Genomic DNA, 68,333 nt, shown 5'->3' on the forward strand with positions numbered 1-68,333 from the left:
TGGGATTGAACCCTACCAGAGGTACAGATAATGAAAGCCAAAACCGGATCACAACAGTGGACTCAAAATAAGCAGCTGTTTGCACTAGGCTTTCCCCTTGACAGTGGTAATCTAACAGCTGATAGATCTTAAGTACTGCTCACTAGAACAACTGATGAACCAAACACTGATGAAACTCCAAAGACTGCTGAAGACAAACACTGTCGCTCTATCTACTGTCGTTTCCTAAGTACTGCTGAAGACACAAGCAGTGCCCATTCAAGGACTGATCACCTTTGAAGAAAGCACTGAAGCTCAACATCAGTGCTCAGGCTACAACAGTGGAACCTGAAGCAGTAGTTTTCTCTTGTTTTGTATTGTACTTATAATCAGTTGTTAAACATCAGTAGTTTGTATAGAACAGTGTTCATAGGTTGTTAGGTTGTTAGATGTCACTATCATGGTGATGTCAGCTGAGATGCCTCAGTGGTTTGGTATGCCTATAAATGGAGCAGTACCCTGTACTGTTACATTTGATTGACTGAGTGGATTCTTCTTCACCAGTCCAATCCTTTCATCTTGTGCAACCAACCTTGGAGTATCAGGCTGAGGGGGAGCTCAATTTTGTAAGCATGCTTGTAATCATTTGATTTGTATTGTAATCATTCGACTCAAATTGAAGCATGTGTTTATCAGCTCTATTTCTTTCTTTGATTGTGTTTACAAAGTTTGTTTCCATTTCCGCTGCACTTAAATCTTCATTCATATCTTTTTGATTAGTTCAATTTATACAAACGAGCACAATCATGACAGCCTCCGATCCTAACATACTGCTTCAAAAGGTCTCAAGCTCATGTCATGTGTCCAAGCTAGCAAGTATCTCCGAAAGGAATACAGAGCTTTCTTGGCCAATATTGTAGTAGCGGAGAAGGAAAAGAAAAAGAAGGCCGAAGTCAAGGATGTCCCAGTGGTCCGTGAATTTCCTCAGGTGTTCCCTGATGATCTTCCTGGACTACCGCCAAGTCATGATATCGACTTTCGTATTGACCTCATTCCTGGAGCTAACCCTTGTTGGTGCATATTTGTGACAACAGCTTAGATTTGGTCTTTGGATATCTTGTAATTAGTTAAACGATAAACAGTTAGTGGGTTTAGCGTTGTAATAGTGAGATTATAGAGTTTGGGCTAAACTAAACCCATTTGGGTCAGGGGGAAACGAATTGGGCTTGCCTATGTTGCAAACCCTTGCCCAAATAGTAAACCTTGTGTTATATAAACAAGGTTAGACATTAGGGTTCAGGTTAATCAGTTAATCAGCCAAAACAGTTTGTGAGAGATAGAATTTTGTGAGAGCAATAGCTTGGATGAATTAGGGTTTGTTAGGGTTTAGATTGATTGTAATTCCTTGTGATTGATAATCAATAGAAACCCAGTTTGAAAGTGATTTGCTGTTCCACACGATTTCTGTGATATTCTGATCAAGAGGATTCCGCACTCTTGATTGGATTGACAATTCTGTGAAGATCCATAAGACTCAAGGAGACCTACAATTGGTATCAGAGCATTAGGCTCTTGAAGGCTCGGTTCAGAATTGTTTGCTGCAGAAACAGGGAGTGATTTCGATTTTTTGTTAAACCTGAAAATTAGGGTTTATAAAATTTTCGAAATTTTTGTGTTGGTTTGATAAAATTTTCGAATTTTTTTGGCTGTTTGATCTTCTGGTTTGTTTTGTTTGGTGGTTTGCAGGATTTCTGGAAAGATTCAGTTGATTCTGGAATAGTTTTCGGCTGATAGACTTGAAGATTCGAAGACTGTTCTTCGTGTTCTTGAGTTTATTCAATCAGTTCTTGATAAATTTTCGAAATTCTTTTGCTGATTTGCTGCTTTGATTTTGCAGGAAGTTGTTAGGAGAATCAGAAAAATCTTCACAATTTTCGAACAGATCAAGTTTCCAGATTTAACTGGCGAATTTGATCAATTTCGCTGACTGACCAGCGAAATTAACTCTCAGCGATTTTGTGACTGAGTACCTCGGTGATCGGCGAAGTTAAATCCAAAGGCGACTTTGGTAACCGTATAGTTTTCACAGCAAAATTATTACGGTTTTCGGCGACTTTACCAGTCGTCGTAATCGCGAACTAAACCAGCGAATTTGTCTAGCGAACTTGAATAGCGAATTTGACCTGCGAACCTTTGAACTTTGATCAGCGAATTTGAACCATCAACAGACCAGCGAAATTAACTGGTTACCAGCGAATTTACCAGCATATTTAAAATACAGCAAATTAAAAAGGTGGAACATTTTCTAGCAAGCGTCGATAAAATTTCAGTGTTTTGCAAATAGAATTTTTAGGAAAATCCCGAATTCAGTTTTCGACATTCTATATCATTGGATTCGTCTTTTCGAGACGATTCTAAGGGTGTAATTTGGTAACCACTGTTTTCGGAGATATTTTGTACGGTTTTACCAGTCTGTTGTGTTAAAATGTCGAACATGAAGAGTTTGAATGTTCCTAAGATGATGAAGGTGGAGAATTATCTTACATGGAAGGACAGTTTCAAATCCTTCATTGAATCTCAGGATGCACGCATGTGGATCTGTATTGAAGATGGGTACATAAACCCAGTACATGATTTTGAGGGCAGACCACGTAGAACAGATTATGCGAACATGCAAGAGGCTGATAAGAAAATGTATGAAGCTGAAAAGAGAGTCTTGGCTGCAATAAAGATGTCGTTACCTGATAGCATCAAGCATACCTTCAAAAAGTACACAAATTCAAAGGATATGTGGGATGCATTACAGAAGCGATATCAGGGAAATGAGAGTGCCACTCAGGCATTCATGGCAGAGATAGTGCCAGTTGATGAGGCTGAAGTGAAAAATGCTGAAGCAAAAGTGGATGCTGAAGTAGAGAAGGAGAGTGAAGCTGAAAAGGTTGTTGCTGATGAAACTACAGAAGTTCATGAGGAAGAGGTAAAATCTAATTCTGTGTGTTTAAGATGTCGTGAATTACAGGGTGAGGTTGACAGGTTGTTAACACAAAATCAAAGTCTGGTGAGCGAGATGTCTAGCATAAAAGAGTCAAACTTTTTTGCTAAAAGAAATGAATCTCTATACTTGAAGAAGATAAAAGGTTATGAAAATGAAATCGAAGCCTTAACATGCAAATTAAACGAAAAACTTCAAGTAATAGACTTAGCTCACGAAATGATGGCTGAAAAAACAAAAGAGATTTCTGATAAAAACAAAGAGTTGTCAGATACTCAACTCAAAATTGTTGAAGTTGAACAGAAATTAAGTCAATTCAGAGATTCGTCTTTTGTTATGAAACACATGATGGGTAGGTTAAAGAAGAGTAATGACAAGACCACTGTAGGCTTCCAGGGCTTTAATGAAGTCCCACCTCCTCTTAGTCATGACTATTCTTTCCTGCCTGATGAAGATGAGCTAGCAGCCTATATGTCAACTGCTCCAAGTAGTTTCGCATCTACATCAAGTCAAGGTGAGGGGTCTGAGAGTGATGATGCTAAGAAGAACAATAACAGGCAACATTTGAAAAAGCAAAATTCTCCTCCTAAGAGCAAAAATCAAACTTTTGTTAAAAAGATTAATTTTGTTCAAGGAAGTGATATGAAAAATGAAACCGCTGTTATTGAAAAAGAATCAAATGTAGAGTTTGCAAAAAATAAGAGCATAGAAAAATCTGAAATTAAGCAAACTGAACAAAATTCTTCCAAGGCATCATCACCTTCTGATAAGGGATCTACCTCAGAGACTCCAGCTAAGAAGTCTTTGAAAAGGAGATCGTGCTTCAGGTGTCACATAAAGGGACATGTAGCTAGCTGCTGTCCTAACAAAAATAGTGAAGCACAAATGAGTGACAAACAGAGAGGGAAATTACCAGAGAAGAGTGGTGATAGTGAGGAGAAAGGTTCAAATTCTCCAAAGAAATCTGCTCCTAAGCAACCACAAAATGTTGCTGTTGGTGTAGATAAGGCTGGAACAGGAACTCCACAAGTTCCACGTTTTCAAAGAAATCAACCTAGATTTCAGCCTAGATCTCCACCAGGCAGATATCAGAGACCTAGAAGCAGTTCACCTAGAATGAACAATGTTAATTCAAATAATTTCAGAAGTCAAGGTCAATATCAAAATCGATACCAGAATAATGGTGGTCGAACTTTTTATAACAATGGCTTTAGAAATTATAACAATAATGCTTCTTGGAATCAAAATTCAAGGTTTCAAAATCAAAATTTCCAATGGTCAAATAGTCCAAATGTATATAGGAACCCTCAGGACCAGAGATCTTATGGAAATCAAAATCAAATTCCATCAACAGGTCTGAGATCCAAGACTCCAGTTAGGAGTAATGGATATTGGATGGATGTTCAAATAGTTGGTGAATTTGGACGACCCAAGACCATTAAGGCTTGGGTCCCCCAATCTAACTAATTTCTTAAGTTAGTGTGTGCAGGAGCTGCTAAGGAGGAGTATCAACTTATGTTGATATTGGCTGCTTCAGGCACATGAAGGGGGGGTGTGAGATTGTTGATATATATTTTTTTAAATGATTTAAATTGAAGTTCAAAGTGCTGAGTCGACACAGAAGATAACCTGGCAGATCTTTATACTAAAGCATTTGACAGGGTTCACTTTGAACATTTAGTCGAACTCAACGGGATGAGGAATCCTGAATAACTGGTTTTTCATAAGAATTTTTGTAAATAGTTTACTGTTTTTCTTAAAAATAAAAAAATTGAAAAATCAAAAACATAAAAAATAGAAAATCCAAAATGAGTTATCACTGTGTGAAAAAGGAGAAATGATAGTACATCAGCAAGTTAGACTATCACACTGAACTTGAACCTAAATTGCTTAAGTGTGATAGCAGCTTCATCATATGATCTACCAGTAGGCAAAAAGCATGAAATAATCAACTTACCAATGTGATATAAACTTAAATGAACTGAATATGAGTGGGGAACACATCAGTGGTGTATGGTTTAATGACCTTAATTCTTGCGTTGATAGATTGCCAAAATCTGAAGTTTTGGGTCTTTATACTGTTATTTCATCTAGGGATATCTTGGATGTCTGTCTGTTAGAACTAAAATTGTACATGACCCCAGGAAAGAAAGTCACTTGGAATTAGCTCATTTCTATTTGAATGTCTGTATGTTGTCCCGATACACACAATTTTGATCTGATTCTGAAATCTTCTCTGAAAATATCGTGTACCTCCTCTGCTGCATCAAGATATATGCTGAACTGGAGGTGCTAGACAACGACAGCTTCTGCTGCATCCAGATACATGCTGACCTAGCTGTACGTTGTCGCGCTGTAGATCTATTACACCCGAAAGAAGCCCTCAAGTGCCCAAAAGAAACCCAAGAACCCTATATCAAACTGAGAAAATCTCATTTGATTTGTATATTATACCATCTCTACTAAAGATCTATTCTGTTCTCTTCTCAACCTATTCCCAGTTAAGATTTCAGAAATAAGGATTGGACTTGTGAAAATATGTGGGAGGGAAGATACTTGCATGATAGAGTGTGCTGTTTATATTTCCAGTATTTGATTAGTATTTATTTGGGTGTTCATAGTTAAGCAATCAAAACATGATAACACAGATTATATGCAGACCTAGATACAGTCAGGATATCTTAAAGGATGACATCAGTATACTCACCTACTACGATGAATCTTTGTGCATACCTTGATTGTGGGGGTATATCCTGAAGTGGGACACACTAGTATATCAGTAATTAAAATTACCTTAACGTATCATATGGTAATGGTACTTGAAATGTTCATGCATTTTGTTTAAGTGGACAAACATACTGGTAATCGTCTTGAACTGTTTTTCACTAAAACATTAAATAAAGACTAATCTAATTGTGTGAAATAGTTTGATTGTGCTGATATGATCTTCTTACCGGTGATTCTCACAAAAATAGAGTGTTTATTGCTTTTGTATTTACTTGCTTTCAAAAAATATAAAAATCCAAAAATAGTGTCATTTTCTGTTTAAAATTCTTAACGTACGGAAAACTGTTATTCTTGGAAGAATTGTTACTGATAGGGGGAGACGGTGTTAGAAAGTGAGTTCAAAATTTCAAAATCAGGCAGGTTCTTCTGTGTTGGACAAAAGTTTTGCGTGTTGGTGATAAATTGAAAATGCTTAATCTGTGATACAGTTTAACTATCTCTTGAAAAATAATAATTTGTTTAACTTTGTTGAAAAATTCTTATGGTTTCTCGAGATGTTTGTTTTATAGTATACAGATTGAAGCGGTTTGTTGCTGAGAAGTTGCTGTGAAGTGTGAAGATGAGAGTTTGATTGGATGCATGGTAGAACCTCCTTTCTATATTGCAGACAAGTTGAAGAGTTTGAAGATTGTTGTGCAAATGCTAAACTGGAGTTTACTCAAATGCTAACATGTTGAAGATTTGGTGATTGGAAGCATCAGCTTAGGGGGAGTCTGTTGCTGCTGACAGAGGCTATTGAAGCTGAAGCTATCCAAAGACCAAAGACAATGCAAGATTACTTGAAGATTGCAAGAAGACCGAAGACAAAGTTTTGACTGAAGGCAAAGTTTTTATGAAGCTATTGTCAAGGGGGAGTTTGTTGGTGCATATTTGTGACAACAGCTTAGATTTGGTCTTTGGATATCTTGTAATTAGTTAAACGATAAACAGTTAGCGGGTTTAGCGTTGTAATAGTGAGATTATAGAGTTTGGGCTAAACTAAACCAATTTGGGTCAAGGGGAAACGAATTGGGCTTGCCCATGTTGCAAACCCTAGCCCAAATAGTAAACCTTGTGTTATATAAACAAGGTTAGACATTAGGGTTCAGGTTAATCATTTAATCAGCCAAAACAGTTTGTGAGAGATAGAATTTCGTGAGAGCAATAGCTTGGACGAATTAGGGTTTGTTAGGGTTTAGATAGATTGTAATTCCTTGTGATTGATAATCAATAGAAACCCAGTTTGAAAGTGATTTGCTGTTCCACACGATTTCTGTGATATTCTGATCAAGAGGATTCCGCACTCTTGATTGGATTGACAATTCTGTGAAGATCCATAAGACTCAAGGGGACCTACAACCCTGTTGCCAAAGCCCCTTTATCGACTCGCGCCATCCGAAATGCGGGAACTCTCGAACCAACTCCAGGAGTTACTTGAGAAAGGCTTTATTCGCCCGAGCACCTCTCCTTGGGGCGCACCAGTCCTTTTCGTCAAAAAGAAGGATGGGTCGTTCAGGATGTGTATCGACTACCGGGAATTGAATAAGCTGACCATCAAGAACCGATACCCTCTACCTCGCATCGACGATTTGTTTTATCAGCTAAAAGGTGCTACGTGTTTCTCAAAGATCGATCTACGCTCAGGTTATCATCAATTGCTCATTCAAGAAGAAGACATCCCCAAAACTGCTTTTCGCACTCGGTACGGCCACTACGAGTTCGTTGTTATGCCTTTTGGTTTAACCAACGCACCCGCGGTTTTCATGGATCTGATGAATCGCGTGTGTAAGCCATTTCTAGACCGTTTCGTCATCGTGTTCATCGACGATGTCTTGATTTATTCCAAGTCGAAATCTGAACACGCGCAACATCTACGTTTGGTTCTCGAGCTACTCCAGGGGAATCAACTCTATGCCAAGTTCTCCAAGTGCGAATTCTGGCTAGAGGAGGTTCAGTTTCTAGGTCACATCATTAATAGTCAAGGTATTCATGTCGATCCCGCGAAGATTGAAGTAGTTAAGAGCTGGATTACGCCTAAGAACCCGTCCGAAGTTCGTTCTTTTCTCGTACTAGCGGGCTATTATCGACGATATATCAAAGGATTCCCTAAAATCGCTGTGACGCTTACCGCCCTTACTCATAAAGACAAGCCTTGTTGGTCCAGTCATCTGTCGTCTATGTCTTAATATCGAGTCTCAGTCTTGTTGCGGATACGATCGGGCATGACATCACGAGTGACATCACCTAGGTGACATCACAAGTGATGTCATGATACAAGAAATGGATATTGGCCGTTTACATCATCTCACAAAAGACAAATATATGGAGGTCAAATAACATTTTGCCATTCTAAATATCCAATAGAAAGCTACCACTAAAAGGTCCAATGAGACATCACCAAATGAGGGTCCAATGAAGAGCTTTGGATGATGGTTCAATCAAGAGTTCATGTGAAGACAAAAGTCAATTGAAGTGGTTCGCTTTTAAGTGTCATGACAGTTCGCTTATATGGAATCATGTCAGTTCGCTTATACGGAATCATGATGGTTCGCTTATACGGTTAATTGTGAGGATCGCTTTTGTGGTAGATGTCACTATAAGCGGACCAGAAGTTCTATAAATAGGTTCAATGTCATTTCATTTGTAACGTTGTTCAGATCTGATACCGAGGTATTTTCCCGAAGCATCATCTGCGTTTTGAGACATGGCTGAAGAGTTCTACAATGCGTTCGCGACACCCGTTGCCCCTGTAACTCCTGCTGAAGCGTTGTATAATGAGAATGAGACGGGCACTCATCAAAAACCGCCGAAACTCATGTATATTGAAGATTTTCAGGGTTGGAAGAACCGATTCGAGAACTGGGTTCAAGCTTACAGTTCGACGCATGGTGTTCTTTACTGAAAGATTACGAGAAACCAAAGAATGAACGTGGTTTGGAAAAGGGTTTCAATGATTTTACTGAAGCTGATAAGTTGAAGTACACAAGTGAGAAAATGATGATCAGCATCCTTCAGCAAGCTGCTAAAGAAGACATCTTTGTCTTACTTCAACATAATGGAACAGCTAGATCCATCTGGGAAGCTTTGATTCAGAAATTCAGAGGGAGTGCTGATATGATCAAAAACAAGAAGGCATTATTGAAGAAATCATTTGACATGTTTACAGCTTTCGACCATGAAACTACAAAACAGGCCATTGATAGATATTGTCATCTGGTATTGGAAATGGGTAGGTTGGAGATAAAGAAAGAGGATGATGAGTGGGTTGATAAATTAGCAGAGGCGTTACCACAGCACAAGTGGGGAACATATTTGATGGTTGTGAAACTTATGAGAAAATCCGAGAGTATGAATTTGGCTCAGTTTATTCAGAAAATCGAAGAGCAGGAGCTGGATATTCAAAAGACAGCTATCATGACAAATCCAAATGCAAAGCAAGACGTAAGTCTGTACTATCGTGGGAACAAGTTTGAGACCACTCCCAGTCAAAGTCCAAAGATTAGTACTGCATTTAGTGCTGATGGTTCTGCAAGTCCTAATGCAAGTACTACAACTCAAAGTGGTGGATCTACTTCATCATTCTCAAGCTTTGATCCAAACAACAACACATCTAGCCCTCAAAAGCAAAATTCTACAAATTTGCAATGCAATGTGACACTGAACATCTAGAATGGTCAAAGTCTTTCTCCTGAAGTGGCAAAGCAACACATGGCATGTCTTGTCGCTATGTTAGAATCGTATGAAAGTTTGATTGCAGGTAAAATTGGCAATCCAATGCTCACAAAAGAAGACTACGACCAAATCAATGCAGAAGAGCTAGAGCTGATGGATGTGAAGTGGTGCTTAGCTAGTGCCTGCAGGAGAGCTGAAAAATTTCAACAGATTACTGGCAGAGACGAGTTTCGAGGAATGGCTGCTTCTCCACTTGGTTTTGACAAGTCAAAGGTTACCTGTTTCCGATGTAAAGGAAAGGGTCACTTTAAACGGGAATGTAAGAATCAAGAGTCAACTGGTAGTCAAGAAAAGAGCAATTATTATCAGAAATCAATCTTTCATCAAATCGATCAAAAACCTCAACAAAAGGAACCGCAAACTGCTCATGGGAGAATGATTGAAGAAGCCAATAGGAAAGCTTATTACGGGATAATAGATCAAAGTGATGAGGTTGTTGCACAGAGATTTAGTTGGGACAAGTATATACCTAGTGGAACTAAATCTGATGTGGCACTTGTTACCAGAATTCTGGATCAAAATGAAGATTGTCAGAAAAGGATTCCGATATTTCCAGATCTTGGAAGTGATGTTGATACGGATGATGAGGAAGAGTATCTTAACAAATGTAGAAAAAGCATTGATCCTGATAGTTTTAATTTTTTCTATGCAGATAAAGTTGAGATGCTGAATCAGAAGAAGATTGCTCGATTGCAGAGAGAGCTAGAAGCAGCAAAGCTACTCGCTGATGAAAAGGCGAAGACTAAAGCTGTAGAAACAAAAGATGAAGCAACTGCTGAGATTGCAATAGAGAAGATTGTTGAAGTAGAGAAAGTGGTCGAGAAAATTGTCGAAGTCGAAAAACTCGTGGAAGTTGAGAAAATAGTTGAAGTTGAAAAAGTGGTCGAAGTAGAAAAGATTGTCGAAAAGATTGTTGAGGTCGAGAAACTTGTTGAAGTTGAAAAGACTGTCGAAGTCGAAAAGATAGTTGAAAAGGTGGTTGAACTTACTAAGCCTTGTGAGAAATGTTCTGAATCTTGCAAAGAGTGTGATGAGAAAGACAAAAAGATTGTCGACTTAGAAAAGATTAAGGAAGATCTACTGTTTGATGTGAAGTATGTGAAAGAGTCATACGACGTATTGAACAGGACAGTTGATAGTTTGAAAAGAGCAAATGCAGAATTTGAAAAAGTAAATGACAAGATGAGTGCAACTTTAATGACAAAGCAAAGCGTCATCAATGACTATATTGAAGACTGTGCTAACTTGAAGAAGGAGTTGGAACTTGAGAAAATAGAGAGTGAAAGGATCAACCGATTACTTTTGAGTTATACTACTTGTGATTATCTGATTGATCGTGTTTATCCTACTGTCGCAGGTCTTGAAGCTTTCAAGAAAAAAGAAAAAGAAGAGGATACTGGTAAGAAACCAAGTGTCAAGTATACCAGATGTCCGCCTCCTATCTTTGAAAGTTATTCCCCCAGGAAACCAAATGAGGAACAAGTAGACAAGGCTCTAAACATCAAATTAAAGTCTGAAATCACTGATGAATTACCAGACAATATTGATGTTACATTCACAGCGTCTGACACTGATCATGAGTCTGAGTTAGTTAAGAGAGTTGTTGATCAGGTGTTGGATATGGATGAAGAGCCAAAGTCAGAGTCTAAGTCTGAGAGTTCGAGTTCGTCTGAGAAAAGTCCGAGTTCGCTGGTTAAGAGGGTTTACAATAAAGAATTCCTGTTATCAAAATCTAATTTGAATGACGAATCAATCAAAGTAGCATATACATTGAAAGATTCAGACAAATTATATTCTGATGAGGAATTTCCAATAAGAAGTGTCAAAACTGAAATGATTAAACAGGTTTTTAAATTAACAGAAATTAATATTTCTGAAATAAAAGATTTAAATCTTCTTGAAAAACCTAAAAAGTAAACTTCAAGAGTTCAACAGAGATTGAACAAGAAAAAAGGTTACGGTTATGGTTCAGATTATCGAAAGAAATCAAACCATAATGGTAATCTAAAAAAGAAAGGTCTTGGTTTCAATTCTTCAGAAAATTATAAAAATCAGAAAACTTATAAACCAAAAACAAAATTTGTTTCAGGAGGAAGTTCAGAGGATGAACAGAAGAAACCTTTCTGGAAACAGTCGAATCAAGAGTTTCTTGCTGAAGTAAAGAAGAATGTGAGGAAGTTTGCTTCGAGAGTTGACAGAAGAATCTGTTTCAAATGTCAAGAAGTTGGTAACATAGCTTGGAATTGCCCCAAGACCAACTACCAAAAACAGGGAGTTTCTTCTAACTCTGATATGAAAAAGAAATGTGTTGATAAATCGACTTTGGAAGTTGGTGAAACTTCAAAACGTTTTTACAAAAGACAAGTTGATTTGAGTAAACAAATATGGGTGGTTAAATCTGAGGGTAATTCTGACAATGAATCTGATTCCATAAAATCAGAGGAGTCATTGGTTGATAAAAAGATTGTGAATTCCGTTCCTGTGATGAACGATGAGAATTTTCCGTCACTGTCAAAAGAAAATTTGATGAAGAAAGTTGGAAAGACTGAGATTTCAAATCAATTCTTCGCTGATAAAGGAGAATTTGATGTTGAGAAGGCTTTCAATGGGAAAGTCAAACATATTTTTGGGAAGATGGTTGATAAGAAGGTAAAAGGTGCTAAAGAGTTTTATAAATCAAATTGTTGGTGGGACAGATGTGTTCCAAAGTCACCCAAGGCTGGTGAGGCTTGGGTGGACATTATGTTTGAGTAAAACACCGGACTTGCCGGAGATCCCAAGTTGGTAATCGTGGATCAGGAATCGGCATCTTTCATGTTTAATTAGGATGATTTGAAAGTATTTAAAATTGTCAAAATTTTACAGGTTAAAGGACTATGCCGGAGCTTCCAGGTTGGTAAGCGAGGAGCAGGTATCGGTATCTTTCTTGAGGAATTTACTACCGTAATGTCAAACATGCAAATGGTAAAAAAAGTTTGTTTATGTTTGTTCACAAGTGGTTAGAGGATTTGATTGTGCATAACTTGTGCATATGGTAAATCAAGGACATTAATTTGTACTTGCATTTTCCTACAAGTGATTGAGAGACAAGATGATGAACCACATCCTCGAACTTAGTATTGATATACTTACAAGTGGTAAAATCAACCAAACTTATTTTCCGGAAAAATCATTTTGATTAAAACAAACTTAAGTGTTTTGAAATCTAAATGAGAAAATAGTTTGTTGATAGGGGGAGTTCTGATTGTTTATGCCAAAGTGAATGGCGATTTGATGCGATTTGATATCGGTTGTCATGTTTCTGTACAGTTTGTTTTCAATTTTCGTTAATGTGTTTGCATTTTAGGGGGAGTAGAAAATTTCTGAAAATCCAAAAACATTAGAAAATTTGAAAAATACAAAAACATGATAAAAACCAAAAATGAGTTTGTTGTGAAAAAGAGGAAATGATAGTACATCAGCGGGCTATCACAACATGCTAAAGAATTGGAAAGTTTAAAAGTGTTAAACAATCTTACTGTGGATGTGTCAGTAGATTTTTGCACATTTAATAAACTGTGACGAGATATAAACCTAAATTTCAAACTTGCTTATTCTGTGGGTTAACACAAACTTGGATATATAGGTAACCCCTGAAATCTTGTTTGAAAGGTCCCTTATTCTGAGATACTAGGTCTTTATGCTCAGTGATATCTGGGGTATTATCCCGGGACTTCTGCTGTATGGAAGTACTGACCTAGTCCCCGGATAATACTTTCTGCAAATGCTTGAAAAAGCGCCGCCCTCAGCAAATCGATGAAACAATAAAATTGATAGTCATTGCTGTTGTAAAAAAGATCCTCTAAAGGGGACCCACCAAAAGTCGAGCCGTCATCTCTCCGCTGAACGGAAGTTCTGACCTGAGCTCTCACGGTTTCGCACCTAACCCCTTACAGATATCAGCTGTGGTATACTCACCTGTAAGACTGAATATTGGGATCTGGATACGGGAGTATATTCAAGTAGTGGGACACACGGATAAGTTTAAGTGCTTAAAACATTAATATCGTATCTCGGAACAGTTGAACTTTGTGTGAAAATTTAAGTGGACCAGTATACTGACAATCTAGGTAAATTTTTTAAAACTTAAAATGAAATGAAGCTTAACGGTGTTGGTGATTTGTCTCATAAGCTGATATGATCCTCTTACACAAACTCTCAAAAATAATGTTTGTAAATATTTCTTTACTGCATTTTATTTCTGTTATGTCAAAAATTCAAAAAGATTTTCAGTGTGTTTTAGCATAAATATTTGAAAAATACAAAAAGATTTTCGACAACTGATATTGAAAAGTTGATTTTCAAAATTCCGAGTGCTAAACATGATGAACAAATGGTTTGGGAGAGTGTGTTGGTTTTGAAAACAAAAATGATATATATCTTCAAGTGGTTCTTCAAAGATTAACATTGTAAAATCATTCTGTGATTGTATAATTTCTGTGAGTGATTCATTAGATCTTTAAATGTTATCATCGGAAGTTTTATTTTTGGGTAGAGGATGTGCAGGTTTCAAAGAGATAGAGAACCAGGTTCCGATACCTGAAGACTTGGTGATTACAACATGCCAGGCTGCGATCCCAGCATATCGAAAGGGGGAGTCTGAAGACATCCGAGTAGAGATTGTTCGTGGAGAGTCTGTTGATGATGATGAAAAGAAAAGAGAAAGATTTGAGGATGCTTACACTATGAGAAAGACTGAAGTCATTGAAGACTCGACACTTAAGACTCGTCAACATCTGAGGGGGAGTTTGTTGGTGCAGTCATCTGTCGTCTACGTCTTAATATCGAGTCTCAGTCTTGTTGCGGATACGATCGGGCATGACATCACGAGTGACATCACCTAGGTGACATCACAAGTGATGTCATGATACAAGAAATGGATATTGGCCGTTTACATCATCTCACAAAAGACAAATATATGGAGGTCAAATAACATGTTGCCATTCTAAATATCCAATAGAAAGCTACCACTAAAAGGTCCAATGAGACATCACCAAATGAGGGTCCAATGAAGAGCTTTGGATGATGGTTCAATCAAGAGTTCATGTGAAGACAAAAGTCAATTGAAGTGGTTCGCTTTTAAGTGTCATGACAGTTCGCTTATATGGAATCATGTCAGTTCGCTTATACGGAATCATGATAGTTCGCTTATACGGTTAATTGTGAGGATCGCTTTTGTGGTAGATGTCACTATAAGCGGACCAGAAGTTCTATAAATAGGTTCAATGTCATTTCATTTGTAACGTTGTTCAGATCTGATACCGAGGTATTTCCCGAAGCATCATCTGCGTTTTGAGACATGGCTGAAGAGTTCTACAATGCGTTCGCGACACCCGTTGCCCCTGTAACTCCTGCTGAAGCGTTGTATAATGAGAATGAGACGGGCACTCATCAAAAACCGCCGAAACTCATGTATATTGAAGATTTTCAGGGTTGGAAGAACCGATTCGAGAACTGGGTTCAAGCTTACAGTTCGACGCATGGTGTTCTTTACTGAAAGATTACGAGAAACCAAAGAATGAACGTGGTTTGGAAAAGGGTTTCAATGATTTTACTGAAGCTGATAAGTTGAAGTACACAAGTGAGAAAATGATGATCAGCATCCTTCAGCAAGCTGTTAAAGAAGACATCTTTGTCTTACTTCAACATAATGGAACAGCTAGATCCATCTGGGAAGCTTTGATTCAGAAATTCAGAGGGAGTGCTGATATGATCAAAAACAAGAAGGCATTATTGAAGAAATCATTTGACATGTTTACAGCTTTCGACCATGAAACTACAAAACAGGCCATTGATAGATATTGTCATCTGGTATTGGAAATGGGTAGGTTGGAGATAAAGAAAGAGGATGATGAGTGGGTTGATAAATTAGCAGAGGCGTTACCACAGCACAAGTGGGGAACATATTTGATGGTTGTGAAACTTATGAGAAAATCCGAGAGTATGAATTTGGCTCAGTTTATTCAGAAAATCGAAGAGCAGGAGCTGGATATTCAAAAGACAGCTATCATGACAAATCCAAATGCAAAGCAAGACGTAAGTCTGTACTATCGTGGGAACAAGTTTGAGACCACTCCCAGTCAAAGTCCAAAGATTAGTACTGCATTTAGTGCTGATGGTTCTGCAAGTCCTAATGCAAGTACTACAACTCAAAGTGGTGGATCTACTTCATCATTCTCAAGCTTTGATCCAAACAACAACACATCTAGCCCTCAAAAGCAAAATTCTACAAATTTGCAATGCAATGTGACACTGAACATCTAGAATGGTCAAAGTCTTTCTCCTGAAGTGGCAAAGCAACACATGGCATGTCTTGTCGCTATGTTAGAATCGTATGAAAGTTTGATTGCAGGTAAAATTGGCAATCCAATGCTCACAAAAGAAGACTACGACCAAATCGATGCAGAAGAGCTAGAGCTGATGGATGTGAAGTGGTGCTTAGCTAGTGCCTGCAGGAGAGCTGAAAAATTTCAACAGATTACTGGCAGAGACGAGTTTCGAGGAATGGCTGCTTCTCCACTTGGTTTTGACAAGTCAAAGGTTACCTGTTTCCGATGTAAAGGAAAGGGTCACTTTAAACGGGAATGTAAGAATCAAGAGTCAACTGGTAGTCAAGTAAAGAGCAATTATTATCAGAAATCAATCTTTCATCAAATCGATCAAAAACCTCAACAAAAGGAACCGCAAACTGCTCATGGGAGAATGATTGAAGAAGCCAATAGGAAAGCTTATTACGGGATAATAGATCAAAGTGATGAGGTTGTTGCACAGAGATTTAGTTGGGACAAGTATATACCTAGTGGAACTAAATCTGATGTGGCACTTGTTACCAGAATTCTGGATCAAAATGAAGATTGTCAGAAAAGGATTCCGATATTTCCAGATCTTGGAAGTGATGTTGATACGGATGATGAGGAAGAGTATCTTAACAAATGTAGAAAAAGCATTGATCCTGATAGTTTTAATTTTTTCTATGCAGATAAAGTTGAGATGCTGAATCAGAAGAAGATTGCTCGATTGCAGAGAGAGCTAGAAGCAGCAAAGCTACTCGCTGATGAAAAGGCGAAGACTAAAGCTGTAGAAACAAAAGATGAAGCAACTGCTGAGATTGCAATAGAGAAGATTGTTGAAGTAGAGAAAGTGGTCGAGAAAATTGTCGAAGTCGAAAAACTCGTGGAAGTTGAGAAAATAGTTGAAGTTGAAAAAGTGGTCGAAGTAGAAAAGATTGTCGAAAAGATTGTTGAGGTCGAGAAACTTGTTGAAGTTGAAAAGACTGTCGAAGTCGAAAAGATAGTTGAAAAGGTGGTTGAACTTACTAAGCCTTGTGAGAAATGTTCTGAATCTTGCAAAGAGTGTGATGAGAAAGACAAAAAGATTGTCGACTTAGAAAAGATTAAGGAAGATCTAGTGTTTGATGTGAAGTATGTGAAAGAGTCATACGACGTATTGAACAGGACAGTTGATAGTTTGAAAAGAGCAAATGCAGAATTTGAAAAAGCAAATGACAAGATGAGTGCAACTTTAATGACAAAGCAAAGCGTCATCAATGATTATATTGAAGACTGTGCTAACTTGAAGAAGGAGTTGGAACTTGAGAAAATAGAGAGTGAAAGGATCAACCGATTACTTTTGAGTTATACTACTTGTGATTATCTGATTGATCGTGTTTATCCTACTGTCGCAGGTCTTGAAGCTTTCAAGAAAAAAGAAAAAGAAGAGGATACTGGTAAGAAACCAAGTGTCAAGTATAACAGATGTCCGCCTCCTGTCTTTGAAAGTTATTCCCCCAGGAAACCAAATGAGGAACAAGTAGACAAGGCTCTAAACATCAAATTAAAGTCTGAAATCACTGATGAATTACCAGGCAATATTGATGTTACATTCACAGCGTCTGACACTGATCATGAGTCTGAGTTAGTTAAGAGAGTTGTTGATCAGGTGTTGGATACGGATGAAGAGCCAAAGTCAGAGTCTAAGTCTGAGAGTTCGAGTTCGTCTGAGAAAAGTCCGAGTTCGCTGGTTAAGAGGGTTTACAATAAAGAATTCCTGTTATCAAAATCTAATTTGAATGACGAATCAATCAAAGTAGCATATACATTGAAAGATTCAGACAAATTATATTCTGATGAGGAATTTCCAATAAGAAGTGTCAAAACTGAAATGATTAAACAGGTTTTTAAATTAACAGAAATGAATATTTCTGAAATAAAAGATTTAAATCTTCTTGAAAAACCTAAAAAGTAAACTTCAAGAGTTCAACAGAGATTGAACAAGAAAAAAGGTTACGGTTATGGTTCAGATTATCGAAAGAAATCAAACCATAATGGTAATCTAAAAAAGAAAGGTCTTGGTTTCAATTCTTCAGAAAATTATAAAAATCAGAAAACTTATAAACCAAAAACAAAATTTGTTTCAGGAGGAAGTTCAGATGATGAACAGAAGAAACCTTTCTGGAAACAGTCGAATCAAGAGTTTCTTGCTGAAGTAAAGAAGAATGTGAGGAAGTTTGCTTCGAGAGTTGACAGAAGAATCTGTTTCAAATGTCAAGAAGTTGGTCACATAGCTTGGAATTGCCCCAAGACCAACTACCAAAAACAGGGAGTTTCTTCTAACTCTGATATGAAAAAGAAATGTGTTGATAAATCGACTTTGGAAGTTGGTGAAACTTCAAAACGTTTTTACAAAAGACAAGTTGATTTGAGTAAACAAAAATGGGTGGTTAAATCTGAGGGTAATTCTGACAATGAATCTGATTCCATAAAATCAGAGGAGTCATTGGTTGATAAAAAGATTGTGAATTCCGTTCCTGTGATGAACGATGAGAATTTTCCGTCACTGTCAAAAGAAAATTTGATGAAGAAAGTTGGAAAGACTGAGATTTCAAATCAATTCTTCGCTGATAAAGGAGAATTTGATGTTGAGAAGGCTTTCAATGGGAAAGTCAAACATATTTTTGGGAAGATGGTTGATAAGAAGGTAAAAGGTGCTAAAGAGTTTTATAAATCAAAATGTTGGTGGGACAGATGTGTTCCAAAGTCACCCAAGGCTGGTGAGGCTTGGGTGGACATTATGTTTGAGTAAAACACCGGACTTGCCGGAGATCCCAAGTTGGTAATCGTGGATCAGGAATCGGCATCTTTCATGTTTAATTAGGATGATTTGAAAGTATTTAAAATTGTCAAAATTTTACAGGTTAAAGGACAATGCCGGAGCTTCCAGGTTGGTAAGCGAGGAGCAGGTATCGGTATCTTTCTTGAGGAATTTACTACCGTAATGTCAAACATGCAAATGGTAAAAAAAGTTTGTTTATGTTTGTTCACAAGTGGTTAGAGGATTTGATTGTGCATAACTTGTGCATATGGTAAATCAAGGACATTAATTTGTACTTGCATTTTCCTACAAGTGATTGAGAGACAAGATGATGAACCACATCCTCGAACTTAGTATTGATATACTTACAAGTGGTAAAATCAACCAAACTTATTTTCCGGAAAAATCATTTTGATTAAAATAAACTTAAGTGTTTTGAAATCTAAATGAGAAAATAGTTTGTTGATAGGGGGAGTTCTGATTGTTTATGCCAAAGTGAATGGCGATTTGATATCGGTTGTCATGTTTCTGTACAGTTTGTTTTCAATTTTCGTTAATGTGTTTGCATTTTAGGGGGAGTAGAAAATTTCTGAAAATCCAAAAACATTAGAAAATTTGAAAAATACAAAAACATGATAAAAACCAAAAATGAGTTTGTTGTGAAAAAGAGGAAATGATAGTACATCAGCGGACTATCACAACATGCTAAAGAATTGGAAAGTTTAAAAGTGTTAAACAATCTTACTGTGGATGTGTCAGTAGATTTTTGCACATTTAATAAACTGTGACGAGATATAAACCTAAATTTCAAACTTGCTTGTTCTGTGGGTTAACACAAACTTGGATATATAGGTAACCCCTGAAATCTTGTTTGAAAGGTCCCTTATTCTGAGATACTAGGTCTTTATGCTCAGTGATATCTGGGGTATTATCCCGGGACTTCTGCTGTATGGAAGTACTGACCTAGTCCCCGGATAATACTTTCTGCAAATGCTTGAAAAAGCGCCGCCCTCAGCAAATCGATGAAACAATAAAATTGATAGTCATTGCTGTTGTAAAAAAGATCCTCTAAAGGGGACCCACCAAAAGCTCTCACGGTTTCGCACCTAACCCCTTACAGATATCAGCTGTGGTATACTCACCTGTAAGACTGAATATTGGGATCTGGATACGGGAGTATATTCAAGTAGTGGGACACACGGATAAGTTTAAGTGCTTAAAACATTAATATCGTATCTCGGAACAGTTGAACTTTGTGTGAAAATTTAAGTGGACCAGTATACTGACAATCTAGGTAAATTTTTTAAAACTTAAAATGAAATGAAGCTTAACGGTGTTGGTGATTTGTCTCATAAGCTGATATGATCCTCTTACACAAACTCTCAAAAATAATGTTTGTAAATATTTCTTTACTGCATTTTATTTCTGTTATGTCAAAAATTCAAAAAGATTTTCAGTGTGTTTTAGCATAAATATTTGAAAAATACAAAAAGATTTTCGACAACTGATATTGAAAAGTTGATTTTCAAAATTCCGAGTGCTAAACATGATGAACAAATGGTTTGGGAGAGTGTGTTGGTTTTGAAAACAAAAATGATATATATCTTCAAGTGGTTCTTCAAAGATTAACATTGTAAAATCATTCTGTGATTGTATAATTTCTGTGAGTGATTCATTAGATCTTTAAATGTTATCATCGGAAGTTTTATTTTTGGGTAGAGGATGTGCAGGTTTCAAAGAGATAGAGAACCAGGTTCCGATACCTGAAGACTTGGTGATTACAACATGCCAGGCTGCGATCCCAGCATATCGAAAGGGGGAGTCTGAAGACATCCGAGTAGAGATTGTTCGTGGAGAGTCTGTTGATGATGATGAAAAGAAAAGAGAAAGATTTGAGGATGCTTACACTATGAGAAAGACTGAAGTCGTTGAAGACTCGACACTTAAGACTCGTCAACATCTGAGGGGGAGTTTGTTGGTGCAGTCATCTGTCGTCTACGTCTTAATATCGAGTCTCAGTCTTGTTGCGGATACGATCGGGCATGACATCACGAGTGACATCACCTAGGTGACATCACAAGTGATGTCATGATACAAGAAATGGATATTGGCCGTTTACATCATCTCACAAAAGACAAATATATGGAGGTCAAATAACATGTTGCCATTCTAAATATCCAATAGAAAGCTACCACTAAAAGGTCCAATGAGACATCACCAAATGAGGGTCCAATGAAGAGCTTTGGATGATGATTCAATCAAGAGTTCATGTGAAGACAAAAGTCAATTGAAGTGGTTCGCTTTTAAGTGTCATGACAGTTCGCTTATATGGAATCATGTCAGTTCGCTTATACGGAATCATGATGGTTCGCTTATACGGTTAATTGTGAGGATCGCTTTTGTGGTAGATGTCACTATAAGCGGACCAGAAGTTCTATAAATAGGTTCAATGTCATTTCATTTGTAACGACTTTCAGATCTGATACCGAGGTATTGCCGGTGTTCCTTGTCAATGTAAACGCTGTAAAATCAATATACAAGAGGTTTATAGTGTGATTCTAGCTATGTACACGTCCGTTTCTTTGTTTCTGCCTCTGAAACGGATTTGAGCTCTTCCGAACGACTCGTTTAGGTCGCGACACGATCCTACAAGCCTTTTGTTTGGGGAACCGAACAAGAGTCTGCCTTTCAAACCCTCAAGTATATGCTTTGCAATGCTCCTATTCTCATGTTGCCCGACGGAAACAACGATTTCATTGTCTATTGTGATGCTTCCAACCTTGGTCTTGGTTGCGTTCTCATGCAGCGGGACAAGGTTATAGCTTATGCATCTCGTTAGCACAAAATCCATGAGAGGAACTATACAACCCATGATCTCGAGCTAGGCGCAATTGTTTTTGCATTGAAGATTTGGCGACACTACCTGTATGGTACCAAGTGTACGATCTTCACCGATCAAAGGAGTTTGCAACACATCTTTAATCAGAAAGAACTTAACATGCATCAACGCCGATGGGTAGAACTTCTTAACGATTACGACTGTGAGATTCGCTATCACCCAGGCAAGGCAAATGTTGTTGCCGACGCGCTCAGCAGACGGAGTTATTTGCTCAGTTGTCGCAATACTCAAGCCCAGCATGACCTCGAAACCCTTATCCGCGAAGCCCAACATGCTTGTTTCAATGAACGCACCTTGAAGAAAGAGAGAATCTATCACGATGGAGCCCAGATTTTGAGCAAATCAAATGGGATCTTCTATTATCTAGACCGAATTTGGATCCCTAGGCGGACCGATTTGAGAAAGATTCTAATGGATGAAGCCCACAAATCCCGATATTCTATTCATCCCGGTGCCGATAAAATGTACCAGAACCTTCGCTACAAGTACTGGTGGCCGGGCATGAAACGGGACATTGCTCTCTATGTTGGAAGTTGCCTAACTTGTGCGAGAGTTAAGGCTGAACATCAAAGACCTTCTATCTTACTCGAACAACCACCAATCCCTATATGGAAGTGGGAGAGTATAGCTATGGATTTCATAAGCAAACTTCCGCCCACGCCATCAGGTCACGACAGCATTTGGGTCATAGTTGATCGCCTGACCAAATCAGCCCACTTTTTGCCCATACGAGAAGACTACAAGGTAGAATGACTAGCCCGAATCTACACCGACGAGGTCATTTGTAATCATGGTACGCCTCGTGACATCATCTCTGACCGAGATGCTCGGTTTACTTCGCGATTGTGGGAAACATTTCAAGCAGCTCTTGGTACGACGCTTAACTTAAGTACCGCATTCCATCCTGAAACCGACGGACAGACTGAAAGAACGATCCGTACTCTTGAAGACATGCTCTGTGCGTGTGTCATAGACTTCGGTGGTAGTTGGAACAAATACCTACCGTTAGTCGAATTCTCGTACAACAACAGCTATCATGCCAGCATACAAATGGCACCATTCGAGGCCCTATATTGAAGAAGATGTCGATCGCCTATTGTATGGCACGAGATCGGTCACTCGCAATTAACCGGTCCTGAGCTTTTACAAGAAACGACTGACAAAATCCTTCAGATTCGAGACAACTTGGTGAAAGCTCGAGATAGACAGAAAAGTTACGCCGATAGAAGACGCAAGCCCCTTGAATTTGACGTTGGCGTCTATGTACTCCTAAAGGTATCACCTTGGAATGGTGTAGTCAGATTCGGCAAGAAAGGGAAACTAGCGCCTCGATATGTTGGACCTTTTAAGATTCTGGAAAGGATCGGAAAAGTCGGAGGAACTTAGTAACGTCCACCCGACTTTCCATGTGTCGAACCTCCGAAAGTATCTAGCTGACCATGATCTGATTGTACCTCTCGATGACCTTCAAGTGAATGAAACGCTACACTTCATGCTGAAGCCTGTGGAAATCAGGGATCGCCAAACCAAGCAACTCAGGCGCTCGTGCATTCCTGTTGTGAAAGTCCGATGGGATGGCAAACGAGGCGCAGAGTTCAGTTGGGAACTCGAAAGCGACATGAAGGCGAAGTACCCGCAGTTGTTCAGGTGGGAGCCTAGAGAGAGAAAGTAGCAAAAGGTGATTCACGGTGCTGTGCAGCTTTCAGCCTAATTTCAGGATGAAATTCCCTAAACAAGGGGAGGCTGTAACACCCCATGTTACCGAATGTCAAAGTCAAAGTCAAAGTCAGGATTGACTTCTTTGACTATAGTTAGTCTATTCTAGGTTGGTGTTTCTGTTAGTTGTATTATGTGGAGTAAGTGTTATTAATCAAACTAATCGAATGTTTATCGACGCGAAACGATGTGCGACTGTGAATAATAGGAAGTAACAATGCGATAAAGTCAATCAATCAATAATCAAGCTAATCGAATCATCATCGAACTCGAAACTCGAATTACGTGAATTCTGGTGTTAGTATACGTGTGTGTGTGCCTTATGTGTTACTTGTGCATGTTTACGTTATGTGATGTGTGGTAATCAATCGAAACTCGAATCAAAACTCGAATCTCAATCGAACTCAATCGAAATCGAATCATGATAAATGGTGGCGAAAAGATAGTGTGAAATATAGATGCTTGTATGTAGATATAGTGGTTGGGATTAAAAGTAAAGTTGAATATGAAACTCTATCATATTCGTATCGTCTTCAATCGAAACCGAAATATCAAAAATCGTCGCACCAAACGCTCGAAACAGGCTGTTGATCGATCAGGCTCCTAGCCGATCTAACAGCCCATGTTAGGAAACTTTATTTGTAAGTATTGAAGAAAATCTCAATCAACTGGATCTCTGAAGAAGATAACAATCTTGAAGAACACAGCAAGATGAAGAAAAATAGTTGGGACAACTGAAAAGCAAAGTATCTACTACAAAGAATCTCAAGTTGATAAAGAGTTGATTTGGATTATTAGAGAAGGTCGTTTTTGATGGATCTGATGATATTTCTGATGCAATATCATCAGTTTCTGACAAATTCTGATCATCAAACTTTCTGATGATTTATTCACCAGAATTTCTGATGAAGTGGCTTATCAGAAATTCTGATGACAGACCCACTTGTCTAAAATCACAACTCTATCCTGCCACCCATGACCGAAGCATGACATTATTGGTTTTCATGATTACAAATGCAACTTGAACGATGGATTCAATGAATATGTCAAATTGCTACTTTATGCAGGTCTTATTGCATGAATAAACAATTGTTTATTCATGCCCACAACCGTCTATAAATAGAAGGCTCGAGAGGCAGAAGATACTTGAGTTTGAAGGTTAGCATTCACATACAAACACTCAAACTCCAAACTGCTCTTCTCACCCACAGAAATCAAGATTCATTTGTATTAGATAATAATCTTACAATCACCTTGTTAAACTAATTTGTTTCAAAGTGATATAAACTTGATAATTCTGTAGGTCTTGTTTCTTGAAAGTCTGATTTCCATTTCCGCACATCTTTTTCACATATACTGAAATCACTTGCCATATTACGTAAAAAGAAGTTGTTAAGGCCATACTGGGTCCAACAATTGGTATCAGAGCAGATTGAATAAATTATTTTCAAATGATCAATCGCTCTTCTTCTTTTTTCTAAATATGCCCAGCTTTCAAACCTGGAATAATGCTTTTAACATTGGTTCTATGTCCAAACCTCCGACTCTGGTCAGAGAGGAATACCCCCAATGGAAAATCAGGATGGTCAATTTCCTTAATGGTCATGACCGAGCTCTGTTTCAATCCATTGAAAGGGGTCCACATATACCAATGACTGAAATACCAACAATTCCAGCAACTGACCAAACACCAGGAATCCCTGCCTCTCGTGCTCCAAAAAGTGAAATAAACTGGAGCCCGGAAGACAAGGATCTGGTGGTTAAGGATGAAAGAGCAAAATCACTCTTAATAATGGCCATCCCTAATGACATATTTTCACAAGTTGATGCTTCAGCCAAGGAAATATGGGATCAGTTGGAAAATCTTTGTGAAGGAGGAGAAAGGATGAAGAGAAACAAGAGAACAAACAACGTCTCATCCTATGAAAGGTTTAAAAGTTCACCTAATGAAAAGTTAAATGATACATATCAAAGGTTCACAAAACTTTTAAACGAGCTAAAGAAATTTGGAATAACTAAATCAAATGATGAAAGAAACATTAAATTTCTTGATGCTTTGCCTAGAGAATGGAGAATTCTCACAATGACTTTGTCCTCAACCTTAGAACTAGGAAACATGAGTCTTCACGACTTATATAGCATCTTGATCCCCAGAGAGGAAGAAATATTTGAAGAAACCATTCAAAGAGGGGGATCTTTAGCTCTTATCTCTAACTCACAAAGACAAACAACTTCCAATGATCCACAACCATCAACCAGCCAGGCCTTTGAAACTTCTGATTCATCATCAGATTTTTCAGCCTTTGCTGATGCAATAGCACTGCTCACCAAAACATTTGAGCAAAGGTTCAGGGGAGGAAGCCAGAGGTACCAGAGGAGTGATAGAAGGAGGATGGATGATAGATCTAAAGAAGATGTTAGATCTAAAGATAAGGGAAAGGCTGAGGTGGTGTGTTACAAGTGCAAGCAAAAAGGTCATTATGCATCTGAATGTAAGACCAAGAAGCTGAAAGATATTGCTTACTATGAAAAGAAGCTTGAGGAAGCTAAGAAGCAACAACAGTAAGTCAGCTTAATTGCTGGAACAGATACATGGCTATCTGATGACTCTTCTAATGAAGAAGAAGAAGAAGAAATGGCCAACTTCTGTCTCATGGCACTTTCTGATAACATACCAGAGACTTCAGGACAACAGGTAAGTTTAGACAATCTTGATCTTGAACACAAGCTAAATGAGCTCATGTCAGATTTTTTAAACTTGCAAGTTAAACATCAATCAGATGGTAAAAAAATCTGATGAGTTGCAGAGGACCTTGAATAAAATCATTCTTGAAAACCAATTACTGATAGAACAAAGTTTAGATCAAAGAGCTAAAATTGAGTTCTATGAAAATGAAAGAAGAGATCTTTACAAGAAAATCAATGAAAGAAATTAATGTAAGAGGTTTTCAAGAAGCAAAAGAATTCATAAATTTCATAGAGTCCAATCCAAAGAACAAAGGAGAAGGGTTGGGTTATGTAAGAACAAACAATAACCAACCTACTGTCTTTGTAAAAGCTACTCAACAGAATTCTGATAAAAACTTATCAGAATCTGATTCTGAAACTTGCAAATCAATATGTTCTGAATACTCCTTTGACAAGCCAAATTTTGAACCAAAAAGAAGTGAATGCAGTCAAGAGTTTGTAAAAACTCCAGAAGCATGTCACTCATCTTTTCAAAACTATCCCTACATTCCATCACAAAAAGAAAAATAAAAAATTTCTGATGATTCATGTATGTGTGTTGAAATACTGAAGCTTGTTCAACACCATCTCCAAAAGAAAAACAAAAATTCTGTTAATGGCTCAGCATCCAACAGAAATTCTGATGAAAGGTCATCTAGAAGATTTAATAGAACCAGAATATCATCAGAAAGTGTACCCAAGCATGCCTGGGTACCTAAAACCCTCTAATCATTTCATTTCAGGACCATCATGTGCAGCGGATCTGGTACTGCGACTCAGGAAGCTCCAAGCACATGACTGGAGATAGGAGCCTACTCAGCAACTTTGTCTCAAAGCTGGGAAAAATGATGAATTTTAAAAAAAATGAAATGAATAAAAGGAACATCTGACCATTGAAGAAAGTAGCCTACAAAGGCTTAAGGTACATTCTGCTAAATCATGGTCAAAATTGTGATAAAGTTCTATGTGATTTGTAACTTGTTTGAATAAAAAAAAAAATTTCTGATAAAACACCAGAAGATCTGATAAAACTTAAGAGAATCTGATACATCATCAGAAAAATCTAACAGATTATCAGAATTTCTGGTAACAAATCAGAAAGCTTCTTAAACCAAAATTGTCAAATGATTATTTGAACAAGTTCATACATTTCATCACCTTTATTCATAACTCAAAATTGACAAATTCATATTTTTTTTTGTTTTGTTTATTTTTTTCTTTGGCAAACGTCACATGACAGAAGATTTTCTGAAAATTATCAATTGGTGTAGAAATTTTTCCTTTTCTTTCTTCATTAAATACACTGAAATGACAACAGTAGGCAATCATGATAGAAAACTGAAAAATAGCCGCCTAAATCATTTAATGAAGAAGGGTTCAATCTGGGTTATTTTTAAGATCACCTGATAAAACAATAAAATAACAAAGATTGTGGTAGATAAGATTCAGTGGGTAGATAACATTTATGGCAGTTCTTAAAATTTGCTATATATGTCTACCCCATTAAGCAAAGACAATCACCTTTATCTAAAAGTCCAGAAAATCTCTTCATATTCCTCTTCACAGATAAAGATCTTCATTTAAAAAAAAAAAATGCTTGCCATACAAGCTGATCGTTTCCCACTTCTTTTACATCCATACCACAACCTCAGACTCAGAACCAGTTTAGAGGGTCCTCTCTGGGATGGATGCCAGGCTGTGGTAAACATGCTTATGGCAAGTAACTTAGGAAATGCTCTAACTGCAAACATAACAATATTCCCTGAAATCCTTCAAACATTCTGGCAAAATGCAAAACTGTCAGAAAGTCAAGATAGAGGGTGGATATATGTTGAAAGTAAAGTTCTCAATCAAACGATCAGAATAACTGAAAACACCATCAGAACAGCTCTTCAACTCAATGATGACAACAATGTTCTGATGTTCTCAGAAGATGAGATTGAAGAAACTTTGGAGCACATGGGATACAATCCTGAAAATGATCCCAGAGCAATCAACAAAAATGGCTTCATCAAACCATGGCAGTTTCTAATCACTCAGCTGGGTGCATGCTTCTCTAGGAAAACCATAAATCATCATGAAGCATCTAACAAGTTTTTAGAAATTTGCCGAGCTGTCACTTTGAAAGTTCCTTACAACTTCTCTTATTATCTAATGAGAGACTTTGCAAGCAACATGTGGTCAAGCAGACCATTTTTGATGTATCCACGCTTTCTAATGAAGATAATCACAAGTCAGCTGGACTTTGGTGGAATTCCTGCTGGTTATCAAAGAGCAGAGCTGATTCTTCATCAAAATACAAGCATAGCTTTGCTTAAACCAACAAATAAAAATTTTGGTTTAGTAACCGAACAATGGGTACTACTTGAGATTGAATATGGAGATGGAATAGATATTGATTAAAACCTTTCATAAGTAGGTCTTATATGTGTAGATGGTATGTATGCTTATATAAAATGCTACATGTTTTGCTTTAAATCTTGCTACATAAGTAAAATTTTTTTTCAAGAAATATCTGGTAAGAATCAAATAAAATCTGATAGGATTTGGTAAATCATCAGAATCTGATAAAATTTATCAGAAACTTCATCAAATCATCAGAATTTGATTCATGTTCACCAGATAAAACTGAAAATTTTTGATAAAATTCTGTAAAAAAAAAGTGGGTGACAAATTGAGGGGGAAAACACATCAAATTTTGTTGACCTCTGTTGACTTTATTTGATCGAAAGAGGGAAGACAATCAAAGAAATGAAATTTTGACTTCAATGAAGATGAAGAAAGCTAATTGGACCTCCTAAAAAGAGTAGGGTCCACAAAGGAGGAAAAGTGTCATACAACCGATAATGTTTTTTTAAAAAAAATCAGATGAAGCACTTCAGTGAAACTACAAAAAGAACAAGTTGAAAGGGCACAACCACGATTACACGATTAATCATCATTAAAGCTTTGATACCCACGATCTAACGGTTATATCATGAATCAAAAACCGACATCCCATGATCAAACGGTATAAAAGACAATTAATGATCCTTTAACCGCCACTACATGACACGATCCATATACTCTCAACTCCATAAATCCACAAACACTCTGCTAAAAATCTTCACTATATATACTCTCAACTCCATAAATCCACAAACACTCTGCTAAAAAATCTTCACTATATATAGCCCTTAGCAGAAAATTCAAAAGGATCATACCTACCTCACAAGTCTCAAACCAAAGCAAAGCTCTCTACCTCACTCAAAAATCCCTAAATTTCAAACCCTAATTCAAAATGGCCGAAGTAAACCTCAACATCCCAATTGTTCAACATGATGTACCTTTCATTGACGATGATGAATTTCTGCTAATGAAGGAAAACAATTTGCTGATGAATACAGAGCACTCAGAATATGATGTGAGATGCCAACTTCTGATAGAATATCTCATGAACTGTCTAATTACAGGAGCTCTAACAAAAGAGAAAGAAGTACCAGAAAAACTGCTGCAACAATTTGTTCACACCTTTGATGAAGTTGAAGAAAACCAACTCTCTGCTCATGTATGGGAAAATGTTTCTGTAACATTAACTCCTGCAAGGGTAAGAGAATGGCTTGAACTACCCATTCTTGATAACTATGTTGAAGCACCAAGCAGGAAAGAGCTATTAAGCTTTATTATTGGGCTTGGTTACAAGAACGAGAAAATCAACAAAATTGGTTCAATCAGAAGGAATGAACTACCAGCAATATGGCAAGTGATGATGGAAGTATTAAACAAATGTCTCACTTCAAAAATTGAAGGAACTGATCAGTTAATCAAACTATTCTAACAATCATGTATGGACTCATAACTGGGTTCAGAATTGATTATGGATTAGAAATTTTTAACCTGATCAAAAGGTCAATCATCACCAAAAATGGAAAAATAATCTCACATTTGCCATATCTAAGATTAATTTCTATTTTTATTTCTGAAACATTTGCTGCAAGAGAAATGGAAATTCCAATTCTGGAAAATCCGTGGAGATCAAACACAATGAAGGCCTGGAGTTCTAATCATGGATGGGAATCTGACAAAGATATTCCTATATTACCAGAAAGCATGCTGTGTTTCATTTCACAAGATTCACAATTCAAAATACAGCATGAGACTCTTCTAAACAAGGCAGACTCCACATCAGAAAGAGCCAGCAAAGAAGTTTTCAAATGCTCTTCATCACTGGAAGGAGATGAAGAACAAAAGTCAAAATCATCAAAAGAAGCAGAAGGAGAGAGAATTCTGATGATTACCAACACATCAAATGATGCTGAAAATGATCAAATTCATGAAGGAAGAATTCATCCAGATTTTGATATCGTACAAGAGACAGCACTAGAACATCATGCAGAATCACGAATTGCTGGAAGAATTCATGAAGAAGTTCAATTTGGTGGAGCTGAAATTGAAACAACGGAAGTAATACATCATGAGGAATCTCATATCGCGGGTACATCTTTCTCAAGAACTATTTTAGTTGACACTTACTCAAAACAAACTAATTCAGAAAGTTCAGTAAATGTTTCTTACAACTTAGAACATAAAGAAACTGAAATTGATAAAGAGGTTACTAGTGCTTATAATCTCAACTCTGAATCAGAAAATGAGGAGGAGTATGAGGTCTCAACAGATAGAGATCAGGAAACTGATCGAGGAAATCTGGAAAAAGGTGATATGTTTACCTTAAAAACTTATGAAGAATCACATCTTGATGTGATTCAAGGACATAAGGAAATCCAGGATGAGAGTATGTCACTCACCACTGGTGGAGATGGTACTGGTAAACTTAAGGCTGCACCAAATTCTGGTAAAGCAAAAAGTGATCCTATCATTTCCAAAATAGCAGCAAATGTGTTTGCAGCTCGTATGTTAGCAGGAACATCTGTTGTTCCAAATGTCCCTGAAAAACTCATGAATCAAGAAAATCCGGAAACAATGTTGGAAAAAGGCTACAAAATCTGCAAAAGAAATCCGGTGGAAGAAAAACTTGATATGTTGCTGTCAGAAATACAAGATCAAAGGGCTGAAATGAAGATATTGTCAAAATCAGTGGAAGCAATAAAGAAAAAGACTGATGATAACACTGAAACACTAAAGTCCCTTCAGAAGATGAAAGAAAAGGCACCAGAACTAAACATTTCTGCATCAGAAATTCAAACGATTCTCACAGAAATAGAAAAGATCAAAACACAAGTTGAGAATGTGATGGAATCAAGACAGTTAAGCAGCAGAAATAAAGTTTTGGAAGAAGAAATTGCCATTCTACGGGCAAGTAATAACAGTATCACAGATGCCCTTGAGAAGCTTTCAAAAGAATGGGCTGAAAATCAGAAGAAAACTCAAGCTGAATTCAACCAAGCTCAGAAGAACATGGCCAACAACTCAAAACTGGTGAGAGAAACACAACAACTAGTGGAGAGAATGCAATTCAATGTTGCAAGCTTAGCCAAAGTGGATCCTCAACAACTCATGAAGCAAATTCCTGATTCAAGCTCACATCAGAAGGCTTCAAAGTCAACTCCTCAACAATCAACAACCACACCAATCACCAAAGCTGATACCACAGTGATGGGACCACCTCCAAATATTCCAAAAGAAGAAATGCTGAAAAGATTAGCAGCTGCAAAACCTCATGTCATTACAAATTTAAAGATGCTGGCTGCTGTTCCAAATCCAACAATATCTGATGACTCGGCAATAAGCAAATATATGAATATACAAACTATGAAGGAATGGGAACAAGAAGGTGAGTCAGAAGCAAAATCAAAGATTGTTAAGAGAAAAATCTCAGAATCCAAGTCTATCATGGTCAAAGAAATTGCCAGAGATGTAATGGTGTTTCCCGAATACAATCTGGTAAGCTACTACTTAACAAAAGAAGATGAAATACCAAGATCACTATCTCCTACCAGATTGGGGTTAAGAGAAGAAAGAATGAAAAGAGGGCCATACAGCATTCACAAACACAATGAAAATCCAGTAAAGAGAATTCTAAAGGTGGAAGAAGTGAAAGTAGCAACTGATGATATAGGGGGAACGTTTGTACAAAACAGATACACACTTCAAAGAGAAAAGGGGGATGAACAGAAAGTGACTGATGAAGTACTAGCTGACCAGTTGCATCCTTTGGACATTCTGTTCATGAAGGATAACTATGAAAAGAAAAAGAAAAATAACCAAGAGGTCAGAAGGGCATTAACTGGCATATCAAAAGCTGGAATATTGCTATTTGAAAGGATGGCTTTTTCAGACTTTGATCTATGCATCAATTATGAGCATGTGCACAACAAAAAGGTGTACTTTAGATCACTAAGACAAAAGTTCCCACAGAAATACTAGATGATGCAAGATCTGGAGACATCATTATGCAAACAAGCAAAGATGGAGAACAAGAATATGGTGTAATCTTCAGAGATCAAGACAATAACAAAGCTCTGTTCAGAAGTGTTGACATCTGTAAGTACTCAAATCAAACCCTGAGGTATATCTTAAGAACCGTGAACAAAAGACAGGAACATCTTCAGAAGATAGAAAAGAACTTGGAAGGAAGCAGGAAAGAAATTGAGCAAATAATTGAAGAATGGATTCAAGCAAGGGAATGGTACAAAGACATGTATGACAGCTGCAACAAATACAACTCCTACAAAAAGAAGATAAAGAAAGGAGATATGCATAAGAGAGTGAAGCTGAATTAAAAATTGTTTATTTTTATCTTTTATGTAATTTGTTTTTCAAAAACTTTAGTAAACGGTTTAAATTTTGCAAGTATTTAATTTCCACTGTTTGGAAATTTTATATTCATGAGATAGTTCATTTTCTTACAATACTTAGGGGGAAACTGTTAGGAAACTTTATTTGTAAGTATTGAAGAAAATCTCAATCAACTGGATCTCTGAAGAAGATAACAATCCTGAAGAACACAGCAAGATGAAGAAAAATAGTTGGGACAACTGAAAAGCAAAGTATCTACATCAAAGAATCTCAAGTTGATAAAGAGTTGATTTGGATTATCAGAGAAGGTCGTTTCTGATGGATCTGATGATATTTTTGATGAAATATCATCAGTTTCTGACAAATTCTGATCATCAAACTTTCTAATGATTTGTTCACCAGAATTTCTGATGAAGTGGCTTATCAGAAATTGTGATGACAGACCCACTTGTCTAAAATCACAACTCTATCCTGCCACCCATGACCGAAGCATGACATTATTGGTTTTCATGACTACAAATGCAACTTGAACGATGGATTCAATGAATATGTCAAATTGCTACTTTATGCAGGACTTATTGTATGAATAAACAATTGTTTATTCATGCCCACATCCGTCTATAAACAGAAGGCTCGAGAGGCAGAAGATACTTGAGTTTGAAGCTTAGCATTCACATACAAACACTCAAACTCCAAACTGCTCTTCTCACCCACAGAAATCAAGATTCATTTGTATTAGATAATAATCTTACAATCACCTTGTTAAACTAATTTGTTTCAAAGTGATATAAACTTGATAATTCTGTAGGTCTTGTTTCTTGAAAGTCTGATTTCCATTTCTGCACATCTTTTTCACATATACTGAAATCACTTGCCATATTACGTAAAAAGAAGTTGTTAAGGCCATACTGGGTCCAACAGCCCAGCAGATCGGACGGACTGTCCGATCGAGCAGGCTGTCCGATCGGGATGCCTGGCCGATCGGCCAGCCCTTTCCTCTTTGGGAAGCCTATAAATAGCCCTGTCATTATCATTCTTTCCACTTTTGGAAACTCTCTGACCGACCAGCTCGTGCTCCCCTTCTTTTCTCATATTTCTCTCAATCCCAGTAAGATTTCATCCTAAATCTTGTACTTTCTTGATCTATACCCACTCCTACACCTTTCTATCTTTCAAATCTTAACTTTTAACCGTGAAATCATCAAGATTCAAGCATCCTAGGATGATGTCATCATGGTGTTCTTGAAGAACTTCATGTTTTGGCCTCAATCCACCAAGAATAGCTTGGATCTAACCGATTTCCACATAAACAAACAAGGATGCATCACAGGTCTGAACATTTACACGGTGAGAACGATTGAAAGAAGGATTTTCCAACTTTCTTTCAACTCTTTTACACTCAATGCCTTCAAACCGGTAGAAACAGAGCTTGAGCCAACTCACAAATCATTCTAATAGTTGTGTGGATCAAGATTCGGATTCTATCTACGAGGTTCACCAATTTCGGGTTAAACTATAAACTCTGTTCCGAACCGTTCACCGGCCAGACTTGGGTGGTTCCTGTCCGAGCAGGGGAAACAAGTAAGAATGAAGGTTCCATGGTTCAACTCGTTGTCAAAATACTTCGACATAACGTCAAACCATCAGAAAAGCCAAGTGTTAGACTAACAGGCCGACCAGGTCAGGATGCTGACCGATTGGTTGGGCTATTCGATCGAACAGCCTGTCCGATCGGACATGTCAGCCGATCGACCAGGCCAGCCGATCGGCTAGCACATGGCCCCACACTTTAACAATTTCATGAAGTCTAATATTGAACGAAGTGTTGTTCGATCGAACTACGGTTTGATTTGAATTACTCTTCGGATCATGAGATACTATGCTTCAACACTTAATCGATTTTCAACTCGTTCGACGTATTGGAGTGCCACCTGATCGAACATGCCGTCCGATCAGGTGACATCCTGCTGGGGACTTACTACTGAAGTACCTAACCGATCGGTTAAGCCAGCCGATCGAACGGACCGTTCGATCGATCGACCTGAAAGGTAAGGACACTTCAATGTTCTCAAATACTACAACGAAAACTTCAAAAGGTCAAGCCATCACACACAAACACATCATACTCAAAGGAAGAAACAATCCACTCGAACAGCCCAACCGATCAAGCCTACCAGCCGACCGAACAGGCTGTCCGAATGGACTGTCAAATCGAACGAACAACTCGTCCGATCGAACCTACCGTTCGATCGACCAGGCTGTTCGACCCATCAACACTTGTATTCGTTTTACGCGTTACTCATTGTTATGCTATCGAACTATTCAGGCTAAACCTACTCTCAAGCGCTCCCTTCAATCCATCAATCACTGTGAGTATACTCGATCCCTTTTAGCTTTTAGCACTTTTGGGTGTTACATACGTTACTTATACGAAATCACATCGAACACACTACTCAATCATTTCAAACGCTAACCGTTACCGCATGTATTACGTGACTAAATGAATGCTTGTTGTTATGTTTACACGTGGAATGTTGTCTACCTGCCTTAACGACGATAGTACTATAGTTTGGACTCAGCACCCATTCATACGGGGGTTGTTAAGGACAATTACTTGCATGGATTACGGTGGTAATCATGTATTGCGAACTGCCTCGGGCAGTCAACCCGCAGTCATTGGTATCGATAGATCCATGTCGATAATTAACATGCTTCGTTTTCCTCTGTGTACGTGCTGGTTATGCGTAAACTATTTCGAACTCTATTATGCTATTATCAAACTTGTATGCTCACCTTTACATTATATGTATTGACTTTATTTTAACGTATGTGACAGGCAATTAGGATGCTTATCTGCTAGGAAGGCGAGCTTAGAATAAGCGTCTAGAGCATAGTTGTCTGTAGATCTTGCAGATCGAGTCCCTAGAAGCATTGAACAATTTTTATATTTGAATCTAAGTTGTCGGAATAGAATATTTGACTAGATGTATCTGTAATAATTTGTTTTACTATTTGGGATACGGTATGGGAAGTATTATTTAAACTAAATAGTAATGATAGTTGTTGTGGAAACTTCTGGACAATCTGTTTCGCTCAGTGCCATGCCCCGATGATTCCGCCATTGGTTGGGGTGTGACAGCCATGTTATAAAATCTAGGTTTTGTCTTTTCAATTGAACGATGCTCCTTCAAAGCGTTATGCATCCATTCATGATGGTAGAGTGATGCATCTCCATATCTTTAAAAGGAAAAACCAAATGATTAACTTACAAGAAATGAAACACAAGAAGAAATTGGGATCTAGAGGTGCAGTATTGATACCACAGGAATAAAAGTGATTATAAATGTTTAACCATTTTAGTCTTTTTTTTATGTAGCAAGCTCAAATATGTTTTACCTAAAGGTTGAATCACATGTTCAATTGTAGCATTGAAGCATTTGCAGTTGACTTAGGTTATAAATATTAGGATCTCCACCTTCAATCGTTGGATCTGGTACTCTAATATAAAAAACGTTACATGAATCACACAACTGAAAAGAAGAGAGATATGTACATAAATGGTCCTTTTAATAATAGAGTAATGACATAAATGGTCTTTTTAAGATGGAAGGGTATTTTAGTCATTTTACTAAAATGAGTAAATTGCTATTTTAGTCCCTGAGGTTTGTCCAAATTTGCCATTTTAGTCCAAATAGTTTTTTTCGTCTCTGGGTCCCTGACTTTTCCCTTTTGTTGCCATTTTGATCAATTTTATTAACTCCGTCAAAAAACCTCAGTTAAGTCAGGGGTAATTCTGAAAGTTCACTAAATAGTTTGTTACTTGCCATTTTCATCCAGCTTTTCCATCTTTTATATAAACCCTTTTAATTTAGAAAAATAAAACAAAATAATATTATACATAAAGGAACTCTTTAATTAATAAAATCTCTTTTACATATACAGAAAAGAAAAATCTGACTATATAGTACATTTCCATTCATATATTTTATTCAAAGTAATAAAAAAACCGAAAAAAGAAACCATTAATTTTTTTCTTGATTTATGCATCATCATCATCATCCACCACTATCAGTGCATCATCACCATTCAATACCATCATGTCTCTCCAAACACCACGATCATCATCATCATCCCCTTACTATCCCCTTACTGTGTGCTGCCACCACCTCTTATCCCATCGGAAAACAACCGGAATAACGATTATAGAATCCCACTTTCAGATCTGTGACAAAACCCCCAAATCACTCCCTCTATATGTGTTTCCGCCACTTCTCTCTAACTCTACCGCTGAACAAACATCCACCCATGACCCCCAGCCAAACCCTCACCGCTCTACCACCTTCTTCCTTAGTCCACAACAACGACCAAATCCTAAACCTTAGAACCATCAACAACGAACTCAACCTCATCAGACAAATCAACAGACACGACTCCGACTTTAAACATCGCCGCCTCGCTGGATCAGTTTGTTCATCCCCTAATTTAAATCTGTAAACAAGAAGACCATATTTGATTCCGAATCAACAAAATGAGAATGTTAAATTCTAGGGTTTGGAGTACTCACATGCCAGGTGCGGAGGGAAGAGGAAAATCGGAGGGGATAAAACCATCATCAAAACCCTAGAGCTCGCCGGAGATGCGATTCTGACCGTTCAAATTCGAACACGTTTGATTTTTATGGTGGGTTGGTTGTGGTGGGAGTGGGAGTGGGAGGAGGCGGTGATGTCGACGGTTAGTGGAGGAGGCTATGATGGGGGTGGCATATGTGCGACGGTGGTGGACTGATGGTGGTACACTAGGGTTGGTGTGTAGATATGCATGTATGTATATATAATAAGTTATATTATTATTATTATTATTACATATTTATATATAACTTTTTAAAGAAAAAATGTAATTTTAAAAGAGGTGGATGAAAATGACAAAATAATAAAACACATATGTAATCTGACTAAAATACCCCTGAGTTAACTGACCTATTTGAACGGAGTTAATGAAAATGATCAAAATGGCAACAAAAGAGAAAAGTCAGGGACCCAGAGGCGAAAAAAAACTATTTGGACCAAAATGGCAAATTTAGACAAACCTCAGGGACTAAAATTACAATTTACTCTACTAAAATTTAACATAAAAATTAACCAAGTTTGGTATTAGTACCCAAATATGTTACAAAATTGAAACCATAAAACCTAAACCTGTAAAAAAAAATCAGTAACCAAAGGCAAAACTAGCTATAAACTACATAATTAACTCTGATTAATTAATGGACACATCAGATTTATGCTCAAGAGTCACGCTTTCCTAACACACTTTGTACCGGATCCCACCTATATATATAGGTGCACATACGCACATGTATATATTGTACGTTAAACCCTTTCACAAGGCCTCATATCCATCTCTTAAGTTGAGCTCGCTTCTCTCCCAATGGAAGTGAATAACATAATGCAATTTCTTGAGGATAGGACCATTTTAGTCACTGGTGGTACTGGCTTTCTGGCCAAAGGTTCTATCTATCTCTATGTCACTCCCTCTCATTCTCCTTAATTTATTTTGTAGAAATGACTTTTCTTCTTGATATTACAGTTATGGTGGAGAAGATACTAAGAGTTCAACCGAACGTGAGAAAACTCTATCTTCTTATTAGAGCTTGTGACCTAGAAGAAGCCATCAAGCGTTTTCAAATGGAGGTATGTCTAACACTAGCTAATGTAGTGTTTGTGAGAGTCAGTCTACTCTCTACTCCAATTCATGCAATGTTGTCCAACGTACTGTATATGGGGTTGGCAAAAGTACAATTAGCTATTCATTTCAACGGTCACTTTTTCTAAACAAATGATTGTTGCCAACCCCATACATATGTTCGTTTATAAAAAAAGTGACTGTTGAAATGAATAGAGATGCCAACTAATAGTCTTATTTTTACGTCTTGATTATGCAGGTTGCCTGTAACGACTTATTTAAGATACTAAGAGAGAAACATGGTGCAAATATGGATACATTTTTATCCGAAAAGGTAACTCCTTTGGCCGGTGACATCACCAACGAGAATTTGGGACTGAGGGACTACAATTTGATTAAAGAAATGCAAAGAGAAGTCGATGTGGTTGTGAATGCAGCTGCCACCACCAAGTTCTATGAGAGGTAAATAATTTGAACGTTATGGTTATCCAAAAAAATCACTTATCGTTGAAGAATATTCTTAACAAATATATAATTTTAGTAAAAGAGGTGCCAACGTGAAGGACTAATATTTAATAACATTTGTTACACATAACATGTTAGATTTAGATGAACGTTTGTTTGTTTAAATTAGAGTTGAATATATAAACACTCGAAGATGGGGTAGGTTGCTTTTTAACAAAACTAGTTTTTTACTATCGTCGCGTTGCGGCGAACGTCTTTTGTTGTTTAGTCTGTGTTTACATGTGTTTTGAAATCACTACGAGCGCGTTGCGCACGGAAATCGCTGACAAGAATAAAAAGAAAATATACGAAAAAACACTAAAAGATAACCAAAAGAAAATCAACCAAAAAAGTTGTATGTTAATAATATTGTTCGTATGAAACCTGTGGTCAAAATTGAGCAAATGATACTGTGTACCGGTACCGAATTTCCCGAACCGAAAGATCTTAAGTACCAATTCGGTACGACTTTTGGCGTTCCTAGTACCGGTTCGCTACCGTTTTTTACCTTCATATACAGGTACCATAATTGGTATTTTCGGTACCAGTACCGATTCGGTATTGGTTGGCACCGAGCTCATCCCTACCCTGAAACTAAAAAAAGAAATCATTAAAAATTGAAGAAAAAAAAATAAGTTGCACGATACCGTTGTTGTTCATACGACACCCGTGATCAGGGATAATCAATGGTACCGGGTAGCAGTACCGAATTTCCCGAACTAAAAGATTTTCAAAATCAATTCGATACCGACTTTTGGTGTTTTCTGTACCAGGCTGGTGTCGGTTTTTACTTTTATGTACCGATAACCGTACTGGTATTTTTGATACCAGTATCGGTTGACAAAAACTTATCTAACTTAAAAAGTAAAGAAGATAATAAAACTATTAAAAAACCATATATATTATTATAACTTACTGTTCAAATCATTGTATTAATATTAACTAGTTGTTTACCATGCGCGCGCGTTGCGGCGCGCTAAACCAAATCGTTCTATAAGAATGACAAAACATGTCAAATAACAAAAAGTAACTCAAACTAAAACGTGACGTATTTTCGGTACCGGTTCAGCACCGGTATTCACCGATTTTTACCCTCAAATACAACCCCCGCCCAAGGGGCCACGCCGAAACCCAAGCCCACCCGGGGTGGTGACTTGGGCGTTTGTACCCAACCCACGACACAACCCCCGCCCCATACCCCATATTCTAATATTTCCTAGATCTTTTTTTTAAACACATAGCCGTTGGCCAACAGCTAGCCTAAACGGCTACTTGTCTTGGCCAGTGAGATCCCGCAATGTCATCTTGATAGCCCCGCTCAACGCCCGGGCTGAAACCCCCGCCCAAGGGGCTACGCCGAAACCCAACCCACCCGGGGTGGTGAATTGGGCATTTGTACCCAACCCACGCCACAACCCCCGCCCCATACCCCATACCCCATATTCTAATATTTCCTAAATCTTTTTTTAAACACATAGCTGTTGGCAAACGGCTAACCCAAACGGCTACTTGTCTTGGCCAATGAGATCCAACCATGTCATTTTGATAGCCCCGCCCAACGCCCGAGCTGAAACCCCCGCCCAAGGGGCCACGCCGAAACCCAAGCTCACCCGGGGTGGTGACTTGGGCGTTTGTACCCAACCCACGACACAACCCCCGCCCCATACCACATATTCTAATATTTCATAGATTTTTTTAAACACATAGTCGTTGGCAAACGGCTAGCCCAAACGGCTACTTGTCTTGGCCAATGAGATCACGCCATGTCATCTTGATAGCCCCGCCCAACGCCCGGGCTGAAACCCCCGCCTAAGGGGCCACGCCGAAACCCAAGCCCACCCGAGGTGGTGACTTGGACGTTTATACCCAACCCACGTCACAACCCCGCCCCATACCCCATATTTTTATATTTCCTAAATAACTATTTAATTAATATATGTTCACTGTTCATTCAGTTCAATTTTTATTAGTATATAATATAATATAATATAATATAATTATTAATATTAATATTAATTATTAATATTAATTATTAATTATTAATATATAGAAGAATTTAATACACATTTTTTAATAAACTCGAAGATGGGGACATACACAAAGCTGAGGTTTTTTTTTCTTTTTTTTTTTTTCCTTCCTTCAAAAGGGTGTTCATACCGAATTCCAAACAACCCTACAGTCTAGAGATTAAAAACATAATTCCGTATGTACCATTTATTAATTATTATGTTATATATAATACAAACTAGTGGAATTAAACTCACGCCTTATGATGCGAACGCAACAAAAATTTGATCGGTAGTATATACCGATATATGTTATAGCAAGCAAAAAAAAAAGCAGAAAATAAAAGATGGGGTAGGTTGCTTTTTAACAAAATTTAAATGAAAAAAAATACACATAAAGGAAAATATAACATGAATAAAAACGAATCCTAAAACTAGATATTATTAATAAAAGAACAACAAAGAAAATGAATGTTAATTAGAAAGATGAAAAGTATAAGGGATTAAAGTTGTAAAAGATGAAAAGCTTTGAGTTAAAAGTCAAAAAAAATCAAAGAGGTTAAATTGTAAAAGATGAAAACTTTTGAATTAGAAGTGAAAAATCAAATTAATTAAACAGGTTAAATTAACAAAGACTGAAACTTTAGAGTTAGAAATGAAAATTCCAATTTGTTTCTTTTTAAAAAAACTCCCAAAGCCAAGAGTACAACAACCATAAGCACAAATATGTTGCTTATTTATGGTTTATAAAGATTTTTAATGATATGTTGCTTATTTATAGGTTTATAAAGATTTTTAATGATTTTTGAAATGATTTTTCTTTTTTATTATTTAACTAATATTTAACAAGAAAAACTAACGAACTGAACACGTCTTGATGCCCTTTTCTACGTATTGCGACTGTAACGTTTGAGCCCTAATTGGTTAATTGTTAGAATTGCGTGAGGTGTTTTGTTGAACGTAATTATTAATTGTTTGAATTGAGTAATTGTTAATGATTTTTAACTTTTGAATTATGGGTTAGCTATTACGTTATGTCATTTTAATACTATGATTTTACTAGGTTTATTACTATAACGTTAAGTTTATACAATTCGTTAGGGTCTAAGGGCCTTTTTTCGACTCCTACAAGGCACTTAAATTATTAGGACCGGCCCTGATGATGGTCCTCCTTAATTTCTTTTTTCATATTTTGTTAAACAATTGAATAAATAAAAGTAACATTCCATTTATTTTTAGAAACGAAAAAAAATATAATTTAAAAACGAAAACTACAAAATAAAAAAATAAAAATAAAAATTTTAACACGAAAAAGAAGCTAATTGAAGACCCCATCTTTGAACAATTTTCGTCTTTGTTTTGGTGTTGACCACATCGGATCAAAGGGAAATTAGGCGGGTGACGTCCATGGGGTGTGTGGCGGATTGTTTGGATCGTCTGGATCCATAGTTGTTTTTTGTGAGGTAGTAAATAAAATAATATAGAGAGAATGAGGAATTTGTAGATATAATGAGAAATATGTGATGTTAAAAAATGGGTGGAATGTGTTTAAATAAATAGAAGATAGGTAAAAAAAATTAAATCGACCGTTGTACAACGGTCCAAAGCACCTCAATTTTTGGAATGTGGCCCATGGTCTCCGTAGGTATATACACGCGAACCATGCATGGTTCATGAATGGGGCGGTGTTCCGTGTTTTCCACAGCCCCTCGTGACAGGCCATGACCCCTGTCACGTTTCCCATACCCTTTAGCACAATGGTTAATTGCTGAATGACTTATAATGCATACTTAATAACATTGTTCACTTAATTGGTGATTGCAAAAATTTAATAGGTTGAACCTAGTTTTAGAGATAGTAAAGTACTGGAACATAACTACTCAAGTAATACATTTCACGTTAATACTTTGACTTTTTAATTTGGTCAAGTTAGTCTTATATGTAACAATTGTATCTAAACAAGTGTAACTAAAAAGTATATACAGATACATCAATTCTTGTATAATACCTTAAGGGGTTTTATTAGTTATTTGTCACCACTGACCACAATCTCTACACTCTATACTTCATCCTGTCCTAAAACAAATGATAAAGTCTTCAACTAAAAAAAGATTAATATAAATAATTTAATGGAAACTAGCAATAAGACTTGCGTGCGTTGCGGCGCAAGAACATCGCAAACGTCGAATGTATTAGTACAAACATCATGTGATGCATTAAGCGTATGAAAACACGTGTTTTGACGTAACCGATTAAACTCCAAATAACCTATATAAGAATTGCGATTTGATCAAAACAAAAAGTAAATCGAATTTATATGTGATCTGACTCATACATAGAAAAGAAACTACAATTTGACTCCACATGGTTCGAAACAAAATTTACGAAACATACATAAAATACGCACGAATACATATTATATTTGTCCTGACTCATCTCCCAAATCGAAACGTAGACCAACTCAAATTTATAATACATAAAAATATGCATGTAAAAAATGTTTTTTTAATTTATATTTGACCTGACTGGTTTTCTAGAAAAAGTTTACGTCGAAACGTAGAGAAAATCATATTTATACCAACACGTAAATAAAAATATACACGTAAAAAATAGTTTTTTTTTATGTAAAGGAAGTTAGGGGTAACCCGAAACAAATTATTAGTAAAAACACTTAATGGGTTAAAAACGTTCGTAAAACCGTGCCAAGTAGCACCAATGCCATACCACTGTTAGCGACCCCAACATTGGAAAAATTCGTAAAAATAAAATAAATAAAAAAGGAAAAAATAGCACCGAACGAAAACCAGACGTAAAATTGTTGAACCACGCACGCCCATTGCGGTGTGTTAATGCGAAGAATTAGACCGAAACGTAGAAAAGAATAACTAAGTTGAACGGGGAAAATAACGTGTTGCGACGGGCTTGTTAAATGGGAAAAAATATACCAAAAAACGGTGAACCCCACACGCACGTTGCGGCGTGTCTTACAAAATTTGGAACGAAACGTAAAATGAATAACTTGTGAAAGATAAAAATTATGAGGGGCCAAAGATGAAAATAAAAAAAATGTTAGGATTAAATTACAAAATATGAAATACATTGGGTTAGAAATGACAAATCTTTTTTTTAAAAAAACTTTTTATGCATGGGTATAACTCTATAAAGCATCATTTTGTTGCTAATAATTTATAGTTTATAATTTGAGAAAGAAGAGAACCGTGTTTTCTCAGTAGACTTTGCTAGTATATATATCCCAGTGCCTTTTGAAGTTTTTTTAATATATCCCAATGCCTTTGGAAGTTTTTCTTAGTCTAACCAGTAACCACAACACACCAAACTTAACCATATATGTTGGCATGTTCTTGTTATAATACAACAATTACAGGGGTTAACGTCTTATATTCATATTATTTTGGATAAAAATACAAGAGTCATTATTTAGTTTCCTATTTAAAATTTTAAATGGTTTATATTTTTTGTTTTCAAAGATGTTGGTTCAGTATATAAATGGTTTAGGGTTTATTGTAATAGTGTGCTTTATTTTATAATAAAAAAAGTCGAATGAGTTTATTCATTCTATCTCGTGTTTTGGTGTTTCTGTTTTAATCGATATTGGATTTTTGTTTTACTATTTATAATTAAAGTGTTAATTATAATAAACAAGTTATATTTTAGTATATACAAGTATACGGATTAAGGGTTAAAAAGTAAAAAAAATGAATAGTGATGTTGTGAGTGATAAGAAAGTACTAAATTATGTATATGAGTTTTTAGGACTCGTACGTTGCAACGATACTGTCAAACCAGACAAAACAAAAAATAGACGTAAAGATGTTGAGCCGCACACGCACGGTACAGGATGATAACTCGCCAAATTTAGACCATAACATAAAACGTTGTCATAGAAAAGAATAACTAAGTCGAAGCGATAACAAAACCTATAAAAAATGACATTGAAACGACGATAGAAGAAACATTTTTAGTCCAATTTAAGTAAGCAAGCTGTAAAGTTAAACAAAAACGTCTAAATGTAAACGTAAAGGAAAGAAAATATTTATTTAACAAAATAAATAAATGCAACATGTATATTGATAATTGTAATTCTTCTAGGAAAAATGGATATCGGTGATAACAGTTTCATATTATCTTATTTAATACATCTAAATTAGTAAATGTTTAAAAAAAACCCATTGATATAACTCTTTTAATTATAATTAAAATAAAAACATCTACTAAAATAATAAGAACTACAATTAGACAAAAAAACATGTAGTTTATACTTTTTAATTACTTCAAGTTTCTAGATATTTATATCTATGTTTTGAAATATATCATCATAATATTAAGTTTTTCTATTATATACCTATAAACAAACTTGATCATAAAATAAAGATATCTGTGAGGACTTCTTACTTTAAGTTTTATTATGTCATATTAAATATTAACTAAAATGTAATTACTCAAGGGAAATATAAATTCAATGTTATTAATAGATTTATAATAAAGAGAAGGGGAAATATAAATTCAATGTTATTAATAGATTTATAATAAAGAGAAGGGTGATGGTGGGGGTGGTGTGGACCAATTAATCTGCACAAAAGAATGAAGAAAGAAGAATGTGGTATGAAGTTGTAAATCAAGCTTAAAGCTTTGTCAAAAGTTGAATAGTGTTTCTCTCTCACAACCCAAATTTGATAATTAAAGTGGGGTAATTTTTTTTTTGAACTAAAACTTTCAATAAAAACAAGAGGATCAAAAGACGAGGGCCTCCTCACAGATTACAACATATACAATGGGTATATACCCCAATCCTTCCGTATTACATCTTTAAAACTAGCCCGATGTTTAATCCAACAAAACGAGGATGCCTTAATACCCGCGACTATATCCACCGATTTATGTCTAGACTTGTGGAAAACAATACTGTTTCGCTCCAACCAAATCCTCCAACAAGTAAGCATCACAATACCTCTCAAGATCTTCTTCCTCCACTTATTCTTACTAGTGATGAAGTCCATTTTCAGCAGATCGGATACAGAATCAAAACAGGCTCCTTGTATGCGGCACCAATCCTTTATCTTAGACCAAACACCCTTAACAAACCCACACTCCACTATCAAATGGTTAGCCGATTCCTGCGCAAACTCACAGAATGGACATCTGGTATCGATAATGTTGATTCTCCTATTAACAAGCGCCACCCGAGTCGGGATCCGATCTAATTACAATCGCCAAATGAAAATATTGATTTTACTCGGTAACCAAGACTCCCATCTCATGAAGCGGACAAGAGGCGGCCCATATTTCTGACCCAACCAAGTTTTCACTGCTGCAACAGAAAAGCTACCACTACTATGCTGATTCCAAACCCACTTATCTTTATCCCCATTCATCCGAACCTGAGAAATAACCGCCTGAACATCTTGAGCCTCTGAAATAGCAGCAACCGAATCCGTATTAAAATCCCAAGAACTCGCTATACATAGGCTGTCTCCAAACTGCTGAAACCGATCTATCACGACAACATTTTTGCATTTTTCTTGAGCGAACAAGCAAGGCCATCTGTCCATAAATGGAACGTTCCCATACCAAGCATCCTTCCAAAACAGAATTCTACCTCCATCACCGAGTTTACCCCTTAGACAATTAGAAAAACGCAAACCATTAATCTCCAAGCCTTCCAGCAGACGAACCACATTCTTCCAGCATCCCGTATAGACATTCTTCAAGGGGAGAAACCGCCATCGATTCTTACCTCCATGTATACTCATAATTACCTTGCGCCAAAAACCATTATCCTCGGACTTGAAACGAAAGGCCCATTTAGTAAGTAACGCCGTGTTAACATCACATAATCTAGAAACGCCAAGCCCACCTTCCTTCTTAGGTCTAGTCACAACCTCCCAAGCCACCCAATAAATGCCTCTACCATCCTTACACCCGAACCACAAGAATTTACGCATAATTTTTTCAATATTCTCCACCACTGCCAGAGGAGCTTTAAATAATGAAAAATAATATACCGGGAGCGCCGAAAGGACCGACTTTAACAACGTCAACCGCCCCCTATAGAGAGGAGTTTCGACTTCCAAGTACTCAATCTATCCCGAATAGACTCCATCACCGGATCCCAATTGGATATTCGATTCATATTTTCCCCCACCTTAATTCCAAGATATGAAAAAGGAAGTTTGCCAACTCTACATCCCAAAATGTTGGCTAGATTGCCCACCTCCTCATCCCCAACACCCAAACCAAAGATCACCGATTTATGAAGATTAATCTTCATCCCCGAACATAAGTAAAAAATACTGAGTAAACGATTCGTATTCTTCAAATTTTCTTTATTCCAAACACCCATTATCAAAGCATCGTCCGCGTATAACAAATGAGACAAAACCGGGCCTCCACTGGCGATATTAACTCCCTCCATAAACCCCATACAAGTAGCTTTTCTAATAAGACAATCCAACGCCTCCATGACAATGAGGAATAAGAAAGGAGAAAGAGGGTCCCCTTGTCTAATCCCCTTTTGACAGTCGAATTCAAAAGTCGGAGCACCATTAACAAGAACCGCCGAACGTGCCGAAACTAAAATACCTTTGACCCACATAATCCACATCTCAGGAAAGCCCATTTGAGATAAAATAGCCAAGAGAAAATCCCAACTAACATTATCATACGCCTTTTCAAAGTCAATCTTCAAAAGAAACACCTGTTTTCTATTTCTCTTATTCCACCCAATGATCTCATACAACATAAGTGGACCATCTAGGATATTTCTATCCTTAATAAACGCTGACTGCGAATCTGATATCACCTTCCCAATAATCGCCTTCAATCTGCTAGCCATAACTTTAGAAATAATTTTACTAATCACACCAATCAAGTTAATCGGCCTGTAATCTTTCAATCCCACCGGGGTCTTTGTTTTAGCAATCAACGTTATAAAAGAAGTGCTGCAAACCTTACTAATGGAGCCGTTTTGAAAAAATTCGTCTAACACCTTCATGAAATCGTTTTCCAAATATCTCCAAAAATGAGTGATAAATCTGAAATTAAACCCATCGGGACCCGGGGCCTTATCTGGAGCACAATCAAATGTCGCGGCCTTGACTTCATTTATAGAAAAAGGGGCAATCAAACCATCAATACACTCCAAATACACTCCACTGGAACCTGTTTCAAATTATCACAAAATAAAGAATGCCTACTACTGAAATCTTTTTTAAAAAGATTCCTATAAAAACGAAGCACCTCCCTCTTTACCAGAGCCGGCTTATCAACCCAACACCCATCCACCAAAATACCCGGAATAGAATTAGCCGCCCTCCTACCTTTGATACACCGATGAAAAAAACCGGAATTTTCATCCCCATACTTCGCCCAATTCACTCTAGCCTTTTGTTGAAGATCCCTATTTTTCCGCCAATGATATTTCTCCACCTCAATTTTACTTTGTTCCAAAATCCACACTTCCTCCTCCTCTAAATCCCGAACCTCCATAAGATTCTCTAAATTCGCTATATCTTCTTTTATTAGAGCCATCTCACCCTCTTCTTTCTTTCCGATATCATTCCACCACTTCTTAAGAGCATTCTTTACAGCCGCAAGCTTCTTGTGTAATTTGACATCAGGAGTCCCATGCACATCACAATTCTCCAACGCCTGAACCACAACCTTACTACAATCGTCCCTGTCTAGCCACGAATCAAACCACTTAACAGGTTTAGCCCCATAATTATAATCAGAGATAGTAAGCAATAAAGGACTATGATCCGAGAATTCACGAGGAAGCGCCCGTAAAATTGCTTCAGGCCATCTACTGAAAAAATCTTGGCAAACCAACACCCGATCAATCTTACTCATCTTAACATCATTCCCTGACCCAACCATATATGTGAAACAGTTCCCCCTCATAAAATATTCTTGTAAATTAGCACTATCAATAAATTGATTAAAATCACAAGCCATCCCAGCATGAAGCTTAGAATTCTTCCTCTCCTCTAACCACCTAACCACATTAAAATCACCAAGGAGAACCCACATCCCACTATTACCGTTAATCAAATGCAATAACCGATCCCACAACCGTCATTTTTCGTGAACATTTTGAGGAGCATAAATATTAACCAGGTTCAGAATAGTCCCGTCTTCTACCAATTTCCCCGACGTAAGAATAAAATGCGGATCCAGAACCGAATTAATTTTCTGAAACTTTTTTGTGTTCCAAAGGTTCACCAGCCCTCCGGATTTACCATTAGCAACCATAACATCAACCCCACAATCACTATTAGGCCAAATCTTCTCAAAATCAAAATAATTCCCATTATTCACCATAGTCTCTTGAATCGCTAAAAACTCAACCCCATTCTTACGAATCATACCATTAACCCAAGATACTTTCCCTACCTTACCAATCCCTCTAACATTGATAGATAAACAGTTCATGACAAACCTGTTTGTAAACCTTGACCCTGAATTGAGCCTCGAATCAAATCTTCGAACCCATCCATTTGCGCTCCTAGACTATTACCCATGGTCCGTGTACAACTGACCTCTTTCTCTACCTCACTACCACCCCCAAGTTCGAAATCAGCTTTCGGTCTCACTTGCTGATCGTCCCCTGAATGCTTATCATCATCATCAGTTTTATCTACGCCCCCTGCCACTGACATTCACCAGAACTTGAAAAGAATTGTTAACTTGGATCGGCCCATCCCCCCTTGTTTTAACCACATGTTCATCATTACCCAATAGAAAAGGATCAAGCCCAAATGGATCAGAGTCATTGTAACAATTTTTGGGCCCCTTAATGGGCCTTCCATTGCTACTACTATAATGTCCACCACTTGCCTGGCCCAATTCCTTAATTTTGTAGATCTTTTTTCTTTTTAATTTTTTTCTCATTGTTCAAAAAAACAGACTCCTTGGAAGAATCCCCATTTAAAACAGGCATTGACTTTTTCATCTCACCATGCGAAAAATCTTTCCTATTTTCAGAAAATTCCTCCTCACAATCAGCCCCATTAATATCTTCCATAACACCCTCCCTATTTTTGGAAACCTCCTCCTCAAAATCCGCGCCATTATTATCTTCCTCACAATCAGCCCCATTAATATCTTCCATAACACCCTCCCTATGCACTCATAACTTTGAACACTTACCCATCTTCAATTTAATACTTTTAATCTTTATAAACATTTCATAAATGTTAGTGAACATGTGAACTAAAAAACTATATGTGTAAATGATAATATGGGATACTAGATTCACATCATGTAGACTCTGCAAGTGCCACTGCCATCTCCGGAAGCTCTTCACCTGATGTGCATATTAATAGTCAACTAAAAACAAACAATCGGATATCACACGAAGAACACAAACAACTTGTTCAACTATTTCTATTAATCAAAGGAGAATTACAATGAATTAAAAACAAATAAACCTACCACCCTTTATATAGGTATACTACTTGGAGGACAAGAAAACATTTAAACTTGGAAACGCAATCATAATCAACTTATAATTTTAATAAAACTCCATAATTAAAACTAATTTAACTATTAGTCCTTAGACTTAGATCTCCTCCAAACCACTCGTTTGACATCAATTGTATCACCCATTGATGTCCTAACTTTATCACCCCCTATCAACATCAACTTCCATGTTTATTCCTTTGCAAAAATCAACTAGCTTCGTGTAAGTCCATGATTCAGATCGAATTGATTGAATTTGATAAGAGAAAAAAAATCGGTTGATAAACATTAACGAATGAACTAACACAGATTTTATTCATACCAAGAGAGTATACAACACACTTTAAGAGATCACCCCTTGTGATCTCCTCCCCAAACTTAGACACCGTCTCTAGAAAGATCTCACTGTAAGCTTGATAAGAAATGCAAATGATTAGGTTATTTATAGTGATGGCCAAACATTAAGGGTAATCACTTTAAACATTAAGCCTTACAATCACACTATTTAACACATGCTTTAAATCTAACTTATTCGAACAGCAACGAACATCCCAAAATACACTAACACTCCTGTCCTAGCAAGCTTTTAGGAAACATATCCGCTGCTTAGTCTTGGTTACTTATATACTTCAGATTCACTTCTTTTTGCACACTCTGTCCTACACAAAGTGGTAATGCACCTCAATAAGGTTGGATTGTTTGCTAGTTGGATTGAAGACATGCTATCACAAAACAAAGTTACGTCATCTTCAAACTCTTGGTTCCAATCATTCATAAGTAATCATAGCCACATTAACACTTGAGTAGTTATAACAACTACTCGGTACTCTGCTTCAGTAGTAGACAGTGACACCATAGTTTGTTGTTTGCTACACCAAATGATAGCACAACCTCCTAACGTGATCACGAAATCGGTTGTGGACCTCCTTGTATCCAAAATCAGCAGCATAACCTACATCACTATACTCGACAAGTTCCAGCTTTGAATTTTTCTTGAAGTTAATACCATAATTCAAGGTTGTTTTCACGTACCCAGAGAATCCTGCCTGATGGCTAAGATGTGTGGCTTTTGCGGATTTTGGATATACAAGCTCAATATGCCTATAACAAAGGCTAAATCAGCTCTTGTCACGGTAAGTTAGATTAGACTACCTACTATTATCCGATACATGGTGGCATCTTCTAGGTACCTTCCTTTATCCACACACAACTTCTCAGTTGTATCTAAAGAAATGTTCAATGACTTGCAGTCCAACATACCAAACTTGACTAATAAGTTATAATAATACCAGAAACGAAGAACTAGCTCATCGTTGTGATCAATTTCCAAGCCGAGAAAGTGACTTAGTTTTCCAAGATATTTCATACTAAATTGCGCATACAACTTCTCTTCTAACTGGTTGATTACTTCTTCACAATCTCGGATTGTATTTAAATCGTACACACAAACAAGGACAATCACAACCTTAGTTCTTATCGTCTTAACAAACAAACTAGCATTGGTTGACACCATATTAAAACCATTATGTTATAAGAATTCGCTTATCATCCCGAACCATGCCCTAGGTAACTGCTTAAGCCCGTATAAGGCTTTCTTTAGTTTACCCACATAATTGGGATGTTGTTTGCTTTCGAATCCCCTATCAATTCCATGTGAATTGCATGATCCAAGTCTCTGTACATACTAGCGTTACTAACATCCATTTGCCAAAGGTTCTAAGACTTCCATGTTGCAATGGCGAGAGTGACGCATACTGTGTTTAGCTTAGCCACTAGACTAAAGGTTTCATCATAGTCTATTCCAACTTGCTAAGAGAAACCATGAGCTACTAGTCTTCCGTCCCATCGGGTTTTGTATTTAGTTTAAACACCCATTTGTTAGTAATAGCCTTCACATCGGATGGTTTTGGGACAAGTTCCCATGTTACGTTTCTATGTAGGGATTTGGTTTCAGACTTCATTGCTTAAATCCATTCAACCTTCTCAGAAGCTTATTCATAGGTTCCAAGTTATATTTCATGAGTTCCTGTTTGCCTTGGGTTTTGATTTGAGTTGTGACATGGGCTTGAACTCAGACCTAGTTCAGTCAACTTCATTAATTAGGTCGGTTTTGTAATAAAAACACAAGGCTAACGTAGTTGTTTGGTAGTTATTTCGAGATCTTCACGTTGCTATATAGAGTCTGGTTAAACTTCTTTTTCACTAAACCGCCATGACGAATTTTCATCGAACACAACATGCCTTGTAACATAACTCTTCCCGGTTGTCGAATCACAACAGTGCCATCCCTTTTTCTCTCCGTTACATCCCACAAAAAGAGATAATTGAGTTTTTCTCCATTTTGGTTCTTAATTTGAATCAAGATTTGCTAAATTTTAAAGTGTCATGATTTTTGTATAGGCTACGACATTATTATACTTACACAATTACATAGCTACACACCTATACATAACATCATTCCATATGATTACACCTACACAATTATACTTCAACCTATACGCCAACAGGTAACAATATTTCATATGATTTAAAAGCTACGTAAAATAGTACAATCCTATATATAAACAACAAACTTTGTTAAATAATTTTGTGTATCATAAATTTCATTGAATTTAAAAAGTATATATTTGGTTTGATTTAAGAAGAGAGATATTAGTGGAAAGTTAAATGTTGAAGGAGAAACAATAGGGGATACCTTGTCTAAAAAAGAAAATAATAATTAATTCAATCTCTTAACATTGGGTTAACATGTTAACACATAACTCATTTAATGCACTTTAACACAAGGAGGGAGTGGTTTGCAATGTTAGTTAACATGCCATGTCATTGTTAACACTCTAGATGTTAGAGTACACCCCGTGACCTTATATCGTTAAAGTAACTAACATTAGATTTTTTTTCTATTTTATCATATATTTGTTCATTCTATTCTCGCATTAAATTTTCTCCCTAATAGATCTTGACCGTGTGTGTAGTGGTGAACTAATTGTGAAACCACAAAAATAGTGGGGACCGGGAACCATGGGTAAGACATTTAAAAATACAAATAAAAGAAAATCATTTTCATTTACATGTAAAATATGTATTTTTCTTAAAAAAACACATGTAGAAGCCATTTCAATATAAATTTAATAATATTAAAAAGCAGAAAAAACAGTTTAAAAAGTGATTTTTGTTTACAAAAATGTATTTTTTTATTTGAATGGCTTATACATGTTTATATGCAAAAGCTATGAAAAAAAAACTTATGCACAAATGATTTTTAATGAGTTTTTTTACATGCGAAACTAGTGGTTCCCCACTTTTTTTTGTGGTTTTTTGACAAACCTCTCCCAATGTATGTGTGCGGTTGTGTGTTGATATATATTAATTTTAAGGTACTTTAACGATCTGTTCTTAGTTTACTAAAGAAAAAAAAACAGAAAGTAAATGTAAGAGATAAAACAAAGGAAGGGAAAGGGAAAGAAGATGATACGAGTTTTGAAGGAAAAAAGTAAATATTTTTTGAGTTTCTAGAGTTGAAAGGAAGAGAAAATAAAGGTTCAATTTTACCACTATACCCTCATTAGGCTTTATAATAGGTTAAGTGGAGGGTTAAAATGGTAAATTTATATTTGTCTTCCTCTCACTTGCTTCCATTTTAGAAGAAAAGTTACAAGGGTAGATTTTTCTTTCATTTAAAATTTTAAAAGTGGATGGTTAAATGTAATACTTTATATTTGTCTTCCTTTCACTTGATTTCATTTTAGAAGAAAAGTTATAATGGAAGATTTTTATTTCACGTCTTCCTTCCACTTCTTTTCAGTTTCCTTCCGTTAATAAAACTTTGTAACACACATATTTTATACTTTCTTTTGACCTTCTTTCACTTCCCATAAGTAAACTCGGGAACACAGTCTGAGACAGAGAAAATAACACATACGTCCATGTACTTAACAACATTAATAAACTTTAACTATGTTTACAAGTGTTTGTATATAGGATTATGTTATTAGCAGTTGTTTTAAGACCTGCAATGTCATCTGAAAGATTAAATTGTCATCCTTGAGCTGCCCATGATATTATTTAAGTAATATCCTATTGTCAGTTTAAACCCTTTCGTTTGCTTATTGTAGATATGATGTGGCCCTCAATATCAACACGTTTGGAGCAAAACATGTTTCTAACTTTGTCATGAAGTGCATTAACATGAAGGTGTTTCTCCATATATCTACAGGTTTGTTATCATCCAGTGTTTAGAATGCACATGATGACAAAGTTTCGTGTCATATTAAGGTTTTCATGTGAGAGGGAGTGATCCTAAGAATGGAGTAATCAACCTTCCCTCTCTCTACATGGTTTTAAAAAAGCGTGTGACGATTTGATTCAATTTGATTCCAAAAGCCGATGTGTGATGCACGAAGCACACACATCACTTTTCAAGGGTTCGTAATTAAAATACCTAATAAAAATTTATGGATAAATTTTAAATGCTAAACTATAAGATATTCTCATCATATCTAGTCAGATTTGTTCAAATACTCAAACCCATCGCTCAATCGATGGTTAGACTTTTTCAGACCACATCATGTGATGCGCGCATCGTGAAGTCGCATCGTGCGACGCGATCTCCCCACCGCATCATGTGATGTTTGCATTTTAAAACCAAGCTCATATATATATATATATATATATATGATCTAGATCATTTGAGAACCATCTGAGTTGAGAGAACCATGAGAACTCCCAACTCCCAACTCCCAACTCCCATGCTATTTTTTTAAAAGAATCTCAATTGTCGCTCGTATATATTAGTTGTTTTGTGCTTGTGTAAAATAACACCCCTATGATTAGTAAAAAATCAGATTTAAGTAATAGTACCAAAGGCACATGTGATGGAATTTGAAAATGTATTAGTCCCAAGTTCACAATTAATTTTCAAAATTACTACGATTAAATGTGATATAGAAAATGGTGCGATATACTATTTTTGGACATTGCTTTCAAGATCAAGTTTTAAAACTAAAACGGAAGTTTCTTAACATTAATTGAACAACAATTGGTGTCATACATTTTGAAAATAATAGTAAGTGTAGTCATAAAGCCCCTTTGTGACTTATGCGACATGTGTCGAAATGCGTAAAAGATGGGTTTTATATCGCAAGAGGGTGTTTAGTGATAAGGGGGTTATATAACCTCTTCAATTATACATACATATGTATGTATATATATGTGTGTGAGTGGGGGGAAACATTGTACAGATGACGACGCCGCGAAAAGGATAAGGGGAGATGGAAAAACCCACCCATTGCGCCCGCCCTAGTGCCTAGTGGTGTTGGCGGCACTATGGGGGCGCCATATTCAAATTTGGCGTGATATAACATGCCACTATAGGTGGCCTAATGAAATGTAACTTGGCATCTTTCTTTTAAATGTAAACTAAGATGGTGCGTTTCAGCTTATGTCTCCAGTGAAAACGATGGGCTTATATTGGAAAAGCAATTTAAATCCGGTGACTCCATCAATGGGAAAACTAAAGTGGACATTAACAAAGAGAAAGAACTGATGGAGGAGAATTTGAAGCAACTGACAACTATAAAGGCTACGAATAAAGAGATTGTATCTTTCATGAAGGATTTGGGTATCCAGAGGTTCCCTCTTCTCTCTACTTTCTTCTCATTACTTCTCCCTCATACAATCTTTTCATTATTAGGTTTATATGTTTTTGAAATCTTTTTAGCATACCCAACTTGTTTGGGATATATAATGAGTTGTTTGTATTGATTAATGATGTTTAACAACTGGGAAGGGCTAAGCATCATGGATGGCCAAATACATATGTATTTACAAAAGCAATGGGGGAGATGTTGCTTGGAGAGTTGAGGAAGGATGTGCCCTTAGTCATACTACGCCCTTCCATCGTCAGCAGCACCTATAAAGAACCCTTTCCCGGATGGATCGAAAATGTCAGGTAATATACCAAAACCAACTTAACCAAATTACCTATAAGGATGGGTCGTTTGCTAAGTAAACAAGTGGTTTTCGTCTACAGAACCATTGATACTGTATTTGCTAGTTACATAAAAGGAACGGCTACATGCTTGCGAGGAGATCCAGATTGTATAATGGATATAGTCAGTTTCCCCCCTTGATGTGCTTTAACATAAATTCTCAGCAACATTTACTTATTTGAATTCGGGAATGTAGGTACCAGTAGACATGGTAGTGAATGCTATGATTGTCGCAATGGCAGCTCATGTAAATCACCCCAATTCAGGGATCATTTATCATGGGACTTCTTCTGCTTCAAACCCCATTAAATTACATCAGATTATAGACTGGTCGGTTGAGTACCTCACTAAACATCCATACATAAACAAGGACGGGTCCATTAATGCTCGCGATTTCAAATTGTTGACTACTGAAACAAGCTTTCAGAAATATATTGCAATTCACTACCAACTTCCCTTAAAGGTTTGTTAGATAATTTAAAATCGTTTCTTGTGTGTATATATATAGGATTAAGATCAAGGGAATCCTTTCGAGTTGTGAAAACTTAGAGAGTTTTACACTATTTTTGCACACTCCTAGATTAAAATGTTAGAAAAAACTGCCGTAAAAAAATTTGAAAAAAAAAATCAAAGTGGTGTTTTTAGGCCCCTTACAGCAGCCGTAAAAAGATGATAACATAAGAATGACATCACTTTTTACAGTATTTATAGCTGCCGTAAATGAATTTTTTTTTTACTTTTTTATTTTATTTGGAAAAGTTAATTTTTTTAGGATTTTTGGTAAAAAATTTTTTTGAAAAAACCTTTCGTAAGACCAAGTTTTCTAAGTTCTCACAACTCATATAAGTTTTCATTTTACCCTACCCCTATATATGTATATATATATATATATATATAGAGAGAGAGAGAGAGAGAGCGCATGTTAGGATCGTGCGAGAACCACTAGGCTAATTGAGAAACTTGAGAAGCATTTTGGCTTACAAATTTTATTAAGATTTTCGTACTATACACACATTTATAGTTTAAAATTTATTATATACATATGTGTATAATTTAAGATTTGACAATATACATTTATAGTCAATTTTAAACTATAAATATGTGTATATTATGAAAAGCTTAGGGAAATGTGTCCTCTAGAATACTTTTTAAGTTTCTCAAATAGGTGGACTACTCTTATGATCTCTGCCCTATATATATATATATATATATAGTAAGGTTCATGCGAGAACTACCTTTATTGCCAGAACTGCGAGAATCAATGTGAACACAACCAAAAATAGCTAAAAAAACCTAACCCCCCCCTCCTAAAAAAAAAAAAAAAACCTAAACCCCCCTAACCCCCCTCCCCCCCCAAGCTAAATGCTAAAAACTAAATCCTTCCAAAAGACCTAAAAAAACCTACCCCCTCCCCCCCCCCCCCCCCCAAAAAAAAAAAAAAAAAAAACCTAAACCCCACAAAAAAAAAATTTCAATATTTTTTACATTAAAAGCGCTACTTTTAGTAGCCAAAAAAAAGTAAAAAAATTTTTTTGGCTACTAAAAGTAGCGATTTTTTGATAAAAAATATTAAGAAAAAAATTTGTGTGTTTTTTAGCTATTTTTAGCTATTTTTGTTTGTGTTTACATTGGTTCTCGCAATAAAGGGTGGTTCCTAACGGATCCTTCTCCTATATATATATATATATATGGCGAACGGCGCTCCGTGGGGTGTAGTTTTTTACACCACAAGTTTGGTGAAAAAAAAAGAAAAAAGAAAAAAAATTAAAAACACCAAACTTGTGGTGTAAAAAACTACACCCCACGGAGCGTCGTTCACCATGATTTTTTACGGCTGTGTTTATAATACACACATCTACTTGTAAAAAAAATCATGGCGAACGGCGCTCCGTGGGGTGTAGTTCTCGCGGTTCTTACAACTCGGGGTGGTTTTCATTCTAGCAGCCCCCTATATATATATATATATATATATATATATATATATATATATATATATATATATATATATATATATATATATATATATATATATATATATATATATGGGGTGGGGTTCTCGAGTGAACACTAGTGTATTTGCGAACAGAGTGAACAAATCCTGGCCATTGATCTACACACGTGTATGGTCAGGATCTCATCATCAAATCGTAAAACACACTAGTGTATTTCAACATCAAATCCTGACCGTTGATCTACACACGTGTATGGTCAGGATTAGTTCACTCAGTTCGCAAGCTACACTAGTGTTCACTCTTGAACCTAATCATATATATATGTATATGTATATGTATATGTATATGTATATGTATATGTATATGTATATGTATATGTATATATAGGGGTGAGTTAACGTCCAATATTCCTTAATATATGATACGTACCAGATGAAATTACGCACATTATAAAACTTAAAACCCTAATCACGCATGTTGAAAAACCATAAATCACGCATGTTGAAAACCATAATCATGCATGAACATAATCACGTATGTACAAAATCAGAAATTAGAAATGGGATAAAAACCTAATCACGCATGTTATAAGCCTAATTACGCATGTTATAATTTCATCTCGTACGTATTGTATGTTAAGTGATATTGTGTTTTACACTTTCCCTATATATATTAATATATATACACACAAATGGCACACCTTCCCTATATATATATCACACTAATGGATTAACACACCCGTGAGACCAGGCATTGAAAATAGCCAACATGGTACTTTGTCATGCTCTTGATGGTTTATACACGGATTTAAGCCGAAAGCTACAGATTGGAACTCTATTTTCAGATCTTTTCAAACATTACTCTTTATCGAAAGCAATGTACGTATGTTATTTTCTCATGTATATAGAAACCAAAAGTTGTTTTTTTTTTTTTGTTTACAAATTCTAATGATCATAAGGACTACATTATACCTTCTACAGCTATGATGATTCCAACCTCAAGAACCTGCTAAACATTTACAAAGAAAATGCCGATGATGAGGCACAAGTATTCTTCTTGAATCCGAGTTCTATTAACTGGAAAGACTACTATATGAATACACATCTCCCAGGCTTAGTTAAGTATGCAATCAAATAACTGCAGCAAATCCGAAAAATGATTTAAATAAGCTTCTGAGCAGTACGTGGATTTCTAATTATAATTTGTATAAGATTCATATCTGTCAAAGGCAATATTGTCCTCATGGATATATCTATTACTAGTTCACTTGTTTGAATAATTCAATCATGCAGTATTAATAATACTAAAAGCATGAGAACAAAGCTTGGGGATTGTATCTCTTGAAACCAAAGATTAAACGAATATGATGAGTTGTTTGTTTATATATTTCTATGAGCAATTGTACACATAGTCATATCTTTTTTTTTGTTATTGCAAGCACTATTTATACTAGAAAATTGGACCTTGATAGTAGTTTGGTTCTGATACTCCTTTTTTCTCTTGTAAAATGACAAACTCACAAATCCACTACACCTACCAAATTCTACACCAGTTTTCACCAGGGGCTGAAACCCTGACCACTTGGGAGACAACCCCTTTTTCCGCTATTATATGCTCTTTTTATCCATTTCAAATACACAGTGGATAGATTTTGGTCAATATGTGGCAGAGGCGGTAGACGTACTAGTGGTTCAAGTTTTTGTCACGAGTAGTTGAATGTGCATGTCAAATGCTTAAACTGGCAGTAAACAGTCCTGATCTAGATCTATTGGCAGGGTAGATGCATGTTTTCTGTTGATAGGCTGACTTTTAGTTGTATTGGTCCATCTGTTGGACCTTCACCATGTTGGGACTCTTCTAACGCCGGTTCCAACAAAGAACTTTAGCGCGGCTAAAGTCTAGCGAATTCACAACATATTATTGTTAAGAGGAAAATTGGAATATTCTTGAATGAAGCCCTCTCTAATTCAAGCCAAATGTTTTACGTAATCAAATTGAATCACTAACATATGTGGAAAATATTGAAATAGTGATTTCTACAAATACTTCTGGTGTTAAAATAAACTATTAAAACAATACCTCATAGTAACAAGCATTACATCTCTTTTTTGATGCATCATATAGCTTAAAAGGATTATCCAGTGATACTGTTACTGGCACTGTAAATCGATCCAACGGATATATTATTAACCAGACCCACAACAGAGGAAATGAACACAATACTTCCAACACCAGAAGTCTTTAAAAGAGGATGGGCAAGTTGACCCATATGGTATGAAGATTCCAAATTAGTAGCGATGAGCATGGCATATTCATCTATGGTATACCGTGTAGTAGATTTCGAAAACGCAGTCCCAAAGTTGTTTATCTACAAGAAGGAAAGCAAAGCAAGTAAGACACCACCCGCCATGAAAATAAATATGGCAGGTGAACTCATTTTCATATACAATTCCTCAAACAACCCGTTTCAACCCAAGCATAGCTTGCTTAAAACCCATTTCAACCTAGCCCACACACCTAGCCCAAAGACAGGTCATGAAAACATGACTGCACGACTCCTCTTTTATCCCGCATCTGCTGCAAATAACATCTTGGACATAGATCCCTTTCTTCACCAAAAGTGTCTTAGCGGCGAGCTTATTAAGGTCAGCCCTCTAAGCCAAGTAGTTCACCTTTAGAGGAGCCCAAGAGTTCCATCTGAAAGACCCCAGATTACTATCCACGGACGCCTTCAGAGCCAATTCATGACAGATACTTTTAGTCGAGAACCATTCGCTTGCATCATTGATCCTGACACATCTATCATTTCCTTCAGGGAGGCCTAAAACTTGCTGCAACAGACGCATAATCCCACCCAACTGAGCCCATTCCACGTCTGAGCTCGGGTGCTTTAACCAGCCCCGCCTCCATTGAACCTGCACCTCCCCCCACTTGTTCTAAGCAGTCGCTAATCTTTGCCCCCTTATTCACAGCCAACTTGAAGACATTTGGGTACACTTGTTTTAACAACCCATGACCGTCCAGTCATCCAACCAAAATCTAGTGGATTCGCCATTTCCCACCTCCACCCTTAACTTGTCTCTGATACAAATCCCCCATTTGCCGCCATTGCCATCCATATAACCAGTATCTTTCCACCAACCTGTGATAGCTTTATCGACCGAAATTAATTTGCAGTCAATGTTTGACCCGTGAATAACCTGGAAAACTTTCACACAAAGCTGGCTAAAATCATCCCCAAACCGCCACCACCACTTAGCCAACATGGCTAAGTTGAAGTCTTCCAACCCCCCTAACCCGAGGCCCCCTTGTCTTTTCAGCTTGACCATTTTACCCGACTGAATCCAGCACATCTTGCTGTGATTTCCCACTCGACTCCACACGAATGCACGCCGGATACCTTCAATTGTCTTCAACACAGCTTTAAAGGCTTTAAAAACTCCCAAAAAGTAAGATGGGAGGCTGCCCAAAACGGTCTTCACTAGCGTAACCCTTCCAGCAAAAGAGAGGGTTTTAGCCTTCCACGCGTTTAATTTGTTTTGAAAAAGCTTAATTACCAGTTGCCAAAACTTAATTTGCTTCGTATTCGCGCCTATGGGTAACCCAAGATAGACGAAAGGGAAGGAACCCGTACCGCAATTCAGAATTTTGGCCACCTCCGAAACTTCCACATCGTCTACCCCTACTCCGTAAACCTTGCTTTTTTTCCGATTCACCCTCAGATCTGTTAACAAGCCAATGCACAAACTATCATCTTCAGATGACAAAACTCATGGTGACAAAACCAGAAGAACTTGCCGGAGCCATTTTCAGTATGTTTAGCAAGCTTCATAAATTGTGACACTCGTTAAAATTCAATCAAGTCTATTCGCAAACCACATACTCTTCGTGGTTCGACCCCTTATTACCACTAGCTATTGTTAAGGGTAATTTGGGTATATAAATATTATCTTTGACCGGAGCGCGACACTCCGATCAAGAACTAACTTATTTGCGTGTCCCACCTCAGAATATACTCCCGTATCAAGATTCCTTAGATTCAGTCTTACAGGTGAATATACTATATTGATATCTGTACTCTGGGTTAGTGCAAGGACTTGAGAGCTCAGGTATGAACTACCGTTCAGTCAAAGAGATGAAGGCTCGACTTTAGGTGTGTTCCACTTAGGAATCTTCTTTACAGCTGCACTTGATTCATATCTTTCGATATTTTTCAATTTTTATGCAGAGGAAAAGCTTTTAAGGCACGCAAAGTATTATACGAGGTCTAGGCCATTGCTGACGCAAAATCAGAAGACCATGTATAATACCCCAGATATTAAAAAGTATAAAGACTTAGTATCTCAGAATCAGGCAACCTCTCAAAGGAAATTTTAGAGTACCAAGTCCATATATCCAAGAGATGTTCCCCCCGAGATAAGTAAGCTATTGGTATTTAGGTTTATATCTCGAGTTCAATTTACTAAGTGTGTAAAAACCTACTGGCACATCATCAGTGAGACCATTTATCACATGTGACTATTCATTTCTTTAGCGTACTGTGAAAATCTACTAATGTACTATCATTTCATCTTTTTACACAAAAACTAATTTTGAATTTTATCATGTTTTTGGCTTTTTTAAATTTTCAAATGTTTTTGTATTTTCAAGATTCTTACTCCTTCTAAAATTCAAAACATTTAAGGAAATTTGAAAATCGATGTAGATAGATTTATCTCTCCATCCATTTTCTGCTTGTCACGCTCTATATTGCATAAAGTACCCCCATAATTTACAACACATTGATTTTTAACAATGTTAAAACCATTTAATCACTTGTGAAATAATCATGTTTCTTCAGCCGTGAGGGTTTCGGCATATTCATTCAACATATTTTTCAAATTTTAATTTTAACTAATTTAAAAATAAACATATATTTTTTTATATTTTTCAATTTTTGACAAAATAAAAATATATTTTTAGTTTTTAAATTTTTCTATTTTTAGACTTTTTTTTGTATTATGGTTGATTTATATACAAAAACAAATCAACACTCCCTGTTTGTCATTCTCAGGGATCCTCCTCCTCCTGTGCCTGGCTGCTCCTCTGTTCATCTTGACATTCAGTTGACAGCTGGAGCACCTGCATATTAATACTACTCAATTACTTGAATAAGGTAACCCATGTCTGTTTGACCTTGGGTATTGTAACACAATACGAATTGTTCAATTTCGGAAAATCTTTTTCATTTTTAACAAAAACTTTTTCGTTCTTATTTTCAACCTTGGTTGAATATATATTCCGTTTATCATTTTTAACAAAAACTTTTTCGTTCTCATTTTTAACAAAAACTTTTTCGTTCTTAATTTCAGAAAATCTTTTTTCATTTTTAACAAAAATTGTTTCTTTGCCACCCAAATTTGTCCTTTTAAAACATTCCTTTGATAAAATCTTGAATCATTTTGAATGTTTTGTTTTGATAAATCAGTTTTAGGTTTCCAAAATTGTGTGGCTTTGTCAAATCAGCCGTTGTTTTCCAACTTTGTTTAGTCTTAAATCTGGGTGTCTTTGGCTTCCGGGATTGTTGTGATTCATCCTTGGATGTTTTGGGCTTCCAAGTTTGTTTTAATTCAAACTTGGTAGATGTTTGTTTCACAACTTCAGAGTTCGTTTTCTCTCTTGAACAACATCAGCACGCTTCAGATTCGGACATTTGCGACCAACATGTCCAATTTAATCACATTTAAAGCATGTTTTCTTGGAAACATCTTTAGCTTGTGGTTATTGTTTCTTTTGAGCATAGAACTCCTCATTCGTTTGTCAACGAAATTGAAGTTCTTTCTCTTCTTCAGAACTTGTTCCATGAACAAAGCTTATCTTTTTCTGATAATTTGTCTTTTCAAACCATTTCTTTTTGTTTTGTTGCTTTTTATAACCCAACCCAGCCTTCATGTTCTTCATTTTGTAACTAGGTTTGTTATAAAAAGTTTTCTTGCTCGCTTTTCCGACAAATTTGTTGATTTCAAACTTTTTAATTTCTACCGGTTTAAAACCATTGTCAATTTTATCCGAAATCACATTCTGAATCGGAAATTCAATATCTGAGAATAATTTGTCCAATCCAGTCATGGTATATGCCAACCTATTGAATCATCATTCGCATTTGTGTAACACCTCGCAAAATCATGTCCAATGTAGTAACGACACGTGTCATGGACTTTAAACGTGTAATGAATTGATTTCGAGGGACTAAAGACGACAAACGAAGAAAGTATATATGTGAAAGGATCCAAAGTGTCAACATTTGAAAATTTTTCCTTTCAAAGACCCTACACAATGTTTATACCCTTAAACGAATAAATTGTGAAGCGTATGAAGCCGTTTGTGAAATAAAGTGAAAATTTACAAGACGCAAGGGTTAAATGTGTCAACATGTTAAATTAATACCTCCGAGTGACCTTTTAACGAACCCGGAGCTTTGTAACGGTTAATTATACTCCCAAGAACAAGTGACAAAAATTTCACAAGGTTTCGATGTCGTTTGAGAGTAATATGTTAACTTTCGTAATTAAAGGGTTAAAAGCATCAACGAGGCAAAACTTGTGTTTTCGGTTATCATTTAATGAAACTGGACCTATCGATGTTTGGTTATATCCTAAGGATCATAAAAATATAAACTTTATGGGTTAATAGTGCTTAAAATTGAAATTATGGGGTTTTAAAGGTCCAGGGACTGAATCTGCCAGGTTTGAAACTTGAAAAACTGGCCCCCATAGGTGTGGCGCTGCGCCACAGCTAAACTCATCTGCCGTTTACACGACGCGATGGCATAAAATTCGCAGAATCTCTGCACAGATGCAGGTTTCAGCATGTTTTCTTCTCCAAACCACCTATACACTCACATAACTTGAATTCTATGGATTCTTTGCTGGTTTTCAAAACCACTAGACACATGTTAGCATCATAAACTACCTGAGGACACTTGGATTGATCCTAGATTGTCCAATCCTACTATAAAAAGGCCTCATGTCTTCACTTGAAACTTGCACAATTCAAAGAAATCATAAACAAACTCTCAACTGAGTTCTGTGGAGCAACCTGGTCATTAAGGAGGCTCTAATAGTTCAAACTTTCGAGCTAAGGACCATTGTAAGTGTTCTTAGCTTCTGTAGTTAAGCTTTTGTTAGTTTAAGGACCGAAAGTCAAAGTTATCATAATGATGCTTTGACTTTGTGATTAATCACTAACGGTCCAGCCATTATTCGAATTGAAAGTGGGTATGTGTTGGTAATTATGTAGGTGTTTAACCCTTAAAAGGGCACCTTCTAATTATCACGTTATCTCAGTCAATTGTCGGGTTAAACTACTTAACAGAAAAGTCAAACGAGTCAGTTTTTGCATAATATATCACAACTGATAATGTAGAAGCTATAAATTACATTTTATCACTTAAACAACTTGGTAAATAATATAAGAACATGTTTAGGCATGTTCAACCCGACAACTCTGAGTATAAGGCTCGGTTCGCAACCGAAAGTCGCAAAAGTAGACTTTTTCTTTGGTTTTCAGTTCTGACCCGATTTATCTTAGTTTAGTTATGCCTTAGGGTTCCTTTGGGACCATATTATATGTTAGTATAACTCTCTGAAGTTATACTGCATGGTTCCTTAGAAATCGTAGATTACATGCATGTTCCGTTATTTGCTTAAAATTGACCATTATGCCGTTTTATCATTAAAACGAGATTTTTGAAACTGTGAGAGGACAAAAACCTTTATTACTGATATATAAGAATGTCCTAAAAAATTGACATCTGTTTCTGGTCTGAAATAAGAGTTATGCACGATATCGTAAAACAAAAGCTATTTGTTAATTAAATGGCATTTTTGACATAAAACATATTTAAACCCAATTTTTGGCACCAAACTTCCTACCCACTGTTAAGATATGATATTTAGGGATTTTTGGAAATTTTTGTCAAATTTTATACTGACCATAGCATAGAGTTCTAGCATAAATTCGGTAATTGACGATAATGCCCTTTTCGTTAATAAAATGAATTTTACATATCATTTTGACACCAAACCTTTTCCTACTGATTTTATATGTTAAATAAAATATTTTAAGCAATTAAGACTGAACAAATTCTCAGATTTCCTTAAACATATCAAATATCGTTAAATATCGACTTTTATGCGAATTAGGCGCATAGTATGGTTTAAAACCATATTTAGCACCTAAGACTTGTTACCTACTGATTTTAAAAATAAATTTTTATACTTTAACAGTAAGTATAAGTCTTGAACTCAGATTTCCAAATTTAACCTTGAAGGAATATGTGAAATGACCAAAATGCCCCTACGGTGCATAATTTGGCCATAAATGATTAAACACACATATGTATAATATCTTGCTGACATAACAACATAAAATAAATACTCTTACTGAACATTTTAGACCAGAATCTCTGTTTGTTATTTAACCTTTTTATAAACTTTGAAATGACCAAAATACCCTTTCGGGGCTTAAATTGATTTTAAATTCGTTTTGGGCATAATGGAAGATATCCTACTGATATCACAACATAATTTAAGCATAAAAACTTGTGGAACTTGTACATTACTCATTCGGTTACCCGTTATGCATATACACGTTCGGTACGGTTTATGTTTTGCATAAATTAGCTGAAACGGGTCAAACCTTATCATTTTTACTTCAAAATCTAGAATGTATTTAGTTTACCCATTTTATACAAGTCTTCATACTTGTTGGGTCTAAATCACATTCTAATCCGGTCTTCGCTAAATCTTGCGTTTTGAACCGTAAACTTTTCCTTAAAACTAACCGGTCTAAGTTAAAACTTAAATAAGACCCGTTAGGAATCTAATAGGTTAATAAAACCTTTGTTCCAGATTAAGAGCCCCAGCAGAAGTACTTGCACTTGCTGATTAGATTATACGGCTGGGAATAAATTACTTTTAGCTCAGGTAAATACTTTTAACTTATTTTCCCTTATACGGGCTTGGGATACGGTAAATTATTACCGCTTGGTCGGGTGTAGAAACCTTTCAATCGAGTATGGTTAAATTGTATAATCCCGCTTTAATCAGTGTTGCTTGATAACAAATAACATTAGGGGTTAACGACCGTGTCCTGGATATCCTTGGCTCATTCAAAAAGCGTGAATGGCCACGACTTAAGCACGGGGTGTAGGCATACACCTGTCTATTGCGTATGTAAAAGATATACTCACTCGTGAGGAAACTTCTTGTGAGTTTATATTTGTGGTGTGTCGATTAATCTTGTTCGGCTTTTATACCGGCCCTAAATGTTGGACAAACATGTAAAGCTGATACAAGATTGTTATTAATATAATTATCCCAAGTTATAAAATGTTTGTGCCTTGTGCATCCAAACCAATTTTATAAACACTTTTCAAAAGATTCGGTTAATTGTATTTGCCAGTGTAAACTGACGTATTTTTCCAAAAAGACTAAGTGACAGGTACTGTACGTAATTGGCTGGGAGCTCGGGGCGTTAATAAAGAATCTTGCAAGTTCTGAACGTCTAAAGTCTGTCGAACAATATTTATGTTTCTGTTTTAAGATCCTCCTGTGGATTCATATACAACCTTTGTATAATATTAATTATACTTTGTGTTTCGGTTTGTAATATTACTTTAGTCTTCCGCTGTGCATTAAACTGTGATTATTTGACTAAGATGATATCAACTACGTCACGATACTCCCTTCTGGGCCCACCGGTAATACGTGGAAATATCGGGGTATGACAGGTTGGTATCAGAGCCAACATTGAGGGAATTAAACAGTAGCATTTTGTGTTTAATCTCAATGACACAATTGCACATTCCTTGACTTCCGAGTCTAGACATGAACTAGGAATAATCTCATCCCTAGTAAGTATACTTTGTTTTCGATATTTATGCATCTCAGGATCATGTCGCCGAGTAAAGCTGCTATTGGTGGAAGCTCTCCAAACCTGAAGCCTAAGAACGTTAAGCTTCATACCACAGCTCGAATAAGCGTACGACCAGTATGCAGAAAG

At 36.5% G+C, this 68,333-nt stretch overlaps 1 protein-coding gene across 1 annotated transcript; it reads left to right on the forward strand.

The window, feature by feature from the left end:
- Window positions 1–38,049: 38,049 nt before the first annotated feature.
- Window positions 38,050–59,675, forward strand: LOC110884835 (alcohol-forming fatty acyl-CoA reductase). The gene is made up of 10 exons (XM_022132543.2): window positions 38,050–38,181; window positions 38,262–38,365; window positions 38,617–38,819; window positions 54,463–54,563; window positions 55,785–55,977; window positions 56,136–56,297; window positions 56,379–56,460; window positions 56,534–56,800; window positions 59,040–59,167; window positions 59,270–59,675. Exons 1-10 carry the CDS (start codon window positions 38,103–38,105, stop codon window positions 59,424–59,426), a joined length of 1,476 nt encoding a protein of 491 aa, XP_021988235.1. The 5' UTR covers window positions 38,050–38,102; the 3' UTR covers window positions 59,427–59,675.
- Window positions 59,676–68,333: the final 8,658 nt, after the last annotated feature.

Source organism: Helianthus annuus, chromosome 10 (assembly GCF_002127325.2).
Source record: "Helianthus annuus cultivar XRQ/B chromosome 10, HanXRQr2.0-SUNRISE, whole genome shotgun sequence".
Lineage (NCBI taxonomy): Eukaryota > Viridiplantae > Streptophyta > Magnoliopsida > Asterales > Asteraceae > Helianthus > Helianthus annuus.

What these genes read in the sequence shown, in the direction of transcription:
- LOC110884835 (XM_022132543.2), top strand. Translation starts at nt 38,103, where the DNA reads ATGGAAGTGAATAACATAATGCAATTTCTTGAGGATAGGACCATTTTA. An exon ending in ACCACCAAGTTCTATGAGAG is followed by an intron (nt 38,820 to 54,462) that starts GTAAATAATTTG and finishes TGCTTATTGTAG; the next exon opens with ATATGATGTGGCCCTCAATA. An exon ending in GGATGGATCGAAAATGTCAG is followed by an intron (nt 56,298 to 56,378) that starts GTAATATACCAA and finishes TTTCGTCTACAG; the next exon opens with AACCATTGATACTGTATTTG.